The 72,089-nt window shown below is 35.3% G+C and overlaps 1 long non-coding RNA gene across 1 annotated transcript; it reads left to right on the top strand.

The window, feature by feature from the left end:
- The first annotated feature begins 49,303 nt into the window (after window positions 1-49,303).
- On the top strand, window positions 49,304-50,105 carry LOC149154001 (uncharacterized). Its single transcript, XR_016262210.1, has 3 exons — window positions 49,304-49,448; window positions 49,782-49,877; window positions 50,034-50,105. It is a non-coding gene; the product is annotated as an uncharacterized LOC149154001 (long non-coding RNA).
- The last annotated feature ends 21,984 nt before the right edge of the window (window positions 50,106-72,089 follow it).

The following is a 72,089-nucleotide window of genomic DNA, read 5'->3' as shown; positions in this document are numbered from 1 at the left end:
TGAATGAATGAATATCATCCTCCTCATCGTCCATTAAATAAACCAAAAAATGGAAAGGGATCCATATGCACACATTCCATGTGTCCACCTACCAACTTTTATTTCTTTATTTTAAGTTTTATTTAATTTAATATTTTTCTTAATTTAACTCTTTCTTAATTTATTCTTTTTTATTTTATTTTTTTGTTAACTTTACTTATTTTTATTATTTTTATAGTTTTTCTTTATATATATATTTATTTAGAGCTCGAGTTTATTATTTACTATTTTATTTATTTATTATTATTATATTATTTTCATTATTTATTATTTATTTACTATTATTATCTTTTCTTTATTGTTTATTATTTATTTACTTATATTTTAATACCATATGATTTTGTTTATTTATTATTATTATTATTAGGGGGCATTACATACAAAAAGTAGGTGGGGTAAACTCAATTAACTTAAAGCACTCCAAGTTTATTTTGCATGCAATATCATTCAAGAAAAATGAAAAAAAAGAAAATATATAGGTGGAGTCACCTCACTTAACTCAAATTTTTGCATGTAATGTTGTTTAAGAGAGAGAGAGAGAAGAATATTTTAAAAAAAAATGTAAAAATAAAAATAAAATGGTGGACCCACCACCTCTTGGCATGCAAATTGGTTGCTACAGGATCTTACATGCGCTGCTATAGGAAAGTTACAGGTTGCTACAGGAGACAAACAAATTTCTATAGGAAGAAGAAAATTTCTTAGAACAACCACCAAAGCCTTAAATGACTTGAAAAACAAGGGAATCTTGAAAGGAAATGTAATTTCAAAAGTATTTCCACTTGCATTTGACAAAATTGTTCAAAATATATCAGTTATTAAAGAGTAATTTTTCTACATTATATAGTGTGAATTCAAACAATGCCACAATTGGGTGGTCTAATTATCCTTTTTAGTGTGACAAATGTGGAAAATTTTCATGAGATAATTGGCTAACTGTCCTATCATTTCCTCTCCTTGAAAAATTATGCATATTTCCTCTGCTACAAAATTCCTTGTTGCGCATGAAACTTAAACTCCTATATCAAAAAAGACCCAAATAGAGTTGGAAGAGGCAGAGATAAAGGAGAAACACAAGAAGAAAACAAAAGAAAAATAATAGAAGAAAAAGGGGCAGAAATAGAGGAAGAAACAAAAGAAAATATAGAGGTAGGTGCAGAGTTATCAAATCTAAAAACAAAGACGAGACCAACTGAAATAGAGTTGGTTGAACTTCATTTGGCATAATCAAAGATTAAATCTGAAGTGCTAGCACGAGAAATAAAGTCTCAAGATTCTCATAAGGACATCAAGACAAAAAGAAGACCAACTAAGAATAGGAAGGATGAAGCAAAATACCTTATGATGCACAAAGAATTGGAAATAAATTGAGGAAATTGTAGGGTTTCATCTGGAAGGGACAACTACATCAAGAACATCATAGGATGTCAGAGAATGCATTAGGGAAACGAGTGAAGAAAAGAAGTGAAAAGAAGATGAATAGGTTGCTCAGATGCTGAGCAACAATTTTAGTACGGGGGTATGATAGGCCTCTAAATTAGATACAAATTAAGGCCTATCTAACCTTTCCTAGGCACATAAAAGATATATTAAATCTCCCCTTCTGCACTTAATAATTTTTCCTTAGCTTTAATAATTTCTTAGGAAGGTTTAGAGATAATTGCATATTATGTGCCTAATATTGCTTATTTTGCAAAATATTGAGTAAATTCTTACGATCTACAAAATTAGAGAATTTAGGGATTTTCTCCTTGCCACGAGATGCTACATGATGGACCAATAAATGAATATGATATCATGAAATAGTTGATGGTTTATGGAGCTCCACTAATTTAGAAAACCTAGGGATGTGTTCCCTGTTACACAAGAAACTAAAAGTCAGTATTTAATGAAGGTTCCTACTCTTGGGAACCATAGCCACTTTTTGAGGGATTTTGGAGGGGAAAGTTGTCTCCTTTCAAGGAGGATGCTTCCCCATTTATTTTCATAGTACCAATTCAAATGTGATTCGAATTAGCCTCGGGGGGCATGGATTTTTCAGTCTCCTTGTGAACAATTTTTTTTATTTAGTAGCTTTACTTTCATTTCCAGCAGAGATATACTTGAATTGATTCTAATAATGAATTTTGGTGTCATTTTCAGCTTCTAAGACTTGGTTTCCTCCATAGGACTCTAAGTATCCTTGGGCTTGGCTATCCCAGGAGCCTTAGAGCCATGTTGTACAATTTATTTATCTTCTTTGAATGTCTTGTTCACTTGCATTTCTTATTCGTGCATTTCCTATTTCTGCATTTAGTATTCATGCTTCATTTGTTGTAGGTTATATTGGTTAAATGATTGAAGTGAGTTATATTGGTTAAATGATATAGTTACAAATATGATGCGTCCTTAGAACATCTATATGAAGTCATATTCACCATTGAGCTACTTGTATTGGCTTACTAGTTCATAATTCTAGAATTTCTCGAAGTATCCTATAGCAAAACAATAATAATTTTTTGCTGAATTTTAGCACGTGTTAATGAGCTTCTTTTGAGTTGATTCCACTTGTATTGAGACTTAAAAACATCCAAATTAATAAAAAAAATTACCCCATAGTATTTTCACTTAATTAGCTTAGGAATTTGGGTGCTTAGATCAACTTACTAATTCATTGTTATGAAATTTCTAGTTTTTAGTAGTAAATTTTTACTGAATTTTAGTACATGCTAATGAAGATCTTTTGAATTGATTCCACTTGCATTGATGCCTAAAAACATTTAAATTAATAAAAAAACTACCCCATACTATTTGCATTTGATTATCTTGGGAATTTGGTAGGTTAACTCAACAAACATGCTTGTTGTAGCAATCCTATAGCAACATAAAGTTTCTTGTAGCAGTTTGTTTTCGAGCTCTTACCTTGCCCATATTCACTCCAGAATTCATGGTAGAAGTGTATTTATGTCTTATAATAACCTATTAATTATTTGAGACCAATTTGGTTGAGCCGAGGCTTGGTTAGGTCACCATTTAGATTTTGCGTTGCTTGCTTCTTGAATATTGATTTCTGCAACTAGTCTAGATTTCCTTTCCCACAATTTATTTTAAGGAAAGTGTTATTTCCTTATTGCATGAGTAATATATGACTTTCCTTTCCTGAAAAATAGAATATATTTCCTTTAATTCCATTTCCCTTCCAGCAAGATAGATTAGATTTGCTTGGTTGTCATTGTGCTTTACATTTTTGCAATTAGAATAGATTTCCTTTTTGTCATTTACTTTCCAGCGAAAGTAGAATATATTTGCTTATTGTTATTTATCTTATGCAAATTAGGATTGACAAATCACTTAGATATTTTATCATTTGATTTTTTTTCATTTCTTTCTTTCACCCACATCAAAGAGAGTACGACTAGGAAGAGGAAAGTGTTTATTGCACATACAATGCTGACCCCTCTTAAGTTTGTACGGACCTTGAGTTGATAATAAAAGTTGGTGGCCTTGGGAGTTGCAACATTATTTTTTCAATACTAAGGATCATCAACCATCACCCAAGACTCTCCTTTAATCATTCCAATGGCTTCTCCAAGCTGAGACACTCACAATCTGTAACTTAATATCTTTCACATGGGGAATTCCATTTCCTCAGTGTCAACATGATTTTCCAACACTCAACATGCGCTTAGGTATTTTTGTTTCCCCAACATTTTTTTCTTATACTCTTCTCTCTGGAATTCTCTCCTTCCATGGAAAATTCCCCTAACTTACAATCACCCCCTTGTTGTTTTCCTTGCATCCCCTTTCTTTCATGGGGCTATTTGTATTCCCCTTGTCATTCTCGTTCCCTCAAAATGGGATATATGGGGCTTTCCCTTGGAAATATTCTTTCCAATTGTTAGGTGAGTTGTGTGGGTGGTTATGCTAGCCCAACACCACTCGAACCTCACCTTATATCATGGATATGTATCCCTTTTCCATCAGCTATATATAAAAAGCTTTATTTATATTTTTAATAACACATTACAAAATCTAGGGTGTATAACATATGTTCATCCATATGCTATGTTTCCTTTTCCATGTTTTTAGATGCATGAAGTATATACAAAATTTTTTGTAGCTATCTCATTATGTTATGTCTTGTTTGCTTGTGCAATGTAATTTTCTGCATTGGCTTATTTTTTTTATCAAATTTTTAAATCCTATTATTGGTAAATAAAATTAGAAATTGCTTTACCTCCACACATAGTTTATTTTCGCATAGACTTTACCTTCACATATGCCTTACTTCCATAAAATATTTAACTATGTACATCCTTCTACTGCACAAATATAAGTGGAAACATTTATGAGTGGAATTTATCAAATTTGATAAAGTTCTTCCAATTATATAATTATTTGAATTTAAACTAAATGTACTACTTTCAATCCTATTTTTGTGTTGCATGCATCCAAATCATAATATGCATTAATTAAATTAATGTCGATGTTTTATTGACCAGGTACAATTGCGAGCTAGGTTGAATTTCCATCTTTTATTACAAGGAAATTCCTTCCAGAACCAATGACCCAAACTTCTTTGATTTGACAATTCACATGTGCATCAAGCTCCCACTAGCACAAGGTTTTAAAATGGAGTTGCGCTCTGATGATATCCAATGAATACGATCCCTTTGATCTAATAGCCCAACAAATTTTTTTTTGCTCCCGAAGAAATCCAACTGCCCTAGTTATTCATGATCAATAAACTCATCGCTAATATATATATATATATATATATATATATATACATATATATATATATATACATATATATACATATACATATACATATACATATATATATATATACATATATATATATATATATATATATACATATATATATATATACATATATATACATATACATATATATACATATATATATATATATACATATCTATATCTATATATATATATATATGTGTGTGTGTGTGTGTGTAATTTTTGCTACTATACCACACCTCGATAAACCCCTTCAACTATGCACATGCTTTACATACACACATGGTTTAATTCCACATATACTTTATCTTAACATATGCCTTACTTTCACATAGTCTTTTACTAGCACATTATTCGGTGGCACAACACTTCCTTTTCATCTCACATCCTCGATTCTACATTTTCACACACATTCCTACCTCCACACACTTCTTGAGTACACCTACATCTCGTACAACACTCCTTCCACACATGAACCACTCTAGACAATTACATTTTTTTATTTTTCCTTTCTCGAATGCTTTCCTACTCAACCCTGTCAACTGCTTATACGCCATTTGTTGTCATTACAAATATTCCTTGATATAATATTTGTCACTGTTTGATGGTTTTTTACACCTTAAGAATTATGCTTATAGATAAATAAATTATGCAAACAACTTTAAAAAACTGGAATGTAGGAAACACGTTTATAGATAACCAAGAATATAATTATTGTTTAATCCATGCACTTACAGGAGCTTAAGACTTGGAAACTTAAAAATAATAAAAAATATTTGTTCAAGTACTATTTTATGTCTTAGTTTCCAAGGTGTCAATATGTTTATTGTTTTTCGAGCTTTGTTACTTATATTTTATCAATTTAGTGTTGGTGTTTCTAGCTAATATGCCATATCTCATTTTGGAGAAATCAATTGATGAACCATTGCTACAAAAGATTTTTCTTCCAAAGCCCCTATAATTATTCTAGATGAGTATTCACTAGAAATTGAGAAGGTGATGGTGGATGTTGGTAATGAACATCTTAAAAATGGCATTACTAAAAAGGTTGCAACCACAAATAAAATACATCAGCTTTCATACGAATCCATAATGTTTACAACAAGTATCTTTGAACAACAAAAGGCTTTGGAAGCTCTTCCTAAGATTTATACTCTTGTATAACATGTAGAACAACAATTTGCAATTCCTTCTAACAATGTTATTGTCCATGCTGATATTTGTCTAGTTACTTCCGATCTGATAATGAAAACTCCCATCAGTACACTTCCTATTAATAGGTCACGAGAAGAGATAATGGTCAACTCTTTTTGAACCATTGACATGGAATATATTCCCCCGCTGGATTTCTATTTAAGTCCTCAGAAGAAGGTTGTGGTTAAAAGAAGGAGAAAGAAAAGAAAAGATGAAAATGAAAAGGAAGCCACAAAATCTCATGGGAAAATTGTTTGGGATGGCCCTTAACTAATTCAAGAGCAAAGAGTCCAAGAATTGGCTCATTCCATTGGAGCTAATGCAAATTCCAATGTGTTCCGTATCACCATATTGGTGAAAATTCTTGAGGGAAAACTGCTAAAATCCTATAATGGAGCAGCGAGAAGATAAATTGCAAAAACAATTGAGACAACAAGAGAGTGAATGTAAACAATGACATATCTAGAGAATATAAGAGTTACAACAAAAATTAGAGGATGAAATCATAAGATTTGAACATGAATTTCATGTTTCAGATCACGGGAAGGATGGTCAATTGGTTGAACCTCAATAAAAAATATAAGAAACAATGAACAATGTAGTTGAGCTAGAAAAATTTAAGCATGAAGTACTTGAGGTCAATGAATAGTTCCCTCACAAACAAGAACAATTTTGCAATAAGCTAAGTTTAGCTCAAGCCAAATAGAGCTTGGTAGATGAATTATTCAATTACATGATCGATAAGGAAATATATATGCAACTAACTAAGTTAATTGCATTGGAAAATGCAAAGAAAAGAAGTGGCCTTGGCATGCCTAAAATCACTATGATACAAAAGAAAATAATTTCAAAAGCCTACAAATCTCACTTGCAAAGAACTGATAAAAATTGCACAACATATTTCTACCGCATTAACATAATCTATAATGTAGGTATTCAGAGATATGAAGCTAGAGATAGATGGCTTAGGACAAGTTATTGTAAACTAGTACACTAAGAAACAAGATACAAGAACATTAACAAATACATCAAATTCAAATGGAAAAGATATAAAGAATCGACCTAGATTCCATCTCGAAAATTTTTGTTAAACCATTGAGTTATTTCTTGTTGACCAAATTAATTATTCAAAGAATAACACAAGAAAAAAAATGTATACGAATTCAAGGTCAATGTCCAACTCGATGCTCCTTTGCAGCCTACATATTTTCTAGAGATTCCTTGTCGATGACATTTACCTAATCACGTTTCTCACAGAATTACTTTAACAAGTTGAATGCTAATTTTATCTTAGCATCAAAACAAACTTTTTCTTTTCTATTTTTATTTTATAAGCTGTTGGTCAGGAAACACTTGGAGCAAAGCTTTATCCATTATTTTTTGATATTGTTTAAACAATAGAATAACCTTGGGAAAGGATTTTGGATTTTTTTAAGAAAGTGGATTGCACATTGTTGTGAAGTTTATATTTTCTTAATATATTTCTGGACCACTGTGATTTCATGCTTCAATGAATTCAAGGAATTATGATGCTAATGCTTTAATTTGCTTGCTCAATTTTCATTGAAATCAAAATTATTTTCCTTTGTTGCTCTCATATCACATGATTGTAATTGGATACTATTGACTAATAACTCTCATTTTTATGTAGGAATTGAAGAAAGAATGTGTGTGAACATTGTGGATGCACAACATTCATTTTGATGTTTAAGTGAAATATAGTTTCCTTTACTGATTTATATGTTCATTGAAAATAGAAAGAAAAACAGAAGGTATATAAAGGGATTTTATTTCATATTACAAAGTCTCATTTTTCTATATCAATTTTGTAGCATCTACAAGGAATGTTGATAACAACAAGTGCATATAGAAATTGCTTTGAGGATATATATGCAAAATGTAGTAATGCATGAATTCTATATGCTCATGTTGATGACATTGTACATGATGAAGATCTAATGAGTAATATGATTATTTGTATCCAACATATACATGTAAAATTTCCAACATCAAATAATGAATTTTTCAAATTCAATTTCAACATAAATTATCTTCATGGAGTACTTACTTGCGTACGAAAAACATAGAAATAACATGGACCAATAATATTTGCAATAAAAAAATTGAACTTTTTTTTAGTTATCTATGTCTATTAATGAGTATGCATGATAAATGTATATGCTATTTTAATTGCTTTTGTTTCAATAGTTATTGAAATAGTTTCAACGACAAAAGAACAATTAATTCATAATGATTATATTTTTATAATTATTGCAAATTTCAATATTGACATTAATTCAAATAACAAAAAGTAAACAGTCACTAGAAAACATGCAATCAGAAGAAGTACAAAAAATAAGAAATAATTTTGTTCTTAAAAACAAAAGCTATAATTGATCACATTTGGACAAATTTTCCTATTGAACAATGTCATGTCAATATTTCACATTCATTGTAGAAAATCTGTGTAGGTTAACCCGATAATGCAATATAAATCAAAGCAAAATACTATAACATACTTCTAATATCAATTTGTAGAAGCTTAAAGATCAAGCTGAACAATATAACCAGAAGAGGAAGAATCAATAGCACAATACACACACTATTGTATTATCATACAAGTGGAAATACATAGGAATTATACAAAGCCTTAGCTCTCATAGCGAGCCAGCACTCAGTACAATCCTCACAGATTCTCACAGGCAATCTTGGCTTCTCTCCAACATTCCTCTCTGCCCTCCAAGCTCCTATTTCCTTGCGCTGTTCCTTGTGGATGATTCCCTGTTACCAAGTGGAAAACCTCCTTCAAAACTGCGCAATCCTCAAGGATAAATCCTTGACTGCATGCATGAGTATTCTCTATGAGAAAACACATGCAACTGATAGTACACTGTCCTTGACTTTAATCTCAACTTGGTCTTTCTCAGAATAGACATGGATAAGTTTCTGATGAGGGAATCTTCAGTTAACTGGAGTAGCACTAGTTGAGTGCATTAATGCATCAGCTGACTGTTAACTCACTATTAGTTCCTCAAACAGTTTGGAACTAATTTAACTGGACTTAGCTTAGTAAACTGAGTTAACTAATTACAAATCAGATATAACTCAATCTTATCTCCTTAATTTAAGGGATAACTCTTGCATGACTTCAGAAAGACTTCTAACTTGAATTTCTCCAACTAATTAATTTAAAATAAATTAATTAATTATTTCCAAGAAGCTGTTAAGACTAAATTCGATTTTAATTCACAATTTAATTCAAGGACAAATTAAATTGGAATATTCTTGTTGCCATATTTCAACACTCCCTCTCAACAAGAAATGGATTATCTGCCTCCCTGATCTTGTCTCTATGGAACTCAAATTTACACTTTGACAATGCCTTTGTCAAAATGTTAGCATCTTGCTCCTCTGTCGAAATATACTGTAGCAACATGATCCTCTCCACCTATGAAAAGCCATGGGCAACAAATCTTGCCTTATGCTTCTCCACACTACCATCAGTAGCTTGCGTTACCTTGTAAAGCCAACGAGAACTCACAACTGACTTGTTCTCCGGTCTCAAAACCATGTCCCAAACATTGTTACGAACTATGGAGTCATTTTCCTCCACCATATCATCAACCCAAATCGACTGTTGCACTACTTCCTCAAAGGAAGATGGCTCGGTCTCAACACATTCCCCAGCAATGGCCATGTATCCAGTGTACCTATTAGGTGACCTCCTCTATCTGCGTTGAGAATATGGTGCTCCCACATTCTCTCTCGCATCCTCCAACAATCTATCAGCTTCTCTTGTGCACTTTCGTCCATCTCTAGAAGACTCTGCTTGAGTGGATGTCTCCACTCCTGGAACCTCTGCATGTGGCTGCTTCGCATCAGTTTGAGGCTCATCCTCCTTAGGAACCAATAGTTCCTCCACAACCTGTTGTTGGAGCTCCCTCTCAAGGGAAACTCGCATGGCCTTCTTCTCATCAAACTTGAGATCTTTGCGAACCACTATCATTCGACTGGTAGGCAAGTACACCCAGTAATTGTGAGGTGTATCAGTGTACCCCAAAAATATCCCCAACTCTGCTGTTGGCTCAAGCTTCTTCAGTGCATCCTTTGTCACATGGCGATATACCGATGAGCCAAAGATCCTGAAGTGACCCACATCTGGTCTCTTACTGGAGAAAGATTCCTTTGGTGTCTTCATCCCAAGTATGTGATGCTTCTATTATGAAAACATGTTGCTGTGTTGCAAGCCTCAACCCACAAGTGAAGTGGTAGGCCTTGGTCATGTAGCATTTCCCATGCTGCCCCTACAATAGTTCTGTTTTTCCTCTCGGCTACCGCATTCTGCTGTGGGTTATGAGGTGTCGTCAACTCTTGTTTAATTCCTTCTGCTGCATAGAAGTCCTTAAACTCTTGAGAGACATATTCTCCACTGTTGTTGCTTCTCAAGGCTTTGATCTTCTTCCCTGACTCTTTCTCGACCAAAGCTTTGAACTCACAAAAATTTGTGAAAGTTTGGTCCTTCTTCTGCATGAAATAAATCCAGAATTTACGAGAATAGTCATCAATGAAAATCACATAATACCTTTTCTTCATTGTGGATGCCATCGAGAATAGTCCACACACATCAGTATGAACTTGCTCTAAGATAGCCTTTTCTCGACTGTCTCGATCATGAAAGCAAGACTTGGTGTACTTTCCCAAGGTACAACCTTTTCATGTGTCAAATTGCTCAAGTTTACCTTTGGGAAGTCATGTAGATATCTACTACATTATCTTCAAAGCCCCATGATGCAAATGGCCCAACCGCCTGTGCCACAACTCGCCAATGGCTTGGCTTTACACCAATTCCGTTTCATACTCAATGTTGTACAATCATCTACCTCTAGTTTATAGAGATTCTTCACTCGAATCCCTATCCTCTTGGTCTAACCAGTGGCTATGTGTCTTAGGAACGCCTTTCCTTTACTAAAGACAACATCATATCCTTTTTCCTCCAACATCGCAATCGATACCAAGTTCTTCTTCAGTCTAGGCACATACATCACATATATCAAGGTGAGAGGAGCTCCATGCTCCCTCTGAAAAGCAATCGTGCCCACTCCTGAAACACTATACCTTCCGTCGTCACCCATATCTATGCGCATCTTGAGGTCTTTCTCCTCCAAGGCACTGAATAAATTTTTATCACCAGTCATGTGGAATGAGGCTCCACTGTCAAGATACCAGACACAACCCATCATCGATGACACCATGCATGCAATGAGGGTAAATTCCATTTCGAACTGAGATGCTCACCTTCCGATCCTTTCGAGGATCCCTTCTTGAACTTCTTCGATGGGAAATTAGTCGCATAATGTCCCATATTGTGACAATTAAAGCATCTTACTTTAGACATGTCACCCTTCTTCCCTCCATGAGAAGAATTCGATTTGAAATGGGAAGCCTTCCCCTTCCCTTTCCTTGCCTTACTTGCTAAGGCCAGATTTTCTTCATCATCATTCTTGAATGAAGAACCATCTCGCATGCTCCTCGTGATATCCTACTGCATAAGACCCGACCACAGTCGTTCCCAATTCGACAGTTTCTCCCTTCCATTCACATAGTCTGGTAGCTATTCCAACTCTTTGGAAGGAAAAGGAGAGCGAGGCTCACCATATCATCATCGGCAGTAGTTGTTCCCACACTTCCAAGCTCATCTATGCAGGTGGTGAGTTTGTTCAGATATGTGGAAATAGTATCACCCTTCTCCATATTGATTCTTCGAAGCTTATCCTTGAGCGCCAATTTCCTCTGGTCGCTACTGTTCTCGTAGAGGTCCTTCAATGTCTTCCACATTGAAAACAAAGTATCCTTCCCATGCAGACTCGAGAAAATATGGTCTTGAACTACCTCAAGGATGATCTGTCTCGCCTTCGCCACACACTTCTTCCACTCAGCCAACTCTTGTGCATTAGTTGAAGCTGGCTTTGGGATTTCTTGATCAATGAATTCCTTCAAGCCATTGTCTTCTAATACAACCTCCATTATATCTTTCCATGCTATGTAATTCGAGCTACCTTCCAAGGCATACTTGAGTCTCAAACCATAGAACGTGTTAGTACTTAGATTGACCCTTAGGCTGAAGGAAGGCAATGCCAGGGTAACCACAAACCACACTTAGCCAATTAGCTAGCCCTAATAGGCCAGGAGAGGGCTCTTTCTGTAAGGATCTTAGCCAAGATGACTGGATCAAGAAAATGATATTAGGCTAGGTATAGTAGCACAAGGTTTGATTTGATTTTGAAGGGTTTTGTTGGATCAGGAGGAGCCAAACAGTTAGGGCAAGGAAATTAGGTCAAAATTGCAGGGTGTTCAATGGGGAAAGGTAGGCACAAGGCTCAACACTCTAGGGTTTTATGGGTGAGGTGATTCAAGGCAGGTGAGGAGCTAGAAAGAGCATGTAAACAACATGGATTCTTCCTAAACTGAAGAAAACATAGATTGTAAATACTTTCCCAAAATAGAGCATAAATATTATGGGCTCTGCCTATCAACTTGATAACATCCACTTAAAAGAAATGAAATGAAGTACAAAAAACATTTTTACATATGATCAAAATAAAGAAAACTGAAATGAACATCATACCACATGGATCCCAAAGAAATAGCTGCAACTTTGATTAATCTCCTGTTGAAAACTGATACAAAATGATGTCTACTCAAAGCATAAGCATCTAACTGAGTCCAACCCTTTACAATGAGAATGAAAAAGAAGATATAGACATTAGTTCAACCTCCTCCCATCCTCAGGGGTCAAATAAATGAGATGAGGAGCTAATCCATCAAAAACTGAACAAGAAATTGGAATCTAGGCAACCTAACAACTTGCCTCTAAAAGAAAGGAAACTGATTCATTTGTCCTCAAGATAACTTTTGATCTAATGAATCTACCTTCCAATAACTACTATACATCCTATTTACATGCCTAGTCACCATTTACATCAGAAGTAACATCATCTATGATATAAAACCCAAAATTACAGTCATGGAACAGTGAAGTGAAAATTCAACATAAAATTGTCCTATGCGCAGCACCCAAGCCCTATGCGTAACACTTTTTGCAGGACAATTTTGGAGGTTTTCCCGGTGTCCAAATTGAGCTCATGATAGCTCATTGGAAATTTTATCCTGTATAATTTCCAAATATGCCTTTATTTTCCCATTTGGAGTTTATTTGACCCCTAAAAAACGGATTCTCCCAAGACTACTTCTGTGGCTCAAAAAGAGGGTAGAAAGGTCATTTTTTGGGGTTTTTTTTGACCTTTTGGTTGAACAATTTTGCTCCAAAAGCTTAGAAAATGTACATGGTGCATGTACTCATCATTGTGAATCCAAAAATTCTAACCATTTCCTATTTGGATGCCCCTAGGAAAAGCGTAGCGCTTGTGGTGCTGTGCATAGAGCCAATTTTTCTAAGTAAAAAATTGCAAAATTCTTCAAAAAGGCAAAAATTCTCAAAACATACTCAAAATTTGTGGAGAAAACCATCATCAAGTGTCTTGATTAGCCAAGGAATCTTCAGTAAGAAACCTAAGCCTATCACCCTCCTTTTTGCCTTTGAGTGCTTGTTTTAGCCTCCTCTTCATTTGCTTGACTCTTATGTTGCAAATCTGGTTCCGGGTCCTGTAATGATGAACCATGTGCCTAATGATTTGATTGTCCCTGTTGGCCCTTTGTAGCAGCTTCTCCAAATGCAAATTGACCCTGTCAAGCCAAGTTTCTCTATCCTCCTCAATCTCCTTTTCAAGCCTTTGTTTTGTAGTCAAGGTGGTTGGGGTTTCTTCCTCTTGCATTACTCATTTTCCTTTGTCACCTTTCCTCTTTGCTTTGAGAAGTTCTAGCTCCATGAGGACTTGTTTTTCACTTAGCTTCTTGTTCTCTTGCTCAAGGTATAAAATGAAATACTTAGCTCTCTCCAAGTTGTCCATCAGTGCTTGGATCTGTGCATTTTTTTCCCTTATGGTTATATTTTCATTTGCTGCCTCATCTTGAGCCTCCAAGTAGACTATCTCAATGCCATGATGAATGTGTAGTTCTTTTGGTCCATCATGTTCCATTAAATCGAATTCCCTTTCCTCTTCATCATTGAGGCCTTCCTCCAACATCTTTTCTTTCCCTTTATGCACCTACTGCACCTGTTGTGTTGATGAAGAAGGCAAAGGCCCTTCCACAGTTTGTGGAGCAAGCATTTGCCTATGAGCTGATGAAGAAGGCAAGGTCCCTTACACATCAAGTGGAGTAAACACTTGTCTATCTGCTGCAAACAAATTTCTAGCCCCTCTTTGATATGTTTTGTAGGTTTCTAGCTTCTCAACAACTTTAGCCTTCTCACTTTTCTTTACTTTGGCATTGCTGGAAGGCCTTTTTGCTTCTAGGGGCACCGGTGGAGTAATCTGAGGATCATTGAAGATGTCATTGGCAATAAATGTATCCCAGGAGATGTTGAGGAGGTTGAGATGATGTAGCACAATCATCTTAATCAAGGAATAGTGATAGATACTATTCATCTGCCGGGGGTATGGCTTTTTTTGTACAATGTAGGCCATCTTCTCAATGTTCCTGAATAAGAAGTACAGGATGTTCATCATTTTCACTCTTGTGAAGTGCATAAGAAGCCTAATATGATAGGTGTACAATCTGGAAAATCTGCCCTCACATGTAAAATACTTCATAATGATCCTCATCATAGGGGCATACTTGTCATCAAGAAACCTGAAAGGAAAGGTCCTCTTCTTTTCATCCTTGTAACTAGGTTTAATGTATGGCTCATAGTAGTGCTCATCAAAATATTGTGCTTTATTCCATTTCTCCCCCACATTCGGAATCCTTGTAGCATCAACAATGGTGGAGGATGAAACTATAAATATCACCTCGACAAGAGTTACCGTTTTATCACGGAGATTGGATACAAAAAGCATGGCCAGCTCAGGACGATGTTGAACTCTTTGTACCTGCTCACAAAACTCATAACACCCTAGATGCCTGAAACAAGAGACAGTTATATGAGAAGGCTGTAACTCTCTGATGTTTGATTGTTCCTCTCTGATAATTCTACCTCCCTTATGTGGTTTTCTCTGATGCTGAGGTTCATCTCCCATGCTTTCACTGCCATTGTTTTCCTCCTCCTCATAATCTCTATCCTCTTTATCCATGTCTTTTGAATTTGAAACTTTGAAACCCTAGAGAAGGTAATCAAGAAGTGAGTTATGGTGAATAGGGATAGGGGAAGGGGAGAGGAGTTTGTGCGATGTAGGATGAGATATGTATGATGTGAGAGTGAGAAGGAGGGTATTTTTTGGTAGGGACTGTTTAGTAAATAGGGGTTTAAGGATTTTGTTTTGGGGATTAGGGTATATGGGATAGGTGTAGGGATTTTTTTTGAGGGATTAGGGTAAGTAGGGAGGGTTTTTAGACAACCTAGGATTTGGAAATTTAAATAGCAAACAAACTTCAAAATCGTGAAATGAGTGCCGGGAGGATGGTTCAAGGAGTGTACTTACTTGCTTAGAGGTTCTAGGTAGAAAAAGAGCGATTTAGATGGTTGTTAGGGTGGTCTTGGTATTTGCTAGCCCTATGCGCAATGCCTTATACAGGTGCGCATCACTCCGGTTGTATGCGCAACGCCGTGCAAAAATGCACTGGCACACAAGCTCTATGTGCATCACTCTGTATGTATGCACAACGCTCCCTCCTCTATGCGCAATGCCTCCACAATCTGCCCTGTGCGCAACGCTCGGGTTGTATGTGCAGTGCCGTGAAAAAATGTACTAGCACACTGGCTCTATGTGCAACGCTCTGTCTGTATGCGCAGCGCTCCCTCCGCTATGCGCAACGCCTCTGCAATCTACCCTGTGCGCAACACTCCCTGGTCTATGCGCAACACCTCCACTTTTCTCAGCCACCAATTCACTTCCTTCTCTCCTTCAACTCTCTTCTTTCTATTTTCTGCCTTTGTCAAATGAATATGATGAATTTTGAAAAAGGATTTTGAAATCTTATATAGAGGGTGATTTTGATTTTTCTTTAGAAAAAACCCACTTTCTAATGTTTTTTGGAACTTTTACTTTGTCTTCAAATCTTTGTTTAATGCTTTTCTTTCTTTGTCTCTTTTCAGGTGGATGATGCTTTGATTGAACTGATTTCTTCAATGGCTTCATTTTCTTGCAGCAAGGAGAAATTCTTGGGCAGCTTATGGGAACACTTATTACATGAAATAACTTGAATTACATAAAAAAAAAATGAATCAACTAAAATACTCTGTTTTCATCTCAAAAGCATGTTTTTGAGATGAAAATTACATCAGTGAAATAAGATCTTTGTACAATAACCATAACTTCACTATTTGTTTATTGGTCTTCCTCATACCTTTGCTACCCTTTATTTACACTTGAAACTATGATTTTGACCTTGGAAATGGAACCTAAGACCTAATGGAAAGACCTTGGAAATGAACCCTAATACCTAATGGAAACATAACTGCCTTGACTCTAAAAATAACATAACTGAAACCATAACTGAATGCAACATGGAGATGGGCTAGCAAATATACCTCATGAGGGAAAATTTGATTTTCTAAGAAGAAGACAACATTGGACCATTTTGGCATGACCTAGTGGAATGACCAAAAATTCAGTATGAGACACATAAAATGAAAATGCAAAGAGAAGATTTGATCCTTGATGGAAGTATGCATATACTAACACTAAAATTAGCCTTATTGGGATTGGCAACTCCTTGGAAGTGTCAAGAACACCGTAGACCAAGTGCCTAGCTGAAATTTTTGAAAAATGACTCAACACAAACTGAAATTAACTCAAAACCGACTCTAGGCTGACTCAAAAACCAACTAAACATAGCACAAAGCATTTAAGCTTTATAACCTTCACTTCGGGCCCCAAGCTCAAATTACATTGTACTTCAAATCTTGCAAAGAAAGCAAACTGGTATATACAATGACGGTGAAACAACTTCAACAAGTTGCATCAAAACTAATAGTATTTCAGGAGCCTACCATTAATTGGTCCTCCTGAGCATTCTTGACCATCCATTTCCTTTAATAAAAGTGCATTTTGTCCTCGATAGGCTGAGATTTTATAAGGTCCTTTCCAAAAATTGTCAAACTTACCATGTTTCCCTTTTTATTCATTTCGTGCATCCCATCGCAACACTACATCTTCCAACTGAAACTTTTCTGCCTTGGTTTTGTGGTCATAAATTTTCTTTATCTTCTCTTGTAGCCGGAAAGTATTTTAAGAAACCTCTTCCCTTGTTTGTTTAAGGTGAATCATTTGATTGATCCGACGCTAAATTTCATCTTCTTCACTGTCGAATTCTTGCAATAATCTCATGACCGGGATTGCAAGTGATGTGGGAAATACTATATCAGTACGATAAACCAATTCACAAGGGACATACCTATTGATTTCTTACTACTCACTCTATCGACCCACAAAGCATTACCAAGCTTTAGATGCCAATTCCTTTTGTTTTCCTCCAACATCTTCTTAATAATGTTTACCAAGGATTTATTCGAAGACCCAGCTAGTCCATTGCCCTACAGATAATATGCCATGGAATGACCCAATGTGATGTTATATTTTCTTTGACTTAAACGTTGCTGCATTATCTGTAATAATATTGGGAGGGCAACCAAAACAAGAAAAGATATTAGACTCTAAAAACTGAAAAATTACAATGTCCGTAGCTTGCCTTGTCGGAATGGCTTCGATCCATTTGGTGAAGTAATCAGTAGCTGTCAAAATCCATCTGTGCTGTGCTGATGATGTATGATGAATTTATCCTATGAAATCAAGCCCTCATTGTTGGAACGGTGCATTAAATACAACTAGTTTCAAAGGAAGAGGAAGAAACTCCCTTTTTCCCTGAAAAACTTGACATTTGTGGCAGCTCATGACTGTCTTATATAAATCTGAAAATAAAGATGGCCAATAATACCCTACTCTCAAGATTTTATTAGCTGTTGTTTTCCAAAACAGGTGACCCCCACAATCTCCTTTATGAAAATCATTCATTACCTATTGAACTTCATTTTCAACCAAATAATTAAGAAGAACCCCTCCCAGATCTTTCCAATAGAGAGCACTGTCTAAAATTCAGAACTTTGCAAACTTTAGTTTTAGTGATATACCTTTACATTTTGACATTCCGGGAGGAGGAGAAAGATGCTGAAGAACATATAATATATCAGAATACCAAGGTGAGTTGAGAAACATCTCTGATACCTGAATGAGTGTGCCACCATCTTCGTCATCTGACATTGCTGCAATAAGATTTATATCCAGATCATCAAGATTCGACTTAGCCATGAGTTTTGCCAAGCCTTGACCTTTGATCAATTTCATGGGCTTAATCTCAAGATCATAATCTAACATTGCTGCCATCAACTTACCTCTTCTTCCTTCCAGATCAGTTTGCATGAGGACATATTTGACAACCGCGTTGAGAACATATGCTATGGTATGTGAATGCAGAATGTAAACTCGAAAATCCTTCAATGCCTTTATAAGAGCCAAAGCTTGTTTCTAAATGATGTTATAGTGCAAAGCAACATCTCTGATAGTCCGAATGAAAATGCAATGGGCTATTCCACCCAATCCTTCTTTTGCATCAACATTGTAGCCAAAGTGTGCTCATATGCGAATGGAAATATAATAAAATCATGAGTATAATCGGGACTGATCAAAACAGAGGCTGTGGTCAAAGCAAGATTTACCAAGTTGAAATATTTCATGGCATCTTCGGTCCATTTCACAACATTGTCCTTCTTCAACATATTAGTTAACTCATGCAACTGCTCAGCCAAATTTGGTATAAATCTGTGTAAGAAGCTCATCTTATCATTTAAGGCTTGGATCTCCTTTTTGTTGCGTGGAAAGTCTATTTGCTGAATTGCCTCCACCCTAGAAGGATCAATGCGGATACCATCTTTGGAAATTATATGACCGAGGAGTTTACCTTCCTCCATGGCAAAAAGACTCTTCTTTGGATTTAAAGAAATCCCGAACTCCCTGCATTTCTGAAAAACAATCCTCAGGTGGTGTAAATGCTCATCATCAAAACCAGAAAATACTATCAAATCATCTAAGTAAACCACTAAGAAAACATGCTTCTCATTAGCGAAAGCTATATCCATAGCTCGCTGAAAAGTGGCCCCGACATTCTTCAGCCCAAATGGCATCTTGGCAAACTGTAAAGTTCCCCATGGTGTTGTGAAGGAAATTTTGTCTTGGTCTTTTTCGTGCACCAAAATCTGATTGTAACCTGAGTAGCCGTCTAGTAGTGACATCCGTGATGCTCCAACTACTCTTTGCAGAATATGGTCCATCTTAGGAAGATGATAATTATCTTTCAGGGATACTTTATTTAGGTTCCGAAAATCAATGCACAACCTTATCTCCCCGATCCTTTTTCGTACCGAGACCAATTTGAAACCCAATCAGAGAATCTAATTGGACCAATGATACCAACATTAAGCAATCTATTTACCTCTTTCTCGATGGATGGCAGTAACTTTGGGTTGATCCTCCTCAACTTTTGTCTAAAGGGTTTTTGATCCGGCTTGATAGGAATGGTGTGTTGAATGATGTTCTTGTCATATACTTTCAAATCTGAGTAATCCCACACAAAAACATCAGAAAATTCAGAAAGAAACTTAACATACTTAACTTAGGAGATAATGTTTTTGATAAATTAACAAGCTTGAGCTGGTCCGCTGTCCCAATGTTTACATCTTCAACTCTTTTGTTAGTAGGAACCAAGGTTGGTTTTCTTGCCACATCATCTTGATCAAACAACTCCTCTAAAGGTATAAGACCTCTAGGAATAATATTATCCTTCAGCTGTAAAACATCCATCTGATTTACCTCAATGTCTTGTTCATCAGAATCACTAACATCATCAATGAAAGCATTCTTAAACTTCCCTTCATTCTGCAAAAAGGAATTAATTTCATTGTCATCCCAGAAAGATTGCCAATATCTCAAATTATCAGGAACAATAGGCCTATGTTTGACATGAATTTCAAATTTATTGCTAGAATTCATTGAAATTTTCAGATTGCTCGCTACTGTAGCAAGTGAATCAACAATGATGTTTTGACTTCTCTGTACTGCTATCAATGTGTATTCTGGAAACATTTTCAAGATATCTAGGACTGCGTTCCTATAAGCTCTCATCCGTGGATGCTTCGCTTGATATTCTCCTTTGACTTGTTTAATCACTAGCTCTGAACCACCATAAATAGAAATCCTTTTCGCACCCAACTTCTTCAAAATATTTAGACCTGTAATCAGTGCCTCATATTCTGCTTCATTGTTAGAGCAATCAAAAGTTAATTTATAGGAACACACTCTAAAATTACTTGGAACTTTGTCTGGCTAAAAAACAGGACTTCGAATCCAAATTCCAATACCTGCGCTGTCTTTACCCAAAGAACCATCGAAGTCCATGCTCCAAAGGTCGTCTTCGTCTTCCAGATGTTGGAATTCTGCTTTTGTTTCAATCTTATCTTTGTTGGTTGCTTCATTTTTATATTCTTCACTGACTTTCTGCTCCTGTGGAGGTTGCTCAGAAGGATTTGCCACTTTTTTCTTTTCTTGATTAAGCACTGCTCTACAACCCTCGGAAATTTCTGGTACATCATCTACTTCTACAAGATGAATATCTACATCATTCAATCCACTATTAGTGCACAAAACAAAAGACTCTAAATCTGTATGTACAACATTTATCAGATGATTTATGGGCTTCTCTTTACTAGTGATCATATATTTCATCTTATTTTCTCGGTACAACTTCCTCAATTGACCGAAAACAGGGATTGTAGCATAAGAAAAGTCAATTTGTAAAGTGCCTTTGAGTTTGGCTCCCCAAGATCTAGATAACAACATGCCAAATCGAGGTGGTATATCAACTACTACCACATCCATCAAAACATTCTTGGCTGGGATTTGATCTAAGGAAACCACCAAATATTTGATGAGACCAATGCAGCGAACTCTACCAGAATCAAATGAGTACAAATCATGATATTTTCGGGTGATATCCAGGCCCAACTTTTCCATGATAGCCTTGGGCATAAAATTGTGGGAAGCTCTGGAATCAAGCATAGCATTATGAAGAATATACTCATGTAGTTTAAGAATCAAATAAAAGGGAGGGACTTCGCTATCTTCTCGCTGACCTTCTATAGCTGGACCAAAAATAAGTTCAGGGTGATCATCCTCAACATTCACCATGTCAGACAAAGGATCAATTTGTAGTATTCCAGACACATGGTGTTTGTAATGGCTATTCTTAACAAGCTTGGTCAAAGGAATGGACACTTTTAATTTAGCAATTTCACTTTCTAAATTAAAATATGTGACTTTTTCTACCTCTTTGACATTGATGTCCCTCTTATATGTTTGCTCCTTCGTTGCACTATCCTTTTTCTGATTGTCTTTCTCTTTTGCAACTGTACTTGTTGATGGTTGATTTACCTTGCTAGGATTCTGATCGGCATGCTCCTTTCCTTTTTTTTGATTGTTTGAGAGATCATTCTTTGCCTGAACATCCTTCCTCTTTTGAATAGGACTGACCAATACATCTCTGCTCCTCAAATGATATTGTCTCTGCTGTGTGCTCAAAGAATTCATGTAACCATGCTGATAATCATCAAATTCAACCTCCAAAACAACATCATTTGCTAAGATTTAGTCCTCATCCTTTAGAGTGTCGGAACTTTCTGCATACTCCTCATCTTTGACCAGAAATATAGGCATACCATCTGCAGTGAAGAAGTTATTTGTTTCAATTACCAGATCTTCCTCCTCTTCTTCTTCCACTCCTTGAACATAATTCTACTATAAGGGAGTTTTGATCTGCTATTGTTGTTGCGCTGGTTGTTCCGATGCTTTTTGCTCTCTTTGCTTGATTCAGAAATGGGGTTGTTGCTTCCCTCTAAAGTTTGGGTTCTGGATCTGCAGTTCAGGTCTGTCTGTGATGGACAACTGGTCAACCATCCTTTCCATTGTTCAAATCAATGTATCCATTTTTACATCTGAAGTAGATGCTTCTTCTTTCATGGTCACTCTTTTCTCTGATCTCGTTCTTACTCTTTTGGCCAACAAGTTCGCTTCTACATTCACAACATTCTTTTTCATGTCTTCTAGAGTTGTAGGATCACATTCATGCAACTGATATGCCATATCAGCATCAAATCCATCTGGAAACTTAAGCAAAGCCAATCCCTCTGGTGGTTTGATATTTGTAGGGATATCATTGTACACTACATTGAATCTCACACAATAGTCTTACACACTTTCGCCAACATTTCTTTTGATGTTCTCATATTCAAAAAAAATTTCAAGGTGATTTTTCTTTACCTCCCACCAATCTAGAAACTGCCTCTGAAGGGTAGGTAGAGTAGTGATAGAAGCTACTGGTAGGGCTCTGAACCATTTCTGAACTTCTCCTCCAAAACTTTGTACAAACAACCTCATCATCACATCTTCAATTTCAACTTCATGGAGGTCAAAGAAATCATTCATCTTGTCTACGTGCTATTGAGCTATAATAGTTTGGGTGCTGTCGAAGAAAGGTATTTTGGTTTGGTAATCAAGAGGTATGGCACTAGGATTTTGAGGAAAAACAAGGGGTGCATATCGGGCAGCCATAACTGGAGGTGGGGGAAGTGGTGGATTTAAGACAAGGATTGGGATATTCGGTATAATCAAAGGGGGATTAACGATAGCTTGAGTGGTGTGAACAATCTGTGAAGAAGAAGGTGGAGGGTGAGAGATAGTTTGAGTGGAAGTAGATGCAATGGAAGTATTTCGAAAATCAAAAGATGGCTTATGAGTCTTATATTGCACCCAAGTGTTTAAGTTTGAAGAGAGGTTCTGCAAATGATCAAGAGTATGAATAAGTTGTGATCCTAATTTATTGTGTGAAAACAAGTCTTCAACGAGGTTATAAAGAGATACAGAGGAATCAACAACTCTCTCATCAATCCAACTTAAATATTTACTATGAAATAAACTCTGCTCAAAATTAATATAAAACTCAATGTCTTGCAAAGTGTCTAACCTTCCCAGGGTGAACTAACTCGAGGAATGAAGTCCTCGCTTGACTATTGTCTAGATAAACTAGATTTCTTTGTAGATTTCTTAGATTTTTGCCCAATTTTATCTGGATCACTGACAATGGTTGGAGGATTCAGATCTGGATTGGATCTGGTGTACTTTCGGGAACCCAATATGTCTAATTTTGAAATTTAAGATATTGCTTTACAACTTTCCAATTCAACCTATTAAATTCTAAAACTCATCATCCACAAGATTAAGAATTCAAATAAAACATCTTACTGGGGTGATTAATTTATGATCTTTCTTCCCCAGTATGGTCGCCACTATTTTAGCACTTGGATTGAACCTCAGGCTGAAGGAAGGCAATGCCAGGGTAACCACAAACCACGCTTAGCCAAGTAGCTAGCCCTACTAGGCCTGGAGAGGGAACTCTCCGTAAGGATATCAGCCAAGATGATTGGATCAAGAAAATGATATTAGGCTAGGTATAGCAGCACAAGGTTTGATTTGATTTTGAAGGGTTTTGCTGGATCAGGAGGAGCCAAACAATTAGGGCAAGGAAATTAGGTCAAAATTGCAGGGTGTTCAATGGGGAAAGGTAGGCACAAGGCTTAAAACTCTAAGGTTTGATGGGTGAGGTGATTCTAGAAAAAAGAGGAGCTAGAAATAACATGTAAGCAACATGGATTCTTCCTAAACTGAAGAAAACATAGATTGTGAATACTTTCCCAAAACAAAGCATAAATATTATGGGTTCTTCCTATCAACTTGAAAACATCCACTTAAAAACAATGAAATGATTGATGAAGTACAATTTTTTTTATAAATATGATCTCAATAGAGAAAACTGAACTGAACATCATACCACATGTATCCCAAAGAAACGGCTACAACTTTTCATTAATCTCCTGCTGAAAACTGATACAAAATGATGTCTACTCAAAGCATAAGCATCCAACTGAGTCCAACCCTTTACAATGAGAAAGAAAAAGAAGATATATACATTAATTCAACCTCCTTCCATCCTCAGGGGTCGAATCCCTGAGATGAGGAACTAATCCATAAAAAACTGAACAAGAAATTGGAATCTAGGCAACCTAACAACTTGCCTCTAAAAGAGAGGAAACTGATTCATTTGTCCTCAAGATAACTTTTGATCTAATGAATCTACCTTCCAGTAACTACTATCCATGTTATTTACATGCCTAGTCACCATTTACATAAAAAATAACATCATCTATGAGAGAAAACCCAAAATTACAGTCATGGCACAGTGAAGTGAAAATTCAACATAAAATTGTCCTATGCATAGCGCCCAAGCCCTATGCGACACTTTTTGCAGGACCATTTTGGAGGTCTTCCCGGTGTCCAAATTGAGCTCATGATAGCTCATTGGAAAGCCTATCCTATCGAATTTCCAAATATCCCTTTATTTTCCCATTTGGAGTTGACTTTACCACTCAAAAATTGATTCTCCCAAGACTGCTTCTATGGCTCAAAAAGAGGGCAGAGAGGTCATTTTTTGGGTGTTTTTTGACCTTATGGTTGAGTAGTTTTGCTCCAAAAGCTTAGAAAATGTATAGGGTGCATGTAATAATCATTGTGAATCCAAAAATAATGACCATTTCCTCTTTGGATGCCCCTAGGAAAAAGCCAACTTTTCTGAGTCAAAAATTGCAAAATTCTTCAAAAAGGAAAAAATTCTCAAAACCTACTCAAAATTTGTGGAGAACACCACCATCAAGTGTCTGGGTTAGCCAAGGAAGCTTCAGTAAGCAAGCTAAGCCTATCACCCTCCTTTTTGCCTTTGAGTGCTTCTTTCAGCCTTATCTTCATTTGCTTGACTCTTATGTTGCAAACCTTGTTCCAGGTCCTATAATGATGAGCCATGTGCCTAATGAATTGATTGTCCCTGTTGGCCCTTTGTAGCAGCTTCTCCAAATGCAAATTGACCCTATCAAGCCAAGTTTCTCTAGCCTCCTCTATCTCCTTTTCAAGCCTTCGTTTTGTAGTCAAGGTGGCTGGGGTTTCTTCCTCTTGCATTACTCATTTTCCTTTGTCACCTTTCCTCTTTGCTTTGAGAAGTTCCAGCTCCATGAGGACTTGTTTTTAACTTAGCTTCTTGTTCTCTTGCTCAAGGTATAAAATGAAATACTTAGCTCTCGCCAAGTTTTCCATCAGTGCTTGGCTCTGTGCATTTTTTCCCTTATGGTTATATTTTCATTTGTTGCCTCATCTTGAGCCTCCAAGTCGACTATCTCAATGCCACGATGAATGTGTAGTTATTCTGGTCCATCATGTTCCATTAAATCAAATTCCATTTCCTCTTCATCATTGAGGCCTTCCTCCAGCATCTTTTCTTTCCCTTTATGCACCTGCTGCACCTGTTGTGTTGATGAAGAAGGAAAAGCCCCTTCCATAGTTTGTGGAGGAAGCATTTGCCTATGAGCTGATGAAGAAGGCAAGGCCCCTTCCACATCAAGTGGAGTAAACACTTACCTATCCGCTGCAAACAACTTTCTAGCCCCTCTCTGATATGTTTTGTAGGTTTCTGGATTCTCAACAACTTTAGTCTCTTTAGCTTTCTCACTTTTCTCTACTTTGGCACTGCCGGAAGGCCTTTCTGATTCTTGGGGCACTGGTGGAGGAATATGAGGATCGTTGAAGATGTCATTGGCAATAAATGTATCCCAGGAGATGTTGAGCAGTTTGAGATGATGTAGCATAATCATCTTAATCAAGGAATAGTGATAGATACTATTCAGCTGCTGGGGATATGGCTTTTTCTATGCAACGTAGGCCATCTTCTCAATGTTCTTGAATAAGAAATACGTGATGTTCATCATTTTCACTCTTCTGAAGTGCATAAGAAGCTTAATATGATAGGTGTACAATCTGGAAAATTTTCCCTCACATGTAAAATACTTCATAATGATCCTCATCATAGGGGCATACTTGTCATCAAGGAACCTGAAAGGAAAGGTCCTCTTCTTTTCATTCCTGTACCTGGGTTTAATGTATGGCTCATAGTAGTGCTCATCAACATCTTTTGCTTTATACCATTTCTCCCCCACATTCAGAATCCTTGTAGCATCAGTAATGATGGAGGATGAAACTGTAAATGTCACCCCGACAAGAGTTACCTTGTTATCATGGAGATTGACTACAAAAATCCTGGTCAGCTCAAGATGATATTGAACTCTTTGTACTTGCTCACAAAACTCATATCACCCTAGATGCCTGAAACAAGAGACAATTATATGAGAAGTCTGTAACTCTCTAATGTTCGATGGTTCCTCTCTAATAATTCTGCCTCCCTTATATGGTTTTCTCTGATGCTAAGGTTCATCTACCATGCTTTCACTGCCACTGTTTTCCTCCTCCTCATAATCTCTATCCGCTTTATCCATGTCTTTTGAATTTGAAACTTTGAAACCCTAGAGAAGGTAATCAAGAAGTGAGTTATGGTGAATAGAGATAGGGGAAGGGGAGAGGAGTTTGTGCGATATAGGATGAGATATGTATGATGTGAGAGTGAGAAGGAGGGTATTTTTTGGTAGGGACTGTTTAGTAAATAGGGTTCAAGGAATTTTTTTTGGGGATTAGGGTATAGGGGATAGGTGTAGGGATTTTGTTTGAAGGATTAGGGTAAGCAGGGAGGGTTTTTAGACAACCTAGGGTTTGCAAATTTAAATAGCAAACAAACTTCAAAATCGTGAAATGAGTGCTGGGAGGATGGTTCAAGGAGTGTACTTACTTTCTTAGAGGTTCTAGGTAGCAAAAGAGTGATTTATATGGTTGTTAGGGTGGTCTTGGTGTTTGTTGGCCCTATGTGCAACGCCTTGTACAGGTGTGCAGCGCTCCGGTTGTATGTGCAGCGCCATGCAAAAATGAACTGGCACACAGGCTCTATGCATAGCGCTCAGTCTGTATGCACAATGCTCCCTCCTCTATGCGCAATGCCTCCACAATCTACCCTATGCACAATGTTCCCTAGTCTATGCGCAACGCCTCCACTTTGCTCAGCCACCAATTCGCTTCCTTCTCTCCTTCAACTCTATTCTTTCTCTTTTCTCTCTTTGTCAAATGAATATGATAAATTTTGAAAAAGATTTTGAAATCTTATACAGAGGGTGATTTTGATTTTTCTTTAGAAAAAACCCACTTTCTAATGTTTTTTGGAACTTTTACTTTGTCTTCAAATATCTGTTTAATGATTTTCTTTCTTTGTCTCTTTTTAGGTGGATGATGCTTTGATTGAACTGATTTCTTCAATGGCTTCATTTTTTTGTAGCAAGGAGAAATTCTTTGGTAGCTTATGGGAACACTTATTACATGAAATGACTTGAATTACATAAAAAAAATGAATCAGCTAAAATACTCTATTTTCATCTCAAAAATATGTTTTTGAGATGAAAATTACATCAGTGAAATAAGATCTTTGTACAATAACCATAACTTCACTCCTTGTTTATTGGTATTCCTCATACCTTTGCTGCCCTTTATTTACACTTGAAACTATGCTTTTGACCTTGGAAATGGAACCTATGACCTAATGGAAAGACCTTGGAAATGAACCCTAAGACCTAATGGAAACATAACTGCCTTGACTCTAAAAATAACATAACTGAAACCATAACTGAATGCAACATGGAGATGGGTCAACAAATGTACCTCATGAGGGAAAATGTGATTTTCTGAGAAGAAGACAACCATCAATGGACCATTTTGGCATGACCTAGTGGAATGACCAAAAATTCAGTACCTAAAACGTAAATGCAAAGAGAAGATTTGATCCCTGATGGAAGTATGCATATGCTGACACTAACAGAATGCCATTGGATAACCTTGAAGTATGATATGAATTCAATTTGCACCTGCAACCCCGAACTTCAAACTTCGAATTCTCTTCTCAGTATACTGTTCACAACTCTGATACCATGTAGAAAATCTGTGCAAGTTACCTCGATAATGCAATATAAATCAAAGCAGAATATTATAACCTACTTCTGCTATCAATTTGTGGAAGCTTAAAGATCGAGCTGAACAATATAACTAGAAGAAGAAGAATCAATAGCACAATACACATGAAAATACTTTTGGGAAAGCCTCAGCTAAAATCCCCACACTATTGTATTATCATACAGATGGAAATACATATGAATTATACAAAGCCTTAGCTCTCACAGCTAGCTAGCTCTCAGTACAATCCTCACAGATGCTCACAGGAAATCTTGGCTTCTCTCCAGCCTTCCTCTTTGCCCTCCAAGCTTCTATTTCCTTGCGCTGTTCCTTGTGGATGATTCCCTGTTACCAAGTGGAAAACCTCCTTCAAAACTGTGCAATCCTCAAGGATAAATCCTTGACTGCATGCATGAGTTTTCTCCATGAGAAAACACATGCAACTAATAGTACACTGTCCTTGACTTTAATCTCAATTGGGTCTTTCTCATTTAGACATGCATGAGTTTCTGACGAGGGAATCTTCAGTTAACTGGAGTAGCACTAGTTGAGTGCATTAATGCATCAACTGATTGTTAACTCACTATTAGTTCCTCAAACAGTTTGGAACTAATTTAACTGGAATTAACTTAGTAAACTGAGTTAACTAATTACAACTCAAATATAACTCAATCTTATCTCCTTGATTTAAGGGATAACTCTTGCATGAATTCAGAAAGACTTCTAACTTGAATTTCTCCAACTAATTAATTTAAAATAAATAAATTAATTTAATTCCAAGTTGTTGTTAAGACTAAATTAGATTTTAATTCACAATTTAATTCAAGGACAAATTAAATTGGATATTCTTGTTGCCATATTTCAACATTCATACTAGAGTGATCATGATGCGGTTGATGCTTTAATATATTTTATGTAAACTTGTGTACATAAGCGGTGCATTGGATAGAGAATCTAATGATTAATTTGCATAGTACATATTGTCTAACAAATCCCCAAATTCCCTTCAAAATTTCTCTTTATAATTGTGCAAAGTATTCCTCTCAAAACATTGGAATACTTTTCTAGGTATCCTCTATCATTTAAATAATTCCACAAAATTAAAATTCATTCCCCATTTCTTGCTAATAATTGGAAATGAAAATGAAAATACAATATATTATGCAATTGCAGGGTGATTTTGGCATCATCCTAATGGTTAGGTGGTTTCCTGTGTCTATGTGTAGGGTTTGCGTTGGACGACAGGTTTTTGAACACTAGCTATAGAATAACTAGTAATTCTTGATAATCACTATTGAGTGCTTGATTGTTGATGAATGACTTTGCAATTTAACCAATTATTTTCAGGTGGCTTTTAACACAATATTTCAAATCAAGATTTACGGCTCTTGAGGTGACCACCTTGATTCTCTTTCTTTTGAAACTTTTTATCATATGGAGGTTTTCTCCCTTATATCTCTCAAAACATTAGCTTATTATATATAAAAGCTAAGTAAAAATAAATATGAGATTAACTCTTTTACTTTAGACATACTTACATATTCCGTGAAAGAAATTTTGGAGTTGTTGTCACCCCATTTCGTAATTTGTTAGCTTCTATGACTGCTAGCCTTGAGTATTGGATATGTTTTTATACCACTGTCATTACTTCTTTCAAAGCTACAATCACAACCTCATGCCTCTTTTCCTAGTTCATTACAAAGGTCTCTTAGCTGCTTCATCATCCTCATTCACAATAAACTCATGATTGAGTAGATAAGACAAAGTGTACCTTAAATGCTATTGTCATAAAGAGTACATCTATAAGTGATGAATTTCTTAATGTGAATTGAAATTTATGTTTCATTCCCTTCTATGTGCCGAACTTGGGCCTTGGTGTCATGGAGATTCTGGGTTTATTTAATGGTGTAGGTTATCCAATACTTCCTCCCGCAATGGTGAAACAAGACTACTTAGGCGTTGCCTTCCATTTCACTTTTGGATTTTTAACGAGAGTACATATTTCCTTGGTTTGTGTTCTTTGATCCATTTTTACCTTTAGAGCATTTAGACAAGAGGAAACCGCTACAATTTCTTCTTTGTATATGGTTGACTAAGAAAAACCATCGACTATTGCTTTCAATACAATAGTAACAATAAAATGATTTACATTGGGATTCTTGCTCCCTGTATTCTTGACAACTTTGAGCTTATTTATCTTGTGTTTCCATGTTTTTGGCCAAAACAATGTAACAATGTGAGAACTCTACAATATGAACAAAGAATAACTATTAACAAATTTAATAGATTTTCATTTTCTTGAGTCGTAAATACACGATCAGGTCACCACTACTCTGGTACATACACTTATGATTTCAATAGTGCTTTCCATTATGGTCTAAAAAGATGTTTGGCACTCGAATATTTTTTTAATAAACGCGACAGTTAATTTCATTTAAACGTGAAATGACCCAAAATCTATGCATTAACCAAACTAAAGTTGATTATCCTTAATTACTAATGTTAAGGCTTAAAGTATATGCCATTAATGCTTTAACTATAGGGAGATTGAACACCAATATTGCATCAATGCCATCTTGTTGAGTGTGTATGTGAAGTTCATTTTGAATGGTGTGGCACAATGGGAAGTCACTTTCATTCTATAACATAAGACCTTTAATTTTTTTGTTAATCCCAAACTTTAGCACCATATGATGAGCTGTTCTAGCTACTGACATGGATAGACAACATGGATACGATGTTGATGTGTAACCCTTGTGGCAGTGACATGTGCCAACTAGAAAAGACATCTAGAGATGCTTATTCGACTGAAATGACATGAATATGGACAATGTATATCAAGTGTGAAATAGGGAAGTGATTAACTGTGCCAAGTAACCCGGTAGGTAGCTTGGTCCCCACTACTATGTTGACATGGCCTGGTGTGGCCTTATTTGATATCAGGCTTTAACATATGCATTATTAAAACACGATACCACAATCCATTGAGATCAAATGATGACCATTCATTGGATCTAATGACTACATCTACTATCAGATGGAAACTTGTATGCATATTAATTATTATATAGCAATTCAATAAGACTGAAGGTTTAGATTTAATGAGTTTAACGGGTTGTTGTGGTAGGGGAACAACCGACCCATTTTGTATAGGAATATTAATAAAAAATGGGAACACTTGTCATTTTTATTTCCTACCTTACTTTTCATATCTTTCCTTTTCCTATGTTCAAAACCCTCCCTCTATGGTTTTTCCTCATATGTATAAATCCATGGTCATAATCCCTTGAAATATTGCAGAAGGACCAAAAACATTGATTTAAGTTTGGAAATCATTGTTAGATAATGGTTTTTTGTTTTTTTGTTTTTTGTCTCCTGTGATGTAAATTACTCGCCTCTAGTTAGACTGCAAAAAAAAAACTTAAAAATTGTGCCAACAACATCTTGTGAAGCGATGGGAAAGTTTTGAATAACATATTCAATTCTAATCCCACGCCTCTGTCATTGGGATAGGGAACTCGTGAAATACACTTTTTAACACTTCCACGTTGCGACAATAAAATCCTTGTTACTTGTCTTAAGCATTTTCACGTCTCTTGGTTCTCATTAGTCACGCCCCAATACTCTTAATGTTAAGGCATACAAATTTAGTTAGAGTGCCACCGTAGGATGAAAATGATTCCAATAAATGAATTTAAACTTTTTCTATCTCACATCTCCTGTTACTTTGCAGCCCTTGGCATTTCTAAATGGTACATTATAGTACCGTGCCAAAAAATTACTACCATGTTGACGGGGCTTTAAACTCCAAGTTGGCACCACGTGGCACTCTAGGCACTGCCATGTGTTATCCAAGTTAAGAAGTAGTTATGTGGAACAACATGTGTATGGAGTTAGGGATGTGCATGGAATAAAGGATGTGTGGAAAAGGGTGTATGCACGGGATAAAGGGTGTATTGTGGGTATGCGTGTGCAGAGCAAGGAACACAATTTCTTCCCCACACATGAAACTATTTTAATTTAAAATAATATTAAAGTTAAAATATTAAAATTATTTTATGATTTAAAATATTAAAATTAGAAAAAATTACCATATATAAAGTTATAAAACTATATATAATAATATTTTAATTGCTTGCTTATCCATTGCTCCCTTAGTTACTGATCTTGGTAAGGTTCAATCTGCCTAGTGCAGAGGGTATTTTGTTTTGGATGGAATACTCTAGATAAGGTTCTACTTTCATGTCTTGGGGTGATGCATTATAAATTTGCATGTGATATTTGTCACAATGACAAGGTCTGATTCAATATTAGCTAGAAAGTGAAGAACACGAAATTTTTACGTTTTTTGATATTAAAAAAATTCTCGCCTTGCCATGGCGCTTTTACAAACCATCACACATTTTTGGCCAAAATCTCGTGATAAGAATTAGCATTAGTTATATTTAAATAGCTATAATAATATAATTAGACCTTAAACCTTTGACTAACAAAGACAAATCTACAAGTAATTGTAAGTCTTTTCATTGTTTATCGTACTCGCCATTATATGTTACGATTCCACCTTGTATGTACATCACATAATTTTTAGTTTTTAATGACATTTATTCGAAAATCATGTATTTTAAATTCTTGTTTCAAAGTTTTAAACAAGAATTGAAGTGATAAACTAATAAAGTTGATGTAGAGGAATGCCTTTAACAATGCCCCGCCTTTTAACAGAAAAAATAGGATAAAGTTTCAAAGAAAGAAATATGTTAGGTTATACTAGCATGAAACCTTACCTAAATGAGTGAACAAGTTCCACCTGTTTAGAATTTTACAAGTCAATTAGAAAAGGGAAGCAAATAATTCCACAAAGAACATCTACATTCTAAGTATGATAATCCAAATTGACATAATGAACAAAAAGGATTCCTGCTCATTTCATCAAATATTGATTTCCATTTCTCCGGATTGGTTGAAGAGAAGTATTACACAACTAAGTTTTAATTTAGAGAATTTACGTCACATAAAGATGAAAAAATTATAACTGATGTAAGGTTTTTGTACTATTCTAGTACATGTTTTAAAAAAGTACTTATTTTTATGATTATAGAAAATTGCAATAAGTAGCTTTTAGTACATTTTGAATTTCAAAATTGGTTGAGTAGGTAGTGAAATTTGTGAATAATTTCTTTATTGATCAATGACGCTTTCTAGAGGTTAGGGATCCTCCTGATTGTGTTTCCAGTATGGAGGTTTTTTTCCTCCATTCATGCTTTGCAATGAATCTTCTAGTTGAGTTCTTATGGCACACAATTCATCTTCCAACCACGCAAGCCTTCACTGAAGTTCCAAAATGATATTCATCAACATTAAGATATCTTGACTCGCTGCATATAACTATTCCTTCATGCTTATACCATTTCCTCCTTGGGCCATTTATCCTACTCTTACTATTGTAATAGTAACAACTACACCAGGGTACTCCCTGAGAAAATAAAATAAATTGAGTGACACAACATAACCCCCAACCAATATTGAATAGATTTTGGTCCAAGAACAAATTATTAAGGCCCAAGAAAAGAAATAAATGGAGATGTAAAATATCCTCCAATATCCATTCCAATCAAATTGACTTTCAAAATCCCAACTGAGTTTCATTTTAAATAAATTTCGGCTTAAAACAAAAACAATCTCATAAGGAATTCTACAGGAAAAAGAGTCCCTACAATGATGATATCAACACGACTCAGGGAATTCAAAAAACAACAGATCTATAGTAAACCATACCCTAACAACATTTTTCACTTCCAGAACAATCTAGATAAAGTGCTTTCCTAAAGCTTTTACAAACGAATTCAAAGCCAACGGGCCTACATATAGTGCATGAGAATCCATAAGTTATCTAAACCACCAAATCACATTAAAGCTATGAAAGGATATTCCACTACTATCCATCTTAATGTTATTCCTTTGCCATTGATCACAATCAATCTAGCTAGTATTGAATTGCTTGATCTGCAATTAGAAAGAACTGTTTTGATATTGGGTACTGAAAACCCCACCCAAGCTTCTTAAATTCCCACTCAAGAGAGTCCAATCCATAAGATTGTGGTTCATGATTGCTGCATTTGACATGCTTTGGAGATTGATTTCAACATAGTGTTAAAACATTTTAATAGTCTCATTTAAAACTTATTTTGAAATCGAATTAAAATATTGAAATATCATTTTAAATAAACTTTATTAAAACCTATACCACTACATTTGGAATTAAAAAATGATGTTTATTGCAAATTTAATTTTCATAGAAAGCCTTTTTTTTCCAGCCTTAGAGGTGGAATAAACTAAAAAGAGAAGAGAAGGAAGGAAAACCTCACCAAATTTTCTTGATTGAAGTTCATATCATATAATCATATTGAAAAAGCTGCTTTTAATTTTTGAATAATGTTCAAGTAAATTATTTTTTATTAATATCCCAATTCTCATTTTATCCACATTTATATAACGATACAGTGACATTTAAACATTGATTTTATTTCATTAACATTTTGAATAAAGGAAGAGTTACATTAAATACAACTTTCATTTCATTCAATAGTAGATACATGTTATATATGAATTATCTACTCTTCCTTTAATGTCGATACATAAAAGACCATGGAGAAAAATTCACATTGGTTAATAAGGGACAATCAAATCATGAGGATTTTCTTTCATGATAACCTTGCATGAATCCACTTGAAATGCACTATGCAAATTAGACCCCAAGGTCTTTTACACCAGAATGCACACACACCTTGTTATTCTTGGTATTGCAACAAACATGCTCTGTTTCAAAGGCATTAGGGCCTTCGTGCAGTCTACCCATCAACTGTGGGTTGGTGGCCAAGCACTCTACCAACATAGGCTCCTTGATCTTGGTGATATGATCACGTTACAATATTAAAGATGATAAAAAATAACCCCACAAATAAAATATATAAGGGGGCAACAAAACCCATTAAAATCTTTTCAAAATGGCTTTGTACCTTGTAGAAGCCACAGGACCAGTGCTCTACCTAATCAGAAAGGTTACCCATTTTTTAATGTGACAACATAACTGGACAATGTTTCTATAATCACTATAGATTTTTATAGGTATGGTTAGGTTAGAAAACATCCGTTCAAAATATTTTGAGGGAGCTTAACGATCGTTGTGAGCTGTCGACTTTGACAGTCTATCACAACCATTAAATTAGTTGGTATCCACACCTATGTGGACTAGCCACTAAATTAAATTAAGAATATATATATATATATATATATATATATATATATATATATATATATATATAACACAAAAAATAATACTACCTTCCATGCTCGATGAGATCCAATGTTTCGTTATCGCTTTGGATCAATAGCCCTGGTTTTTCTAGCTAGCCCTGGTTTATATAAAGTCAAGTAAATTAATATAAATGATGGCATCAACAATGAGGCGGTATTCCCACGTAAGAGGCTAGCTAGAAAAACCAGGGCTATTGATCCAAAGCGATAACGAAACATTGGATCTCGTCAAGCATGGAAGGTAGTATTATTTTTCGTGTTAGTTTGAGCTCTATGTGAGATTTCGGTTGTAGATTTGAAGCAATCTACACCGTTAGATCACATTGGGCATGAGAGGTAGTTTTAACCTACAAGCATGTTGAATTCCGATGGCAAATTATGGTCATTGATAATGATTAACTAAGGCTCTTGGATTTCATCGGGAGCGCAGGTTGTGACTCAATACAAACGATCCCTGTTAGATCGTAGTAACATGAGCCCTCAAATGTCATTGCGTTGAAGTACAACATATAATAAGTGTCTTGGTATAACAATATAACATTAAACTAAATGCTGTTTTTTTGTCACCCCATTAACTATCCCTTTTCTTTATTTTGTTGGTTGAGGTTTCTCATGTGAAAACTATGTGAAAGTAAAATGCTTAAAAAATACAGATTACAAGTCTTTATTTTCGCAAAAATCCATCCCTTGATTCCAACCGCTTTCTTGTTTTTATACAAAATTATGAAATAATGTATTGTACAAAATCAAGAAACATATGATATGATACATAAAAATTGAAACTTCATCTGCAATCTAATTTTGAGCTTGCACTTGCACCTTTTTCTTGGATTTTGATGAAGTAATTGAGCAATTCACGATATGAGATTAGAAATTTGCTTTCGACCCATTTGGATAGCTATACAATATCAATTTATTATATACCGAATCTAGATCAATATACTTTTGATAAGTTGGCTTAATTGGAAAAAGTGATATCACCTTGTAGTGAATGTAAAAATCATTGGTTAGGTTTTTTGCAACCTACTCACCATTGAAAGCTCTTGACATATCATAGAATTTATCATCATTTTTTCCATGCCTAATTAACATTTATTTGCATGCATCCAAATTTATTAATTTTCTATTTGAGTTCCAACAGGAAGGCATGCCCATTCCTCTTAAAAAATTAAACCTAGTATTGAATTAATAAATTTCCTTTCGAACCAACCTAGACTTCTCTTGCACTTGCTTTAACGATAACATGATTGGCTTCTAATACCCAGCCAATTCTGTCATGAATCACTAATACTTTGAGTTGTTCCCACCCCTGACATTGGGAAATTTAATCACTTTATTCATTATTGATGGTTTATTCCCAATTCTTGCTTGATCTACTTTGCTACCTTTGTTTCATTTTTCAATAAATTTGTTTCATGACCAATTACTACAAATGATACTGATAAATATGAAATATAATTAACAATATCATTCCAGAATATTCTTTTGGTTTTTATTAATGGTTATGCGCAACAATCAATTTTATCTTATACCAGTCAATCTAACTTTGCAATAGAGATTTTTGATTAAGTTCATCAACAAGAATATTACATTTATTTTCCAAATCCTCATTCGCCAGTCTTAATTCCTTCTTCAAATTGTCAATTTCATGATCCTTTAAACTGAGTGATGACATTGTGTCTACTAATTTTTTTAAGGGATCTCCCTTTGTTATTGTTGTTTATGAGCTAGCTACTATACATATATGTTCTACCTTTTTCTTTTAACAAGCATTTAGTTTGAAATTCCAACTTTCCAACTACTTATTTAGTTCAATAATTAGTGAAAGTAGATGCTCCTCTTTTTGCATCGCTTCTAACTCTGGATTTTGGACATGCTCCAGAGCTGGCATATTTTTCTTCTTCCTTAACACTTGGATATCCTTTTCCGTGGACTTTATCAACTCCTGAATTGAGGTGTAGCTATTTGGATATGATCCTAGCTTGATAATACTGTTCTCTAAATTATAAATTTCCATTTATTTAGTTTTTGTAGAATTTTTCTCATTTTTATGTGGATTATACACCTTAGTCAACAAATTTTCAAGTCTAGCAACAATTGCAACTAAGCTTAATAGACTTTTACATAACATCTCCCTTGTTTTTCTGTGAAGATCCATTTGATCAATCACATGGAGTTGTTTTAGGTCAATTGTAAACTTGGAAGCTTTGTAATCATCTGTAGTCTTCATGACCTGAGATTTTGGCTCTAACACTGCCATTTGGATCTAACCCTTTTGATAAGGTAGGGTTGATAACAATCTGGTTTGTGAAAATGCGCCCTATTTCCAAAGCTCATTACAACTTCCTGTCTTAATTTGGAATTTCTATTCTTGATTTCCATAATTTGATAGAAGATGATTTCCTACTTGGAAGAAGTAGCATATGATGTACTAGATAATGATACTCTAGATCCTAGAGCAGCTGAAGATAATAATTCTAGATTTAGAACAAATTTGCATGATGTGACCCATGTGACTGAAACTTTTGGCTCTTCCATTCTCTCTCTTCTGCTCTCTAAATTCAATAATTTATGACCCAGAAGTTGATTATTGAGTGTCCAAAAATGCCCTTTTTAATTCTCTTTCTCTATCTTGAGGAGTTTCCAACAAATTTGTCTTTGATTTTTGATTTGTTCTAAAAGCTTGTTGTACAACTAGTGAAGGATCCTTCTCCCAAATCTCTTTATTAGCATAGTGTTTCACCTTAGGCTTTGACACATGCTTATAAGGAGATTCTTTATGTTCAACTCTTTTACTTGAAATAATTCCATAAGGGTCATAGTGCCAAAACTCTCCCTGTGAAAACTTCATTTTATGTAGCATGGTTTCAACTTCTGCACCAACTGCTCTAGTATTTACCATAAATGGCCCAACCTATGACTTTAATTTAAAAAGAGTAGGGCGTTTTCTAGTGAGAAAATGAATATGATCTACATTTAAGAATTGCTTGATAAATTCTAGAGAAAAAATTCTAATGGGAAGGAAAACTGGAAGTCTATAGGGTGCCAATTCACTACCATATATTCTAATCTCAATAAATTTCTTATACATATACCAATATCCCATTCGAACTGCATCACTTAGTTGTAAAATTATCTTTATATATGGGAAGATTTTTGGTGGTAATATATTATACATGAGACTAAAAGAAAATGACAAAAAATTGTTAGCAAAGTCTGAGAATGAAAATTCCTAACAATGCTTTCTTAGCATCAAGGTCTAGTGAATAACTAAAATAACATTGCAATTAGACTTCTGCCTTTGCAATTGTACACCAGAAAACTTATCTACTTGAAAGAACATGAACATATAAATTGGAAAAAATTGGTACCTAAAGACTTGGTGACCTTGTAATTTGTCAATTGATTATTAACAACATCGGATAGGTATCGACTCTAGTGAAATCTGACAAATGATTTTTCAATAGGTGAAATAAAAGATAAAAACCCTAGTATGACTTCATCTACTGTTTGGTCATGCTCATATCCTAGCAAACAACAAATAGTTGAAATTAATAGTCTAGATGTCTTTGAGAAAATATTTGAAGAATATGGTGGATTGTGTTCGGGTAATGAAACATTTAGAGGTAAAAAGGATGAACGAACTATATATTTCTCCTCCATGCTTAATTCATGATACAATTGCCTCAATATTTTTTCACTTAAAGGTTTTCCCTCATTATGTATTATAAGATTTACTCTTTGAAAAATAGATTTAGGGTTAATAAAGGATAACACAGACCCAATCTTTGACATTATTTCCTATTTGCTTTGAAAATATCTTTCAGAACACCATGTGACAAACTTGAGAAATGGGTAGTCTAGGGTATGATAAATTGAACCAGGTAAGACTCCCACACTATTGAAATATGCTACAAATCTTGAAAACAATGATATGCCCAAGCTTAAAGCTCATACAAATCGAATTCAGACTAGGTTTCAAGAGTGTCATCTTCTCGATCAATTGAAGGCAACTTGTTAAAGTTAACAATTGTTTTCGGTGAGGATTTAATGACTTTTACCTTCATGTCTACAATTTACATAAGGAAATGTAATGGAAAAAATGAAAATAGAATTCCCATTTAGAAAATTTGAGGTAGAAATTTGAAATAGTAATAGGCGGCAAGCTCCTATATGCTTCTTCGCAATTTCAATAATACAAATGAACTGGAAAAGTTTCTTTCTCAAAACCTGTATTTCGAATAAGGAAAAAATGCGGCTCCTCCTCCTCCCCATCTCTTCTTTCACGGGCCCAACATATCTCCAGATATGTACTCTCTTTACCACAATGAATGAGAGAGAGGATTTTATGCCATTTAAAAGGAGTATTCACATCCCGTAACAAGATTAGAGTGCATGTAACAAGAAGAGGGAGAGTGAAAAGTCCTATGACAAGTAACAAAGAATTTATTATTGCGCTGATGGGAATTAAATACGTTGGCAGATGGATGACACAAGCCATTTTTATATTGTAAATTTGGAGCTAAAGAAAGCTTTAAAGGAAGTGTCTCTGCACATATGATGAGAAGGAAGAGGCGAAAAAGTCCCACAATTAATGAGGAATTTATCATTGCATTGCAAATGTTATGTAAAATATGTTCCGTAGGTTCCCATTACGGGCCCCACACCTCCTTAATCACATCATCATATTGATAACTACCAAAAGAGGCAGGGACTATGATGCTATGCAACTATGGTTATGGATGGTGTTGATATTTGAGTGCAAATATTAACAAATTTAAAATGGGGTTTTGTAGTGAATGCAAAAGAGCATAACATAGACATGGGCAATGAATTTGGAGCATCGTTCCCTATAAATATTTTGCACATATTTTGAATAGACATGGTCTCCATGTAAGGTATTCAATTGACTTAGCTCCTATCTTTCCTTACTTTACTTTTGGATCTGATGCGTTTTAGTGGTAGCGAGGGCAGGGGTTAGCAGCACTATCATTGTTATAAGAGTTGGATTTAGGAATTTTATAGCACAAAGATTCAAAGGAGCATAACAAATAAGCAAACCTATGTTTTCTACTTGTATGCATGCAAGATGTCGCATCGACATGAGACTAGCCACATTGCCAACATACGAGGTATTGGTAGCAGGTTCGAAGAGGAGGTTCTAACATTGTTGGGTAGAGTAGTAGGTATAGTGTTAGTGTCGATGCAAAAACACTCATCGACGGAATGACCATTTACAAAATTACCTTCTTCTTTTTTCATTTTAGAATGATTTGTTAGACACTAACAAATAGGAAAATAAAAATGCATTCCACTGGGACTATTAAGTCCCATCAAAGTGCTCTAGGCCAATTAAAAAATAAAAAATAATTTGTTCAAAATTTATAAAATTGTTTTAATAATTCAAAAAAGGATATAAATAAAAAAATCTGAAAACTTTGTTTATGCATATGAAAATGATTGAAATTAATAAAGGGTAAGCGATCTTGGACGAAAAGTATAATCCCTAGTGAATATTTACCTCAACGTATTCGAAACTTGGTTTAACTTATAGCACAAAGAAAACAATCCTTATCAAACAGTCCATGGAAACCCTAAAGCTAATGACGGAACCTCTTTCTCCATATAGATTATTTGAATTTTCGAAGCACTTTCGAATAAATTAAACTAGAACAAGGGAAGTTGCGAGGCAGCGAGTCCCTGCATGAAGTTAATATTTAAGGTCTAAGCCAGTTCGAATAGCTTGTTTACTCCGAAGGATTCTAGTTAGCATTCAAGCAAGCAGCACTAGGAACAGAGGCCATATATATATGCTTCGATTGCAGTTGCAAATATCCCTTATCATGCAGATCATCTAGTTTACCGAGATCCAGCAATAACAGTTACGGAAGGCAGAGGAATTAGTTGGGTCGAGTGCTCCCAGGGTCGACCTGGGCAACTCACATACTATGGTGAATTTCTATAGAATCTCCTGCAGGACAGACATAACGTACATTGCGCACCAGTTTCAGTAATACATAAATGACACAATTGCAATAGAAATAGTCACATGAGCAAGTTTCAGTAATACATAAATCACAATTCAAGATACACCAGTTTATGTTGCTAGCCCAAAACGACACAACTGCAATAGAAATAGTGACATGAGCACTAACTTGTAGAGAATCATCATCAATTCAAGACACGAGTAACATGAAAACCGCCGTGAAGCTTACATTTGAGCTTATGACCCCGTATTAGTTTAATGGGTTTGGTTCATATACCTTTACCATTAGTACACAACATGAATATGCTTATACCTAGTATACTCATTAAGCAACAGGTTTCATGTCCTTGTTGCTTACTCTATACTGGAAGCTATTACTCTGGGAAAGAAAAGTAAAATTATTGATCAAATAGCTCCAAGTGCTGTCGTACATCTCCACCACCATTAGCCGAGATTACAAAACGAAGGCAGAGTAACCGCCAAAACAGTACGAGTTACACTTTTGTCCATTAGTCTAATGGGTTTGGTTCATATACCTTTACCATTAGTACACAACATAGCTGGAATAATGAAGTTGAATCAATTAGGCAAGTAAGCTTAACCTTGTTGAAACTTATGACTAGAGATTGGTGTATTCAATGGGTTTAGTTCAATATGCTTATACCTAGTATACTCATTAAGCAACAGGTGAAGCTATTACTCTGGGAAAGAAAAGTAAAATTATTGATCAAATACCTCCAAGTGCTATCGTACATCTCCACCACCATTATAGGTGTAAGTATGCACTATGTGCTTTGAATAGGCAACCCCTGTTGACATCAAGGGATAATAAAAGTAACACAAATCAATTTAACTGCATGTGCAAAAACAATGTAAAGTTGGAAAAGACACAACATCTCCACCACCATTATAGGTGTAAGTATGCACTATGTGCTTTGAATAGGCAACCCTTGTTGACATCAAGGGATAATAAAAGTAACACAAATCAATTTAACTGCATGTGCAAAAACAATGTAAAGTTGGAAAAGACACAATGCTTGTGCAACAGCTTTCAACATGTAACTTCTTACCAAACAAATTGCCATCTGGACTCCACACAACACGGTTGACAGATACACCCGGTTCCTTAACAAGTGCTGCCTGCAGCCCCAGTGCAAAAGATTAAACTGATTGCATCATACATAGTACACAACATAGCTGGAATAATGAAGTTGAATCATTTAGGCAAGTAAGCTTAACCTTGTTGAAACTTATGACTAGAGATTGGTGTATTCAATTGGTTTAGTTGAATATGCTTATACCTAGTATACTCATTAAGCAACACGTTTCATGTCCTTGTTACAAAACGAAGGCAGAGTAACCGCCAAAACAGTACGAGTTATACTTTTGTCCCACATCAGCAGCTGGCTGAAGCACTTGCTTCATTGTAATGCTACGATGATAAAACGTCTTTATATTGTAGAACGTATTGTAATTTATATTTATGAATTGATAAACATGTTGCCCATTACATTGGCATTGTATCGAGCAGTCTTGCATTCATCTTCCCTGTATTTAAGTATTGCTATCCAAATTAAAGATTTCCTACACAAGACATTCTTGGATAAGAAACTTGGAACTTGAATTTGATTGAAAATTGAATATGATTGTTGTAATGCTGTCGTGACACATATATAAAAGACCATGTCACAATACAAAATAATCAATTGTCTTTCACGAAAGAATGAGTGAGATAGGAGTCCGACTGTGTTGTACATTCCATTTTTTGCCACAGTCAGAAGTTAGAATAAAATCTACGCTGATTAGAGTAAAAAATTGTACCAAAATCACATACCCATCTAGAGCAGGGAAGATTTACACACTCAAGACATTATTGACTGTATGGGCATACATACATGTGTATGTTTGTGTGCATGAATGTGTGTCTACATAGTCCAATCTCCAAAAGATAAATGATCTTAAAAATCAGCAACGTTTGGAAAAATAGGTAAAAAAATCCAATACATTTTACAACAAGAAAAATAAAATCAGAAACACAAGACCTAAAATAATTATACTCACATGTTGTTTTTGCAGCAAGAACAACAGGGTCTTCGTTTGCAGGTGATTGCTTAACCGTCTTAGTCTTGGACCTCAGTTCTGTAGAATTCATTTTCTGAACAAGCTTACACTCTTGAATTTTGGTTAATCTATACATACATTGTTCTGTCAAGCTCAGGTTTTGAAGATTGGATTGTATGAATTACTGTATATTGAATTGGATTATTCATTCTGCTCACTACAGTGTTACAATTATTGACACAGTGTACCAGAAAATACATAGAGCAAAAGAACTAGAACAATATGTGAGCTGTTTGTATCAAGAAGACAAGAATTAATTGGCCAATGCTTTCATGGCATACCTTTATGTTCAGTACTGCTGTCTCCTGATGCAACTTGTGTTGAGCTGTTTGTATCAAAAACACACGAATTAATTGGCCAAAGCTTTCGTGGCCCATCAAAGTTCAGGAAATCCATGACTAAGGAGGCAGAGCAAAAGAACTAGAACAATATGTAACATATTTTTGAGCTACAATGCGGACCTCAAGGGGTTGCGTCAACTCATTGCTGAGAAAGTGCCACTCCTGAGATGACATTAAAGTATTGAGTATACACAGTTCATTATCTCAAGGTGTTGGTATACTATACAAATTGCACATTAGTATAGATTCAATGTCATGAGAAGTTTAGGATACATGACTAAAACAGTTACACATAAATTGCATAAACATGAAGATGTCATTGCAGCATTGATATGACATTAAAGTATTGAATATACACCGTTCTACACTGTTCATTACCTCAAGGTGTTGGTATACTATACAAGTTGCACATTAGTATAGATTCAATATCATGAGAAGTTTAGGATACATGACTAAAACAGTTACACATAAATTGCATGGTTTCAATAACTAGCAAGAATTTTCCAGCTCCCAGACATATCTTATCAAAGTCCCAACAAAATGCTAAAGGTAACTACCATACAAAGTAAATATGTTCATGCAAAAATGATATGAAAATCAATTCCTAAAGTATTTGTTCATTTATAATCTTCTTGCATGGTTTCAATAACTATCATGAGCTTTCCAGCTCCTAGGCATATCTTATCAAAGTACCAAGAAAATGCTAAGGTAGCTAGCATAGAAAGTAAATATGTTCATGCAAAATGATATGAAAATCAATTATCTTGACAAAAGAAACAAGTGTTTAGCAACTAACCTGGATAAGAACTTTCTCTCCATAATTTTGTTTCACTGCACACATGAACTCATGAAGGAAGTCATAATATTCCTACAAAGCATAAAAACATAACATCAGCCACAATTCATCATTTAAGAGATTTTCATTGTTGGTCACATGGTGATGAATACAATTTTACTGTAATTAATAAGTAAAACATTTTAGTGTTGGTGAATTTAATTATTTAATTATACTTATTAGGCATTGCTATTTGACACAAGATTCTTAGTATAATTAGTTTTGGGAATTCTACACCAACCTTATATGTTAAAATTATAAGCACCCGTTAACTTGATGCATCTATTTACCTCCTTATATGGGAGGTCTGCACCAATCTGATAAGGTCAAACCAAGCACAGATTGAGAGTAACTTGATGCAATTTCTTACAAATTTTTTATATTTGTTAATGGTTATCAAGTTTTTATTATAGAACAAAGGAGAAGGGATGAGCTCTGGTAACGAAAGTGGGCTCATACCAGCAAAATGAGCAAGAAGGCCATAATACTTGCTTTTAATGGCAATATGTACTGGAAGAGGAGTAGCCGCTGAAGATACTAACAACATTATTGCTAAACTGTTGAACGAAGTTAATTCAAGAGAAAGATGGAATTTGGAAAATGTTACCAAGCTGGAGAATAACCTTCAAGTATTGAATATTGACTTTAGGGGAGTGAAGGGTTTGTTAATTCAAATTAGCAACCTATTCCAATCTCGACAGAGGAGGCTCCCCAAGCAGGTGGAAACAAGTTTACAAAGGATAGAAGACATCTTGAATTTGATTGATGTCACCAACCGATAGCAAGAGCAAGGGTGGTGTCTCCATTGCCACAACCCCCTTTCCTCGAGAAATCGAGTTTGAAAAACCAGATTTGATGCCCTTTTGCAAGAGCTTCAATTTTCCATTTCTAAATCCTCCAATAGTTAGTAGATTACGTTGCAGTCTCAGCACTTTCTTCAAGCTCTGCCCAACTTTGATGAGAGGGCCTTTCAATCTGCCCGTGAGTAGATGTATATTTGGCCGAAGGAAAATCCTTGCAAAGGTCGCAAAATTGGCGTATATGGTAGATCGTGAGTGAGAAAGAAGTCCCTCCTAAGAATCAGCTACAATAACTACAAGAAAGACGTCAATGGTTTCTTTGATGTCTTCATTTTGGTTACAGAGTATCTGGGAGCTTTGAGATTGAACGGACCTCTATTTTTTGCTTGAAGTAGTTCACTGAAAGCCTGAGTACAGTGCTTTGATAAAAAATGATGTGCTTTTTATGGTAAGAGAGCAAGGCTGCAACATATTAGGGATCATTCTAGTAGTGTTTTGATATTATTTGAATTTCTTCTTGATGCTTGCGCACTTGTGCCTAATGCTCTGCTCTGCTGCAGTTTGCATCCTTATGCTTACCATCATTGCACTCACCCTTGTTATTCACCATTTGCATCATCAGTTTATTATGGCTCTGAACTCTTACATATCTTCTAGCCTTGCCCTTCATGTTGCATTTGCATTAGTTTATTATGGATCTGAACTCTTACAGAGCTTCTAGCTCTGCCGTTCATGTTACAGTAGCGATAGTAGGGGGCAATGCTAGTACTTGTAGATGGTCAAGCACTGAAAATACATGCAGATATGCACGGGTGGTCAAGCAGTGCCAAAATGGAAGTCAAGTCAATACAAAAATCAGAACTTACTTCCCATAGAATAGAGCGACATGGGTAATTGTAGAAGCAATGGTTGCAAATCCAAACCCATAAGTCAGAGCAAAAAACAAGCTCATATGTATTTGACCATTCTGATTGTAAGCAGCGAGATCCAGCTCAAATTTATTGTTCACAATCTGTGAAATATTATAGTTTTGACCTTGGGCTGTGAACAAATCGGAGCTGAAAATAGGAAAAGCCTTTGCATTGTACATGTTAGTGCCCCAATAAGCAAGAGGGACTGCAAAGTATACTACGAAGACATAACCAACCATGACATTCATAATGGCAAAGAATGGAGAAATAAGAGGACTGAACAAGAAGGCTGCGATGGTGCTCCAATCGAAACCAAAGGCACCTAGTCCGAGGCCATTCATGCCGGAGCCAATCTGCTGTGCTGTGACAGAGTGAGGCCAAATCCAGCACACCCACGATACACTGGTCAGGGTTGAGAATAGATAACCAGGGAATACATAGTAGCAAAAGCTGCAGGTCATGGCAATGAAGAAGAAGGTGTTACGAGACATCCCCTTTCCATGGTCTTTCTCATGCAGTACCCTGCATGTCAAACACAGAACCTTCTCCATTACCAATTCTCACAGTATAATTAAATGAAAAGTAACTCAATACATCAGTTTATTATGGCTCTGAACTCTTACAGATCTTCTAGCCTTGCCCTTCATGTTGCATTTGCATTAGTTTATTATGGATCTGAACTCTTACAGAGCTTCTAGCTCTGCCGTTCATGTTGCAGTAGTGATATTAGGGGGCAATGCTAGTACTTGTAGATGGTCAAGCACTGAAAATACATGCAGATATGCACGGGTGGTCAAGCAGTGCCAAAATGGAAGTCAAGTCAATACAAAAATCAGAACTTACTTCCCATAGAATAGAGCGACATGGGTAATTGTAGAAGCAATGGCTGCAAATCCAAATCCATAAGTCAGAGCAAAAAACAAGCTCATATGTATTTGACCATTCTGATTGTAAGCAGCGAGATCCAGCTCAAATTTATTGTTCACAATCTGTGAAATATTCTAGTTTTGACCTTGGGCTGTGAACAAATCGGACCTGAAAATAGGAAAAGCCTTTGCATTGTACATGTTAGTGCCCCAATAAGCAAGAGGGACTGCAAAGTATACTACGAAGACATAACCAACAATGACATTCATAATGGCAAAGAATGGAGAAATAAGAGGACTGAACAAGAAGGCTGCGATGGTGCTCCAATCGAAACCAAAGGCACCTAGTCCGAGGCCATTCATGCCGGAGCCAATCTGCTGTGTTGTGACAGAGTGAGGCCAAATCCAGCACACCCACGATACACTAGTCAGGGTTGAGAATAGATAACCAGGGAATGCAGTACCCTGCATGTCAAACACAGAACCTTCTCCATTACCAATTCTCACAGTATAATTAAATGAAAAGTAACTCAATAAGTGGACTGGCTAAATTTGTTTTCAGAATTTCATAAGAACTATTTTTCTGAATTTCACAAGGAAAAATTATTAAATTTAACCACTTATCAAGTAGTAGATCCATTAACACCACTATGATTTACTTAAAACATTCCCAAGAAATATTGACATTTTTATTATACCGGAACAGGGTCACCTGGACCAGTGTGCTTGGCCACCACATGTGTGCAGGTTCTACAACATACTTACGGAGCAGTCCAGCCCATCCATATCCTCATCTTGCAAAAAGAATGCTGGAAGATGCAACCATACCATGTAGCTCAGAGCCAATCTAGAGATCTAAATTCTTTAAATTCCATAGATGTGTGTTCAATGCACAGCGACAACTAGAGGTGAAAAGAATACACAGCCAAAAAGACACGAAAGAGTGAAGACTATTGAAGACAGTTGCCAATTCAACAAATTAATGATTATGTGAAAAGGTTAATAGAAAGAACCACTCCGAAGAACAATCCCTTAGAGCCACAACTGGAAAAGGTCATCCACAAGCCTATTGTGCCAACTCAGGAGATGTTGCAACATCTATTGAAATTTTGGGCTTGCAGAAAGACCAGAGAAAGGCCTAGGCGATCAATGCAGTAACCTAACAAAGGAACCACATGACGATTCTTCAAACTGCCAGCAATGTGAAGCTCTCTGCAGAATGCCTTGTCTGATTCGTTATCATCACACTCCAGCCTTTTTCACAGCAATCAGTTTCCCAAACCTCAGACTGCCTCTGTAAACGCAGCTATGAGCTACCCTCCCCAGCACTGGCCCGACATTCAGTGCCTTGAGTTCAAACAGTCCAGAAACTAATAAATAAGAAACTAAAAACATTTTCTACATTATTACAGAGTAAATTACCTGGCAGGTCTACAATATATGAATAAGTTGCAGAGCAGGTCTACAATATATGAATAAGTTGCAGAGACATGGAATCCACTGCCAAATGTCAGAATGAACCAAGCCGAGGTTGAGGGCAAAAGTAGGAATGAACCAAGCGGAGGTTAAGGAAGGCAAAGTTTTGATAAATGGAATGATGAGAGACATGGCGCTCATGGTAGGTCCCACATAGCGTTTTGTGTAGGATGATTTCTATGTTATGTCGACAATGGTTACATACAAATAAAATGATGGTTAACAGTAATATATAGAATTTGCATGTGCTACACGTGTCCTACTGCCTCACCACCAGAGATGTAACGAAAGAACAAGTGCCTTCACAGAAACTCAGCTGCCAAACACACAGCTTTTCACAAAGGATGGACTGGGAGTAGCCCTGACCGTGCCTCAAATGTACCAGACACGAATATGGCTAGCTTGATGTACTCCACTGTTGAATTCACTTGTCACGACAATTGCCTTATGAACATAATCTTGGTTTTGGATCACTATACGGATTCATTATGTTCCAGGCAAGATTTGAACTCCTGCTAGCCTGTTAAAGTGGGAATCCAAACAAGCACTTGAAACAGCCTTTAGGGACAGATGAAGCTTGAAAGAGCTAACAATTAAAATATTATTTACTAACACTTATCCTGGCTTTTCTACAGAATTGTGTCTATCTTATTCTTGAACATGCTCCAAGAGGTGAGCTGTATAAAGAGCTACAACGCTGTAAGTGCTTCAACGAAAAACGTGCAGCTACTGTAAGTTCTCTCCTTTGAAGGCCTGTTTGTTTTTTAAATTTTTACTTCATACAAGGTTAGTTTTGTCTAACGGTTATCATGTCATAATCACCAAATTTCAAATGGCAATCAAGGACTGAACACCCATTAAGCCATCATGTCCACATAGAATGTAAGTCTCATGCCTAAAGGCGATCTAGCAGGGATAAATTTGCCAGCTAGAAGTCCTGAGACAGACTTCTGTGGAGAACATAATGCGAAATACTTGCATTTGACTACGTTGTACCATAGTTCAGCAAATCAATTTATTTTCTTTTGTTTCTACATTAATCTGATTTCTCTGCCTTAACACAGTACATTGCATCGTTGGCAAGGACTTTACTCTTCTGCCATGAAAAGCATGTGATACACCGGGATATCAAGCCAGAGAATTTGCTGATTGGTTTTAAGGTAATTGCTATACCTTTGTATCTGCTTTTGCCAGATGAACACCAGAATGTCTAGACATTCTTCAAAAAGGATAAGTTTCGTGCTAAATGTGGTCGGAATATTCTGGGCTTATACTGGGATTTAAATACTGCTAATTTTTGAGGTTATGAAACGCAGGGTGAACTGAAAATTGCAGATTTTGGATGGTCTATACATACCTTTGGTAGAAGGCGTACCATGTGTGGAACCAACAAAGTCCACCATCATCGCCAGCAGATCCACAGATTGTTAACATGGCTTGCATTGTAGCAGTTCAGTGGAAAAAATAGAATGGATTACAGGCAGTGGAAAAAATAGAATGGATTACAGGCAGTTACAGCAGCGTGCAGACATAGACAAAGCAAATTCAATTGAAGGCGCCTCCTCGCACTCCGCCATGCACGAAGAGCACGGACAGCAGAAGAGCACGGACAGCAGAACACCTGCCATGCACACCTGCCATGCACGAAGAGCACGAACAACAGAACACGCGCACGCATATACATACGGACAGCAGAACACGCGCACGGACAGCAGAACACGCGCACGCATATACATATACCTGTTAACTAAATAACGAAACCTGTTTACCAAATAACGAACTAATGCTAGCATTAACACTAACCGTTGACGGTCAGGGATAATAAAACTGGGCATCATTTCGAACTTGGGGCCTCTTCCGCCTCGGGAAGGCCAAAAATAAGATAGGAAAACTGCAGAAAAACGCTGAACTAATGCTAACCGCGACCAAAAATAAGATAGGAAAACTGCAGACATAGGAAAACGCTGAACTAATGCTAACCGCGATATAACAGACCTTATTCTAACCGCCGTATAACAGAGAACGAAAGCACTAAACTAATGCTAAGTCGACACAGAATGATTACTATAATGCTAAGTCGGCACAAAACGATTACTATAGTCCGAACGATTACTATAGTCCCTGCCAGATGGCAGGGACTAATAACCCATAAAATGACCAACTAGGCACAGAACGATTACTGTCCCTGCCGGATGCCAGATGGCAGGGACTAATAACCCATAAAATGACCAACTAAAATGATTTGATGATCAGCTATATGAAGAATTGACGGGAAATCACAAATTCTACTCAAATTTAATTTAATAACCCATAAAATGACCAACTAAAATGATTTGATGATCAGCTATATGAAGAATGGACGGGAAATCACAAATTCTACCCAAATTTAATTTAGTCCCATTCGTTAAAACAAAATTTCTTGTATCTTCTGTAAATGGGTAATGTATATGGATCAGAAAATTTTTCTTCATTCCGAAGGTAGTGAATGGCCCGAGGTGCTGGAGAAGAGAAGAATGGCAGGCGCAGGCAATTAAATGCTTCAATGAACATCGTCTCCAATGTATTTATAAAATGCAAACGCCAACAAGCTTGATTGAAATAATATCAATTTTTTTTATTATATGTAATATTTTATTTTCCACAATTGAAAATAAAGACAATTAAGCTTTTATAATTAATTATTTTTTAAAATATTTAATAAATAATTACATGGAAGGGGTTGTATAAGGAAAACATTTTGATAATTAATATTTATCAAGTAGGAATTTCAGTCTTGTTGATCATAGTTAGTTTAGCATTAATCAATACAATTTATAATGTTGAACTTTAAAAAATAGATATTTATTTTTTTATATTATTAAAAATATATATTTATAAATATTTGATTGGATCATACTCGGAAGGTCTTGTTACAACTTTTGTATAAAATAATATGTAGATAACTCCCTCACATATTTTATAGATATGGTTGTAATATACATGCATAATTTTTAGATACTTGTGGAGTAGATTTTTTGTTCAAGTTTTATAGGAAAACCATTTAAAAATAAAACCCTTGAAAATAGCTCATACCAAGGGAAATAGCAAGTCTTTGCATAAAAAATAGATAGAAATATTGTGTAAATAATTTATTTACAACGAATTACTTCCTACCATTACTTGTGTTTTTGTGAGAGCTTATGTAGGAGTAAAATTGTAAATGTGTAGATTCACTAGTGGTTATTAGTAGCGTTTTTAACTTGAGTGGCAGAGGTAGTCAGAGAAGATAGTTAAGATCAATCTCAAAGGTAGTCATGCCCTTTTTGCTTTTCAATTTAATTAAAAACATGTCATGTCCATAAATTTATTGAACTCTTATTAGTTAGTAGTGTTTTAATATGCTTTCCCTGTTATATGTTTTTTAAATATCTATATATTTAACTCATCAATTCTTTTTTATAAATAATAGTGATAATAAAATAATTCAAAATAAAATTATAATTTAATTATTTTTTATATATTTTTTAAAATTTTGGTAATATGAGATGTATCATGAGATAAGTAGCGGTGTTGACTAGTAATACAATATGGAAGTAGTTTTTTTGATAATAAAACACCAATTTAAATAATTATCTCAAAGGTGTTCTTTTAAGGGGATGGTAGACCCTATTGTGGGCTCCCCTTGTATGTTCTTTAGGGGATCTGGTATTCCAGAAACTCTTTTCTCTTTGAGAACTGGATCTTAAATTTCCATTCTACTAGTGTCAAAATTGTTGGCCATGTTTTTGAAATTGGTCTTTTCAGCTTATTGTTCACTTTCATGATCTCGGGGAACATTTTCCTTTTGGTTTCTTTGATGGAACCTCAGTTGATGGTTATTGTGGATGCTGAGCACTTATTAAGCTCTGCCCAAATAAGAAATTTCGCTTCTATTGGAATGGATGTGGGAATGGAGGTGGTGGTACAAATTGTTGGGCAGAGATAGTGGCATTGTGGGCAATACATCAGAGTGCTACTTGGCTCACCATTAATTCCATTAGGGATTGCTGGAAACTCTAAGATTGTCATTAATTAGTTACAAGGGAATTCTCTTGACAAATGGAAAAATTTATTTAGCAAAATGGTCCATTTTAAATGTAATTCTTTTTTTCTTAAGTTAAAGTTGACCCATAACATTTTTATACATGCTTAATCAAGAAAATGCGTGCATTAATAAGGCATTCTTTGTGTTGCAATAGTTTATTTGGTTATATTTATGAAGCCTTTAGCTATATCAACCACATTAATATATTTAATGTGGTTGTACTAGTTGTAATGTGTTTATATATAGAATATTCCAACCAAAATGACTTAGAGAAAAGGTAGACTTTGAATCCATAACAATAGACACTTATAATATCTCACTAAGGTTGTGCATTTTATTTATTCAATATGTTTTTTTAATTAGTTTATATATAATTGTACATTTTATTTATTCGATATGTTTTTTTAATTAGTTTATATATAATAGATATATGTTATTTTTAAAATTTTCTATGGGTATAGATCATCAAAATTTGTAAGTTTTTAAGTATGATCCCTTCAAATTGATCTACCTGTATTTTCTCGTGGATGTAGTGATCACTGAGTGTTCGTGAACCACCCTTAAAAAGTCAAAAGTGTTAGGTTTTTTAAAATAAAAAATTACATCCTATAATGGTGATTGTGCCATGATCATGTTAGGTATATGTGCTATTTAGTTGGATTTGGATTGAATACGATCATAAATAAATAAGTATTTGTATGTTTTTTAAATATTATATTCAGAATGTTTTGATCAAAATGAGATTTTAAGATAAGTTATTAAATTTTTCAAATATTTAAAAAAAAATTGATCCTTAAACTGCCATGCATATTCTACTAGATAGTTCGTCACAATAGATCTAATAATATTATATTAAAACTCTGAAAAATCTACACTATTACAATTTATTAAACTTTAAGATCTGTGGATTTAATTGTAATTAGTGAATTCGTGTGAATGGAAATTATGTAGAAAAGTAGAGAATGACAAAATAAACACACACACACACACACACACAAGACACAAGATACACTCTCTAGGAAACCCTTTCGGGAGAACACCCAATTGGAAGGTGAGGTTGCTTTGCTTTCTTTCTCTATCTGGAAATATGGCTGCAGGTACAAAAAAGTAATGCTTGTGGCCCGTGGGCTACTATAGAGCACAACTCCTCTCTGTGTACTTTACGTCCCATCTCTCTTGGCTATCTTTGCTCAGCTATGGAACAAAATACTCTCAAAAGAATGGAATGTCTCTTCCTACTAGTGGCCCAGTTATAACATAGCCTGATAGCCTACTAGTGGTTAAGTTTGACTACATCAACTCTTAACTATAGTTACAATATAGACTCTTCTAGAGTCTTTTACATCATAATCATGTGGCTAGCCCTTTTTCCATGAATAATGTGGGCTAACGTGGCATCCTCCCAAACTATAGGTATGAAGACAGGAAGGTCAAATTTTGAGTGGCATAACTTTTGAATACGACCTCCGACTGGCCCGCTTCTTGAGCCATTGGAAAGACATATGTGTTTAGAATAGCATGAAAGGTGCAGTGCCAATGAGGAAAATTTTTACCCCAAAAAAACATCGTTTGATGTCTCAAAATGTGCCCGAAAGGTTTTAGACCTCGTTTCGCCAAACTAGGTCCCACCATAAAAATAGTCCCATGAGTTGATTCCTCCACTTTTTCCACTCCAAATGCATCGATATAGATGACAGACAATATAATGATCCAATCCAGATCAATTTTTCATTGATTTACTTTATTTGTGTATTTCTTTATAGTTCAAGGGGAAAACTAGCCATGGCAATAGTTTACTTCCACTATTAAAAAAATTACGCTTCATGTAACGTGTCAATAACTAGATAGGTAGGAAAGAGAAGAAGGCATAATGCTTCGTAAATCTTTTAATTACGACGTAAGGCATTCCCATCTGAAATCAACTCCCCCAACTACCTTTTTGTCATCGCTTTGCGCCCTTCGATCCTTTGTTAGCCAATTAGATTATCCTCACCCGTTGATTTGAATTGGTTGGTGACAGTTGGGACTCGCTCGACAGTTCCTGCATTCCCAGACTCGCTTGACAGTTCCTACTTTCCTTTCATGTAACTTCAACACCAAGAGACACTTTGATAACAACACTATTTCGAACTCTATATTAGTGCAAGCCCTTTCTAGCATCTGCAGAGGCAAAACCAGACCAAATCACAGAGAAGCAAGATCATCCAGGGTTTATTGGTGGGTGACCCTGTTGGGTCCCTATAATACTAGTGATTACCCCATTACTATTGTAGTTATACCCCTTATTTATATTGTTGTGCCCCTATTACCCCCATATTGTTATTTCTGTGCCCCTTAGAATCCCTCTATTGTTATTTTTGTGCCTTTATATTATTATTGTTAGGTCGGCTGGATTATATTGTGACTCCTTAGACTCCTATATATAGAAAGGAGGTTTTGTCATTTGTATCATCCAAGAATTGTTCATTTATGTAATGCAAAGGAGGTTTCCCCCTCGAAGAGGCTGAATTCTAAGGTGTTGATCTATCTTTTCTATCTTTTCTTGAGCTGGTTTCATAATATTTGGTATCAGAGCTTTGGATTCTAGGGTTTCGCTGCTCCAAACAGGCCATCGTGGCATTTTCGCTATAACTTTTTTTTCTGTGACGTTTCAGAAGTCGCACAAAAAACCCATTTGAGAAGACATCGCGCTGAACCTTGGCTCCAAATTTCAGAGAATTTCGCACGATATTTTCGGAGATATGATCTGAGGAAGTTGGTCTTTTTGCAGACTCTTGAATTACATTCAAAACAGGTGACCTGGGGAAAATCATCATAACTTTCTATATGAGCATCGGATTGAAATTTCATAAGAAGTTACAGAAAGAGGACGGGCTTTAGTTTTCTTGTATATATTTTTTAGAGTCAAAGGTTGGAACAGTGACACGTGGCACTTCATACAAGTTCGCTCTACTGAACTAGTCTATAATCAGGTCACTGCGGGAGATTGTGCATAACTCTTTCTTGGAGAATCCAATTTGGATAAGACTAGTGGAATTGGAAAGAGGACATAGAAGGCTACTACAAGTCACATTTTCAGAACTGGATGATTCGAAATTACAGAGATACATCAGATTCAATATCAGGCTTCTACAAAGTAAAAAAAAGGTGTGTAGTTTTATTTTTTTATTTTTGCATAAGCTTGGTTTGAAGGAATTCAAAGGGCATAGTAAAGCATTATTATCGGTAACTGATGCCCCGAGGAAAGAAAATGCAAACACCTAGTAAGGAACCTGAAAGCTCTAGCATGACTCATGAAGAAGAGGAAGAAATGCTACATGATATATCAAAATTACAAGAACAAGTGCAACAAATGTCACGCTCACAAAAGCTAACAGATGCTAAGATAAATGGCGTGGAATCTAAGATAAATGGCGTGGAATCTAAGATAAAGGGCATGGAAGCTAAGATGGATGATCTGAAGACAGATTTGAAGACAGACATGGCAGATTTGAAGACAGATTTGACAAATTTTCTACAAGAAATACTTACTAATGGTGAAAAGGTTGTAAAGGAAACTCATGATGTGAACAAAAGAAATGTTAATCATGATTCCATAGACTCTAATGTTGGATCGAAGACCCATCATGTTCCAAAAATCGATATGAGGAAGTTTGATGGCAAGGATCCCGCCACATGGATATTACAGATGGAGCAATTCTTCGATCTCAATAATGTGCAAAACACACAAAAGGTACGTATGGAAACTTTATATTTGGAACCAAATCAGTTTGTATGGTATCAATGGCTTTGCTCTCGTAAACAATTTATCACTTGGGCAATTTTTACGGAAGAATTGATAGCACATTATGAGGATACAAAAAGCAACACTTTTTTTAGCCAATTGATAAGTCTCAAACAAAAGGGTTCAATAATGGAGCACATTGAGGAGTTCCAAAAATTGAACATAAGGGTAAAAGATATTCCAGAGGAGCATAGGATTGATGTGTTCATAGGGTCTTTAAAGGATAATATCCAACATGATGTGCGCCTTTGGGAACCTGATTCATTAGAGAAGGCATTCAGGTTAGCAAGAAAAATGGAAAGCAAAATTATGGCAACTAGGAAGCATACCATTCACAACTATAAAGACGGAAGTGTTGTTGCCCATAGTCTTCCACAACCTACAAGGTTGACACCACAACAATTGGAAGAAAAAAGAGCAAAAGGGCTTTGTTACAATTGTGATAGCAAATACACAAAAGGTCATAAGTGTGCTGAGAAGAAATTATTCTACATAGATTGTGAAGAGGAAGAAGAAAAGGAGCAAGAAAGGTCAAAAGAAGAGGATATATTCCAGGAACAAAGCCTAGATGAAGAACAAATAAATCCGACCATATCTTGTAATGCATTGGCGGGAATTACCACTCCTCAAACCATCAAGATAGAAGGACAAATCAAGAAGAAAAAGGTAATAGTGTTGATTGATTCAGGAAGCACCCACAATTTTATTCATTGTAGGGTAGCAAAAGAATTGAATTGCTTCCTATATCCAGCACCAGAGTGTCAAGTGATGATTGCAAATGGAGGAACAATAAATTGTTCTGGAAAGTGCCATAATATCAAGCTATCCATGGGAGAATATGTATTGACTAGCCCAATGCTTTCCATTCCAATGGGAGGTGCTGATGTTGTACTAGGAGTCCAATGGCTACAATCCTTGGGTACAATAGCTTTTAATTTTCAAGAACTTTTCATGAAATTTTCTGTGGAAGGAAAGGAAGTTGAATTAAGGGGTATTGCAGGGAAACCAGGAAAGATAATCAGCTCTAATGGCATGACAAAGCTTCTAAAAAAGGAGCAAAGAGGTGTAATTGCACAATTATGTTCGCTAGATGTTTCCACATTGGAATCATCTATTTCTCCAGATCTCCAAAAAGTCCTGGACAATCATTCCAAGGTATTTGAGACTCCCAAAGGTCTCCCACCTATGCGTGATCATGATCATGCTATTCATCTGATTCCAGGAAGTGTTCCTCCAAACATCAGGCCGTACAGATATCCATATGTCCAAAAAAGTGAAATTGAACGTATGGTTGCAGAAATGCTAGAGGCTGGTATAATTCAACCGAGTCAAAGTTCTTTCTCAGCTCCAGTAGTATTGGTGCACAAGAAGGATGGATCATGGCGCATGTGTCCAGATTATAGGGAGCTCAACAAGCTCACTATTAAAGATAAGTTCCCCATTCCTGTCATTGATGAATTACTGGATGAATTGCATGGATCAATTTACTTCACCAAGTTGGATCTTCGTTCGGGATATCATCAAATCAGAATGAAGATTGAAGACATTCCGAAAACGACATTTAGAACTCATGAGGGTCATTATGAATTTTTGGTCATGCCTTTTGGCCTTACCAATGCACCTTCAACATTTCAAGGTTTGATGAATTCAATTTTCAAACCATTCCTTAGAAAATTTGTGTTAGTATTTTTTGATGATATACTAATCTACAGCAAGTCTTGGAAGGATCATGTTGAACATGTTGACAAGGTGCTACAACTATTGGAGGAGAAACAATTATATGCAAAAAGATCCAAATGTTTCTTTGGAGTCCAGGAGGTGGAATATTTGGGTCATATTGTATCTCATGAAGGAGTTAAGGTAGACCCTAGCAAAATTAAAGCCATTAAGGAATGGAAAATCCCCACATCCATAAAGCATCTGCGAGGATTTCTTGGGTTGACAGGGTATTATCGCAAGTTTGTTAAGAATTATGGGAGAATAGCAGCACCTCTAACAACATTATTGAAGAAAGATTCATTTTCATGGACTCCGGAAGCAACAAAGGCCTTTAACATCTTAAAGAGGCAATGTGCCAAGCACCGGTCTTAGCTACACCGGACTTCACAAAAACCTTTATTGTGGAATGTGATGCTTCAGGAAATGGAATTGGTGCTGTTCTAATGCAAGATGAAAGACCCATTGCTTTTGAAAGTCGTCCAATCAAGGGAAAGTTTTTAAGCAAAGCTATTTATGAGAAGGAAATGTTGGCAATACTCCATGCACTTAAGAAATGGCGACCCTACCTAATGGGAAGACACTTCAAGGTAAAAACGGATCATGATAGCCTTAAATACTTTTTAGAACAAAGATTATCCTCTGAAGAGCAACAAAAGTGGGTCACAAAGATGTTGGGTTATGACTTTGAAATCATCTACAAAAAAGGGAAGCAAAATGTGGTGGCAGATGCACTCTCAAGAAAGGATGAGGATATGGAAGCATTGTTGTGTGCCATTTCTATTATCCAACCAGATTGGATAAACGAAGCAAAGGAGGAATGGAAGAATGACGAAGAAGTGTGGGCACTTATTCGAAAGCTACAACAAGATTCCAGTACTTCTGATACATTTAGCTGGAAAAATGATTCGTTATGGTACAAAGATCGCTTATACCTCTGTAAGAATTCCCAGCTAAAACAAAAGATTCTTATGGAATTGCACACTTCTCCCTTAGGAGGGCACTCAGGATTTTTAAAAACTTACCACAGGGTTAAGAAGGAATTTTTTTGGGATGGCCTTAAATCAGATATTCAAAAGTTTGTGGCAGAATGTTTGGTTTGCCAACAAAATAAAGTTGAAACAATTAAGACACCGGGTATTACAACCTTTATCCATTCCAAGCCAACGTTGGGAGGAGGTTTCAATGGATTTTATCACAGGTTTACCCAAGTCTGAGGGAAAGAGTGTCATCATGGTGGTAGTTGACAGACTTACCAAGTATGCACACTTTTGTGCATTATCACATCCATTTAAAGCCAGTACAGTTTCTACTGCATTTATGGAAACAATTCAAAAGCTACATGGAAACCCAAAGATTATTGTAAGTGACAGAGATCCCATTTTCACTGGAAATTTTTGGACAGAATTATTTTCTTGTCTTGGTACTCAGTTAGCTCATAGCTCATCTTATCATCCTCAATCTGATGGGCAAACTGAGATAGTAAACAAATGTTTGGAAGGATATCTTCGTTGCTTTGTATCTGATAAACAGACACAATGGGTCAAATGGTTGCCTCTGGCTGAATGGTGGTATAACACTTCCTTCCATACAGCAACAAAAATGACCCCATTTATGGCACTTTATGGGTACCAACCACCATCAATCACATCATATTTAAGAGAAAATTCTAAGGTTCAGGCAGTGGAACATCACATCGAACATCAACAACAAGTCCTCCAACTCTTAAAGGATAACCTCGTGTTGGCACAAAATAGAATGAAACAACAGGCAGATCAACATCGCAGTGAAAGAAGTTTTGATGTAGGTGATTGGGTATTCCTACGGCTACAACCATATAAGCAAATGTCCCTAAAGCAAGCTAAGAAGGATAATAAATTATCACCAAAGTATTATGGTCCGTACAAGGTGTTGGAAAAGATTGGTACTATGGCATACAAATTGGAGCTTCCTGCAGCTTCTCGATTGCACCCATTTTTCCATGTTTCATGTTTAAAGAAGGTTATAGGCGACAAGCTCCCAGTTCAAACAATATTGCCAGAACTTGACAAGGAAGGAAAAATTATATTGGAACCGGAAGCAGTCACAGAAACAAGAACTCGACAGCTACGAAATCGATCAATTTCAGAGTATCTTATCAAGTGGAAGAACTTATCCGCTGAAGATTCCACATGGGAGGATGAGAATTTTATGCAGAAGTATCCAGAACTGCTCAAGCGTTGAGGACAACACTTTTTTGAAGGAGAGGGGCATGTTGGGTCCCTATAATACTAGCGATTACCACATTACTATTGTAGTTATACTCCTTATTTATATTGTTGTGCCCCTATTACCCCCATATTGTTATTTATGTGCCCCTTAGAATCCCTCTATTGTTATTTTTGTGGCTTTATATTATTATTGTTAGGTCGGCTGGATTATATTGTGACTCCTTAGACTCCTATATATAGAAAGGAGGTTTTGTCATTTGTATCATCCAAGAATTGTTCATTTATGTAATGTAAAGGAGGTTGCCCCCTCGAAGAGGCTGAATTCTAAGGTGTTGATCTATCTTTTCTATCTTTTCTTGAGCTGGTTTCATAACAGACCCCTTACATATAGAATCCCAATGGGTGGTCTAAATACTCCCCCGACTCCTCTTCTGGACACCATTCTATTTAATTTCTAAACTAGTGTTTTATTCAGCTGGCCGAATTCACAGTGTAATGACTGCTCCTCTTATATAAATTCTATTTAATTTGTAAATGAGGGTTTCATTATGTCGGGCGAATTCAAGGTGTAACGAGACTAGCCCATAAGGAGGTAATGGTTTCATTTAATTTTATTACTGTGAATGTGGTGTCTAGATTCCATATTGATCCATACCATGGGGATTCTATGAGTGAACATATTGCTAACTTTTTTGAGAGGTGCCAAACTTGAAAGACGAGAGACAAGCTGTTATCTCGAGATGTTTTATGGTTTAAAGTACAGAAATCTAGTTAGTGGTGTTGATATACTTGATTTGTGAATATGTTAGTATTATGATCATTCTTACGTGTTCTGGTTTGGGAAAGCTAGGAAAATCTAATGTGCCTTTGTTTGTTTTTGTGGGAAGGTTAAAACTGTGCATGTAGTTGTTGAAGAAAGTGTCGATGGGATTGAAAGATAAAAGGCTTGGATGTATAGACATTCTATTTAATTTGTAAATGAGGGTTTCATTCAGCCGGGCGAATTCACGGTGTAACGAGACCAACCCGCAAGGAGGTAAGGGTTTCATTTAATTTTATTATTGTGAATGTGGTGTCTGGATTCCATATTGATCCATACCATGGGGATTCTACAAGTGAACAGATTGTTGACTTTTTTTAGAGGTGTCAAACTTGAAAGACGAGAGACAAGCCGTTATCTGGAGATGTTTTATAGCTTAAAGTACAGAAATCTGGTTAGTGGTGTTGATATACTTGATTTGCAGATATGTCGGTATTATGGTCATTCTTACCTGTTCTGGTTTGGGAAAGCTGGGAAAATCTAATGTGCCTTTGTTTGTTTTTGTGGGCAGGTTAAAACTGTGCCCTTAGCTGTTGAAGAAAGTGTTGATGGGATTGAAGATAAAAGTGCAGAATTGCTTGGGGGAGATATACCCATGTGATTCCAACTAAGTGACAATTGATCTATTAGTTGATGCATGTAGGTTACTCATGTTCGCTGATTAACATCGTATTTGTTCGTTCACTTTCTTCAACAGCTCTACGAATACCTAGTGCTTAAAAATAAATAGAAGCCACCTAATGTCCAATTGTAATGTCCAATTGCAATGCGTGCTGTGGGCAAGGTAGTCCTTTCAATTTTTAAATTTAATAGCCAACAAGTATTCACTATTTAGTATAAAACAATGGTCTCATGGTTGCTTCTTGTGCTTTCTTTCATTTCTTGTGATAAATTTTATATAGTTTCAGTGGTTTTAGATTAAGTTTTGAATTTTGGCTACCATGCCCAATAATAGTGATTGAGAATTGCAACTGGCATCTCGTAGCATTGCATAAACATGATACAATTTGTTTCACAGGCATTCCTTATGTCTTAAGTTGTTATCATTCCTGCTTGTAATTTTCTCTCAAACCATTAAATAATGATGAATTAATGTTTCCCTGTTCATGTTCAAACTATGTTAATACTTTTTAGTTCCTGTACAGGCATGGTTGTAGCTTTGACAAATGAGAGTGCCACAAGAAATTCTATCTATTTTTCTCATTGCACATCAGAGATGATCTATATAACACATTTGTTGGCGGAAGAGATTGAGAAATTGACATGCCCACTTTTCACTGATACATATGTTACATTGTTGAAGGGAATAAATGTGTGGTATGGTCAACAGATTGCAAAGGGAGAAATTAGGCCAGACATGGGGTACATCATACAAGGAAAAGGAATGATACAGGTTAAATCCAATTTTGAGCTCAGGCAATATTTTTCTTTTTCTCTTTTATTTATTGCTGCAATACATGTTTCATAGTTTAAATGAGACATAACAACCACAAAGTGGGAAAACTACTTTTGGAAAGCTTCCAAGAAGACCCATAAGCTTTTTAGCAGTCCTTGACATGCTTTAAAAGTAAGTTCATAATCCAATGATGGTAGAGTATTTATGGTTGGAAATGCAGTATCAAATATTGCAGAAACATGAATGGCTACTTTATGTTTTTGATAATATAGGGTGTATCAGCTGTGGAAGCATTCTATGAATTGCTTTGCCAACCAAGTTTAAGTGTCATGCACCTAGAGAGGAAAAAGGAGGTGGTTGTTGTGGAGCTATGTCCCATTCTTAAGACTTTGTACAATATCCTTATAAAAAGGTAATAATTTTCTGTTTGCTTGTAAGGTTTCAGTGTAGAACAATCTTGTTACGAATGTCATATCCAAAAAATTTGTCTTGCGAAAGTGTCAATAGGACATCTGATTCCCTTTCCCCTAAACATGATCAAAGTTTATAATTTTTGAAATCTTGGCACGACCAATAATTTATATTCTACATTTGAGAAAGGATTGATTGGAGCAATTTTAACCTCTTAATGTAGGGAAGCATCAGCAGAAGCTATATTACAAGCCTTGAGAGCTGAGAATATGTATGATCCACGTCACCATATTGAGATTGCTTTAGTAAATAAATGCTCCATGCTTCAGTTTCCATGCACTCCGAAGACAGTCCAACTTGACAGGGAGTCAATTCTAGAGTGTTAAGATAATAAATTACGATATTTTGTGAGGGGGTGTTAATGTCATAAGAGATTTTCTTCAGTGACCTAAAATATAGTTGTCCCTTCATTTGAATTATTTTGTCATGATTTTTTAACTACACAATTGTTGTTCTGATCGATAGAAAAACAATGCATTCTTGGATAAAAATGGTTGTTAGTAATAGCTAAAAGATTTAGGCAGATTGGGTAAGCATAGGCATTTGCCTTATGTAGTTGGTGATCAATTATGTATAATCAAAGTTATCAATTGTTTATAATCAAATAAGGAAGACCACTTGTTGAGTAATATTTCCCTTGCTATTTTGTATATTGCAAATCAAACCCTACATTTTACCCGGTTTACTGGTGCAAAGAAATTGAACATTTATACTCTCCATCTTCCCCATCTAAGGGAAATGTGACAAAAAAGCTACAAAGGTTTGCAGCACTATAAGTAATCTAAAACTAAGTTTTTCTTACTGCTGTTTTCCTATATGGAAAAAAGTCTGCTTTCAATTCTTAATGTCTTACACCAAACAATTGAATCTTAATATTATACAATATATTGAAGGACTGCTATTTAATAATGTTGCTTTCCTCAATATTTTGGTGTCAATGTTTTGGCATACTTCCAAAGCCCACTTTTGTTCGTTAATCTCCTGCCTTCTCTGTCATTTGCTGTTGAAAATTACCCCCAATGACCACCAATGGATGCCCTATTTTATATATCCCCTCTTGGAAAGGTGTGACTCTCTCTAAGGCACCTCCAACAAACAGGGTATTTGATTAATCTTCATATCCCAAGTCAAAAGTGTGTATAGTTCCACAAATGTAAAGTGGATAATGTAATAAATCCTTAGCGTTTCTTCTACTTCCCCAGTGTTAGTTCTCTTGTCATCCAAGCTTGAGTCTTCTTCCCATCCTAACTTTCCTTGCACAGATTAGTTTTATATTTATTTTGAAAAATGGTAAGCAAACAATAATCACCAGCAATAGAGCATTCATGGGAATATTGTCCATATATACAGAGTTGGATGTATATGCACAAAGATCCAACAATTATTTACTATTTAGTATAAAACAATGGTCTCATGGTTGCTTGCGCTTTCATTCATTTCTTGTGACAAATTTTGTATAGTTTTAGTGGGTTTATATTAAGTTTTGAATTTTGGCTACCATGCCCAAAAATAGTGATTGAGCATTGCAACTGACATCTCATAGCATTGCATAAACATACAATTTGTTTCACAGGCATTCGTTATGCCTTAAGTTGTTATCATTCTTGTTTGTAATTTTCTATTAAACCATTAAATAATGATGAATTAATGTTTCCATGTTCATCTTCAAACTATGTTAATACTTTTTAGTTCCTATACATGCATGGTTGCAACGTTAACAAATGAGAGTTCTACAAGCAAGCCTGTCTATTTTGCTCACTGCACATTAGAGATGATCTATATAACAAATTTTTTGGCGGAAGAGCCTGAGAAATCAACAGGACCACTTTTGGCTGATATATATGTTACAATGCTGAAGGGAAGAAATGCGTGGTATGGTAAACGAATTGCAAAGGGAGAAATTAGGCCAGACATGGGGGACAACATACAAGGAAAAGGAATGATACAGGTTTAAATCCAATTTTGAGCTCAGGCAATATTTTTCTTTTCTCTTTTATTTATTGCCGCAATACATGTTTCATAGTTTAAATGAGACATAACAACCACAAAGTGGGAAAAATTCTTTTGGAAATCTTCCAAGGAGACCCATAAGCTTTTTAGCAATCCTTGACAGGCTTTAAAAATAAGTTCATAATACAAAGATGGCAGAGTATTTATGGTTGGAAATGCAGTATCAAATTCCATATTGCAGAAACATGAATGGCTACTTTTTGTTTTTGATAATATAGGGTGTATCAGCCGTGGAAGAATTCTATGAATTGATTTGCCAACCGAGTTTAAGTGTCATGCACCCAGAGAGGAAAAAGGAGGTGGTTCCTGTGGAGCTATGTCCCATTCTTAAGACTCTGTACAATATCCTTATAAAAAGGTAATAATTTTCTGTTTGCTTGTAAGGTTTCAGTGTAGAACAATCTTGTTACGAATATCATATCCAAAAAAGTTGCATTGCGAAAGTGTTAATAGGACATCTGATTCCCTTTCCCCTAAACATGATCAAAGTTTATAATTTTTGAAATCTTGGCACGGGAAATAATTTATATTCTACATTTGAGAAAGGATTGACTGGAGCAATTTTAACCTCTTAATGTAGAGAAGCGTCAACAAAATCTATATTACAAGCCTTGAGAAATGAGAATATGTATGATCCACGTCATCGTATTGAGATTGCTTCAGTAAATAAATGCTCCATGCTTCTGTTACCATGCACTCTGAAGACAATCCAACTTGACAGAGAGTCAATTCTAGAGTGTTAAGATAATAAATTATGATATTTTGTGAGGGGGTGTTAATGTCGTCAAAGGTTTTCTTCAGTGACCAAAAATACAGTTGTACTTTCATTTGAAGTATTTTTTCATATGATTGTGTAACTGTACAATCGCTGTTCTGATCGATAGAACAACAATGCATTCTTGGATAAAAATGGTTGTTGGTACTGGCTAAAAGATTTAGGCAGATTGGGTAAGTTTAGGCATTTGCCTTATGTAGTTAGTGATCAATTGTGTATAATTAAAGTTATCAATTGTTTATAATCAAATAAGGAAGACCACTTGCTAAGTAATATTTGCCTTGTTATTTTGTATATTGGAAATCAAACCCTACATTTTACCCAGTTTACTAGTGCGCAGAAATTGAACATTTGTACTCTCCATCTTCCCCACCTAAGGGAAATGTCATAGAAAAGCTACAGAGTTTTGCAGCACGATAAGTAATCTAAAACTAAGTTTTGCTTACTGCTACTTTCCTATATGGAAAAAAGTCTGCTTTCAATGCTTAATGTCTTACACCAAACAATTGAATCTTAATATTATACAATATATTGAAGGACTGCTATTTAATAATGTTGCTTTCCTCAAAATTTTAGTGTCAACGTTTTGGCATACTTCCGAGGCCCATTTGTGTTCGTTACTCTCTTGCCTTCTCTGTCATTCGTTGTTGACAATTACCCCCAATGACCACCAATGGATGCCCTATTTTATAGATCTCATCTTGGAAAGGTGTGGCTCTCTCTAAGGCACCTCCAACAAATAGGGTATTTGATTAATCTTCATAGCCCAAGTCAAAAGTGTGTATAGCTCCACAAATGGAAAGTTGATAATGTAATAAATCCTTAGCGTTTCTTCTACCCCCAGTGTTAGTTCTCTTGTCATCCAAGCTTGAGTCTTCTTCTCATCCTAGCTTTCCTTGCACATATTAGTTTTATATTTATTTTGAAAAATGATAAGAAAACAATAATCACCAGCAACAGAGCATTCATGGGAATATTGTCCATATATACAGAGTTGGATGTATATGCACAAAGATGCAACTGTGGATATACTGCCATTAATCTCTGCTACTTGTGCTTATTGTTTGCTTAAACAATAAGCATTGAGCAGTGCAACATTAATAGTAATTTTTTTTGGATACACACCATGAGATATGAGCATTTCGCATCCAAAGTTGCATGTCTCAAGATAAATTACTATTAATGTTTCACTGCCAGGTGATTATTGTTTGCGCAAGTTATACATGACACTTGTACTAATCTTGTACATACCAATTTCTGTTAATAGATTGTGTAGTGTGCTATTGGTTTTTGGGTTTATCACTGTGTAAGCATGGAAGTGAACTCTTCACTCATCATGAGGGAAAATGGAATAACAACAACAATGTGTGAAGACTCATTTTCCCTGCCGATGATTAAAGAGTTCACTAAAAACAAAATGCATTGATGTTAGTTTTTTTCTCATATTTACGTCTTACAACATTTCCTTTGCAGCATGTGGTGCAAATGCTAGTAATAAAACACCAATTTAAATAATTATCTCAAAGGTGTTCTTTTAAGGGGATGGTCTTTCAACCATTTTTGTCATCTATCCAAAATTTATCAAAATCCACCATCTATCATTCCCTTTTGTTAGTATATTCTACTTCCAACCTTCTCCATCCTTCATACCTTCTTCCATAATTTAATATAGAACCTTCTTCCATAATTTAATATAGATGAAATGGCAGGAATTAATTTGAACATTCTAGGCCGAAAAACTACCAAGTTCACTTCTTTTAGGTCAATGTTTATTTGAGGAACTCCTTAAAGACTCTCTTTAGCTTCTCTATGTGATATGATAATTATATAGATTCCAAGTTGAAGAAGCGTTGGATTCCAAGAAAGAAAAATGACAATAGAAGCACAATGGTTTGTCTTTGGGAGATTTTTGATACCTTAAATGAACTAACCCATTTAGATCTAGTCACAATTTGGGTAAGTAGTTTTTCTATTTTGTTTTTGAGACCATGGATTCTTTCAGTTGGGTTTTGTCCTTCATGTCTATTTTAGTTGATTTGGGGAATGCTCGTTTGCATTCTATTTTGTTTATAAAATTTAGTTAGTATGTTTGGAATTTCTTATAAAATTTTGCTCTACTTTATTTTTGAAAAATGAGATAGCTTTGTACTTATTAAACATCCATATTATCATAATAAATATTCTCTTTTACATTAATAATTTATCTTACATTATAGTCATTCAATTATAGGTTAATTTCTTATAAGGTAAGGCATTCCTGCTGTCCATAACTATGTCATTCCCATCCCCATTGGATTGAATGAATAGACCCCTTCTTACGTAAACAATGAACCACTTTCAGTGCATGCGTTATTTTGATTATTTAAGAGTACTAATGAGAAAAATGAAAAGATTCCCTTTTGTTAGTATATTCTACTTCCAACCTTCTCCATCCTTCATACCTTCTTCCATAATTTAATATAGATGAAATGGCAGGAATTAATTTGAACATTCTAGGCCGAAAAACTACCAAGTTCACTTCTTTTAGGTCAATGTTTATTTGAGGAACTCCTTAAAGACTCTCTTTAGCTTCTTCTCTATGTGATATGAGAATTATATAGATTCCAAGTTGAAGAAGCATTGGATTCCAAGAAAGAAAAATGAAAATAGAAGCACAATGGTTTGTCTTTGGGAGATTTTTGATACCTTAAATGAACTAACCCATTTAGATCTAGTCACAATTTGGGTAAGTAGTTTTTCTATTTTGTTTTTGAGACCATGGATTCTTTCAATTGGGTTTTGTCCTTCATGTCTATTTTAGTTGATTTGGGGATGCTCGTTTGCATTCTATTTTGTTTATAAAATTTAGTTAGTATGTTTGGAATTTCTTATAAAATTTTGCTCTACTTTATTTTTGAAAAATGAGATAGCTTTGTACTTATTAAACATCCATATTATCATAATAAATATTCTCTTTTACATTAATAATTTATCTTACATTATAGTCATTCAATTATAGGTTAATTTCTTATAAGGTAAGGCATTCCTGCTGTCCATAACTATGTCATTCCCATCCCCATTGGATTGAATGAATAGACCCCTTCTTACGTAAACAATGAACCACTTTCAGTGCATGCGTTATTTTGATTATTTAAGCGTACTAATGAGAAAAATGAAAAGATTCCCTTTTGTTAGTATATTCTACTTCCAACCTTCTCCATCCTTCATACCTTCTTCCATAATTTAATATAGATGAAATGGCAGGAATTAATTTGAACATTCTAGGCCGAAAAACTACCAAGTTCACTCCTTTTAGGTCAATGTTTATTTGAGGAACTCCTTAAAGACTCTCTTTAGCTTCTTCTCTATGTGATATGAGAATTATATAGATTCCAAGTTGAAGAAGCATTGGATTCCAAGAAAGAAAAATGACAATAGAAGCACAATGGTTTGTCTTTGGGAGATTTTTGATACCTTAAATGAACTAACCCATTTAGATCTAGTCACAATTTGGATAAGTAGTTTTTCTATTTTGTTTTTGAGACCATGGATTCTTTCAATTGGGTTTTGTCCTTCATGTCTATTTTAGTTGATTTGGGGAATGCTCGTTTGCATTCTATTTTGTTTATAAAATTTAGTTAGTATGTTTGGAATTTCTTATAAAATTTTGCTCTACTTTATTTTTGAAAAATGAGATAGCTTTGTACTTATTAAACATCCATATTATCATAATAAATATTCTCTTTTACATTAATAATTTATCTTACATTATAGTCATTCAATTATAGGTTAATTTCTTATAAGGTAAGGCATTCCTGCTGTCCATAACTATGTCATTCCCATCCCCATTGGATTGAATGAATAGACCCCTTCTTACGTAAACAATGAACCACTTTCAATTATAGGTTAATTTCTTATAAGGTAAGGCATTCTTGCTGTCCATAACTATGTCATTCCCATCCCCATTGGATTGAATGAATAGACCCCTTCTTACGTAAACAATGAACCACTTTCAGTGCATGCGTTATTTTGATTATTTAAGCGTACTAATGAGAAAAATGAAAAGATTAGAGGAATAAACAAATGGTAAGAGATCCCATTCCCGATCATATCAATGTGTGTATATAATATACTCATGAGAGAGGAAACGGAAGAAGTGTCTATCAAATCAACGTATATTTGTTTTGGGCTAATACTCCAATTCAAAAATTCAAGACACATTGATTTAGATACATATGGATCTAAAAAACTTAAACAATATTAATAATAGGCATTTTCAATTCATAACTATGGTTAGATGTGTTGCAATACATCCTAGTTTACTCCCCAATCCAACTATGCCTAACCAATCAATATTGTATCTCACTTATTGTCTTGTTAGAGAAGGAAGTAGATCTTACTAGTGTAAGGATAGTTGTGAATTTTAATGTGATTTAAATTATAGATGAGATGGATCCCTATCCCTCTTTGTGGGGATGTAGTGAGACTTTTAAAACAATGCCATAGTTATTTGAAGAAATAATTCATGATTTGTTTTTAATAGAAACCATGCCATAATATGTTTTTATATATAAAATTATACAGAATTATATTCTTTGAAGGTTAAAATAAGTTTAATAATTTGAAATATTTAAATTATATAAATTTTACAATTTCGAAATATTATTTTTTCAATTTTTAATAATTTTATTAAACTATTAATAATATTATCATTTTTATTATTGTTGCTATTGTTTTTTTTTTGGGTCAACTAGTAGTTTTTAATTGTGCTACTTCACAATTGTATAATCTTACTATTAATTTGCAATTTTTTCTTTTTTAAATACCATAAACTTGTTTTAAAGCTATATACACTTTTACAATACAAATATAATTGAAATTTTAAATATATAAATTTTCAATAATTTTTTTTATTCCAAATAATTAAATGTTCACACATTATTTCAATCAAATAAACTAAATGCACATCATTCATATATGCAAATAAGCAGTGACATGCCACTAAATAGCTTTTGTTAGAATAATAATTTGAGTTATTTACTAAATAGCTTTTGTTAGAATAGTAATTTGAGTTATTTAAGACATAGAAAGATTTCAAAGCGTTTAAAGGTTTAATTATAACATATTTTAGTGTGACTTGCTTGCAGAAAATTATCCTCTAAGGTTAAGGAGACTTTAGCTTTAATAACCAAGTCATTCAATATACTGTTGCAACCATTTAATATGTTTGAGAGGTAGAATGTTTGGGTCTTGAATGTGAGGTTGAATGTTTGGATCCTGAATGTTCCATAAGGTTTATGGTTTAAGGGTCGTCATTCACAAAACCTTCTTGAATTATATTGAAAAATTAGTTTACTATTAATATTACTCATTATTAATATTAATACCAATATATTAATACTTCGATTTTTGTTTTGTAAGCTTGGTCGGACTACATCTTCATCATGTCCAATTTCTCATCCTAATCGGGAGATAGCACAAAATTTGAACCCAAAACTTCTAGTTCAATGATACTTTATTTCCACAACCATTAACAATTGAACTACCCGAAACAAACATTAATACTTCAATTATTATTACCCTACATATTCTCTTATTTATTTCAATATAAACTTTATTAGAGATTAAATATTTAACTGAAATTTTTTACACACCCACTATGCACTATCTTATATATCTTATATAGACTACCATGTAAATTTTACATATCCACTATCTTATATAGATTGTCATGTAAATTTTACACATCCACTATCTTAGATAGGGTTAGGGATATGATTAGAACAGGCCCCCATGGTTACCAAGATGTAACCTTGGCATATACCTCCGCCAATGAGTGCGTCAGCAATACGAGCGAATTGCTATAATAATCAGATATAGGCATTATAAAGTCACTGCTGATAAAGTAAATACCTACCTTTTCATTCTAGATGGGCTCATCGGTCATTGGTAAAATTTCATAATCAAACTTTGTCCCCATATTGATTTATGTACCATCTAAAATATTTAATCTTTGTCCAAGTCTCCGAATCTTAAGAGTATTATGTACATCGGGAAAAAATTATGTACCATCTAAAATATTTAACATTTAATCTTTGTCCAAATCTCGGAATTTAATAGTATTATTGGTCGTGGAAAAAATTAGCTT

Source organism: Pinus tabuliformis, chromosome 9, assembly GCF_031772625.1.
Source record: "Pinus tabuliformis cultivar Carrire ecotype Pingquan chromosome 9, CPIR1, whole genome shotgun sequence".
NCBI lineage: Eukaryota > Viridiplantae > Streptophyta > Pinopsida > Pinales > Pinaceae > Pinus > Pinus tabuliformis.
This window is presented reverse-complemented; position numbering and strand designations above follow the sequence as displayed.